Source organism: Brienomyrus brachyistius, chromosome 13 (genome assembly GCF_023856365.1).
Source record: "Brienomyrus brachyistius isolate T26 chromosome 13, BBRACH_0.4, whole genome shotgun sequence".
Taxonomy (NCBI): Eukaryota; Metazoa; Chordata; class Actinopteri; order Osteoglossiformes; family Mormyridae; genus Brienomyrus; species Brienomyrus brachyistius.
Window position 1 is genome coordinate 18,519,178 of NC_064545.1, and position 62,263 is coordinate 18,581,440.

Consider the following 62,263-nt stretch of genomic DNA (forward strand, 5'->3'; position numbering starts at 1 on the left):
AAGAGCGAGCTGGGTCAGCCAGCATCCCTGGAGCAACTGGGGCTAAGGGTCTTGCTTAAAAGACCAACAGCGAATCCAAGATTTTCTGCATAAAGACAGAAGTCCATCACCCACTGAATTACACACCCGATGACTTTTAGTAGGACAGCATGTAAGCATTAACAACAAGGAACTGAGAAGATGAGAACTGAGTGGCCAACTAGGAGAGCAGAGGCAGTCCAGCATCACCATCATCATCATCATGACAGGCCCTGTGGTAATGAACACACTGGGTGTTTCTCAATACCAAGTATGCAAAGATTGTATTGGAGGTCTTGGCAAGACTGATCCTGCTAAATTGCCTCCCAAGAATGAGCTTGGGGCGCAATGAATCATGGGACTGGTCTCCTTTGGCGAGGACGCAACTGATGCATCGTTGACATCTGGGGCGGGGCAAGAAGAACATCGGGGAATTCTTACCATCCTCTGCAATTCTGTTCTTAAGTTTTGGAGCTGGTCTTCAGCAATGGAAGATGATGGAAAACAGGTACATGGGAACACATATATGGTCAAGTACACATATTGAGAAACATCCACTGATGTCAGAGTGTTACCCATCTGCCCCGTGAGTGGAGAAGCGTGCAGATTATCAAAGAGAAGGTACAGGCTGTGACAGTGTTTTTTTTTTTTGGGGGGGGGGGGGGGGGGATTCTGGGACATTCCCTCACCTTCAGCCTCTGAAACTGCTGCTGTCCCGGCTGAGCCTGGGAGGGGGCAGCGCCAGGGGCTGGGTAAGCGTGAGGCTGTGCTGCCTGCGTTGCCGAGCCATGGTGATGCACCCCACCGTGAACAGCACTGCTGGGGGTGTGGGCATGGCCTGCTGGACTCTGGGTCACTGTGGAAACCTTGAAGACAATGGCAGTTAAAGGGCTTGAGTAACACTGTACTTGATGGGACACAGATACTTAGTAATAACTCAGTAACTACTGAAGTACAAAACATGAACAACTATAGTCGGTACTTGAGACAAAAGATGCATTACGATTCATTAATGATGAACAAACATGAGATTGGTGTTTCACTTGTGTTATTTACAGAATTAACAGATACAGTAACAAATATAGTAACTGCTTGAGATAAAACATAATTCATCATTATTGAATCGTGAAGCAACACGAGATCAACATGTAACTAAGATTTAGTTTGTGATAAATTAATACATAATACCATAATACTATATTATTTGTGCACCATCAGGTCATGTCAACAAGACATGTTAAGGGGAAGAATGCATGTTTACGGCTGTAAGCAGGGCTACTCCGAGGACCAAAGGAAGTAATGGGATTTATTTTTATTTAATTTTACTTTGCTTTATTGAAGCAAATTATTTTGCCACCAAATCAGGTTTAGTCCAGCTGTTGACAAACAATGAGAAGATACAAATTGGTGCCTACCTGGTACCCCTGGGAGACAGAGTACTGGACGCTGGGGGGGGACTGCATGGCGTCAGCGCCTGCCTCGTAGACGGCAGGAGGTGCGGGGGCCAGGACGCGATGCTGGAAGGTCTCCGGGGCACCTGGGGGCCGGCGCTGCTGAGCAGGGAATGCCGGCTCTTGTTCCTCTAAACGGCGCTTCATTGTGGACTCATATTCGCCCAAGCTGCAAGACCTAGGATGGGGAAGGTGGTGGTGGGGGGGGGGGGGTCGAGAGGAGAGGCCATCAGCATCAGTGAAATCCCATGGACCACCCAGGCTGCATCGCCCCCTCACACACTAGACATTTAAAAGAAATCTGTGAATACAGAACAGGCCGGGTCCAATGAAGACACACAATGTAGTTAATCTCTAAAGGTGTAGCACAGACAAGCATGAAAGTTTGACGAAAAAAAAAAAACATTTAGGGAAAATAAGTAAGCTTATCGATTTTTCAGATGGTGAGTCAATGATGCTTGGACTCTTCAAACCATTCACGATGATCATTTCTAATAGGGGATACATTAAATAAGTTATGTAATTTATAGGTCTGCAAAACGCTTGATATAAAGGGAAGGGAGAAGAGTGATGTTGTTGTAAACACGTGTTCCCTGCAGCACATGGCCCTCCCCCGGTTCAGACACTCGCAGCGTGTCAGGATTAACCCCCCCAGTCCCCCAGGAGTTTGCGTCCTGGCTAAAGACAGCAAAGAAACGGCGATCGCCCCCCCTCTTCCCCTCCCCTCCCCACACACACCGAGCGTACGTGTGTGAGTAACGTATCATGTCGTGTTAGCGCCAGCTAACCGACCGGCATTTTTGAAAGGCCACTTTAATATTTCTGTTAGACATTTATATGTAAAAGCCTCGTCTCCTCGCAGCCTCACTGCTAGCGGAGCTTCGCTATCCTTCGCACTGAACTTAAGCTAAGCTAATCCCGGCGAAACGGCGAGTTCCTGCAGCTCATAACCGTAACTGCTGCGTAATTGTTACCCGAAGCAGGCGTGTACGCGATCATTTTTACATTACGTCATATTAGCGACAAACATGACTGACGATTAATTTTTTTTATACATTTATTTTAACCGAGAAACGACCAGCCCACTCTCCCCTCCCCCCCCCGTTTTGAGGCCTGTCACAAACTTGAAGCAGCGAGCTCGAGTAGCCTGTATAGCGGGGCAGATGGTGCCCTTCCCCCGCCGCCGCACCGTGAGGTTTACCGCGCACGCAGCCGTAAACGCCTCGTCTACAATGCCACAACCGATCGTGTAATTCTATTGTTGTGCACAAAACACTGCTAAAGTTTAAAATAATTAATTTAAAAAACGCCAAAGTGGAGCCAAGCACTCGGACATAGCGATCAGTAGACAGCACATGCACAAACTTTAACCCTCAAATCGTCCCAAGCGACCCTGCTGCGTGTCCAGACTGCCCCCGGGCAGTCCAATAGTGAAATATACTCGATCGCATTACTTGCGTTCTTAATTATAAAAAATATTTCAATTTATCAGTTTTTCTTCTTTCAACAAATATGTTAAATTAACTCACCTAAACGCTGCTACCAGAAGAGATACAACTCGCTGCTCATTCGAATGATCTCTATATTAAAACACTACCTTGGTATTAAACCTGCATATTAAACGATCTGGATAAAAAATAACTTGAAAAATTAAATATAATAAATACACAACCCACCAGACCGCAAACAAAAATTCTACACAGACAACAACCTCAGTCCGTCTTTGGAGGGGCGTGGCTCGCTGAAGGTTACTCCCCGCCCAACTTCAGCTGTTATTGGTCGCCGCCAGAAAAAGGATACCTAGGGGCGGGCGGTAATGCTTTCGGTTGGGTGCCGCTCAAGCCACTCAAAACAAACAACAAAAAGGCAAAATTGAAAAGGAATTTCATTTATCCGACATTCAGGTTTCTGCCGTAACTCGTTAAGGTTACTGACGACATTCTAGGATGGTGCCAGGCAAAAAGAAACAGAATCGCGAGTAAAACTTTGTCAGTAATATCATCCCTTCCTTATGTTGACAACCGCTCACGGGAAGTAGAGGCGCATTTGAGAGAACTACATGCGTGTAACGTTCAGCGCGACACGGATGGGCCAGCTGCGATGCCTAGGAACATCCTGGTGTTCAAAAGACCAGCACGTTCAATTACAGTTATTATTACATAGATATCTACGTTATGGCGGCAAATCATGCTAGAGTTAAACGTATGTCATATTAATGTAAATAACAGACAACAAGCAAATGTGACAGACGTTGTAACTATCATGCGTAATTCATCTACCTATTTTGGTTAAACGGCATCATCAATCACTAAATGCACAAAGCCACACGCACATTCAACCGTAAAGGTGCATATCTGTATTACTTTAGACTTCGGCTACCATTATAGTAAGTATGCAATAGATTCCTGGCGAACTTCCTGAAGTTACGCAACACGTGACTCCTGTTCAACGCCTGTTTAAAGGTGGGACTTTAGTTGTGGGCGGGCCCTTCCTCACAACAGCCAATTGCTTAACCGACCCTTGACTTGGCACCGCCCAGAGATGGAGCCTTAAAACAAACCATCGCCCACGAGGGGCGGAGCCAAAGACTTGCACGGGATTCCCTGCTGTACGGTCGGACGGTCGTTTTAACTGTAGGCAAACCCTCAGGACTACAATTGTTGTACGCAACGCTCCTTTCGTACGAGCTCTGTGAATTCATATTTGGCAAGACCACCCCCCTTTTTTGCCAACCATATCTTTTTAGACTCAAACATCTTCAGACGTCTTGCAGACGCCACACGGTCAAGGTCTGACGGCGATCAGTTCGTTTCAGATTCGCCAACGTTAAAATGACTGATTTACGAGTAGGGTTGAGCCAAACTATACAGATCTGCATATAACGTATGCAAAACCCCGCTTTACAAATTTAGAAAACCGAGCAGACAGTCGCTTTGGAGGGTGACGTCTTCAGTATTAATTTGTGTTTAACCAGCTATGCGCCTTAGCAAGCAACCATTGTTTAACTTAAAGCGGTCGGACATGGATTTCGTTCTCCAGTTCCCCCCCAAAGTGGTTACGTTGCAACGCAATCGATGCTACATCGTTAGTCAGTGGCTTGCTATCAGGTTTTGGTCTGCAATGCATTTTGAAAGCAGTAATCTGGGTAGCCAGTTAACGGGCACTCCGCAGACGCGGCAAATGGTCACATGCATATCTAGCTATTACAGTGGACTCCATGTCTTTGTTAAGCTCAGATTTCTCATCGTTAGACGCAACACGGGCTGTAGCAATGCAACACGCATTACGCGCCCTGCTCTATGCCTATTACATACAATTGCAGGCGTTTCGACAAAAATCCAGTTGACACGCATCTAATTTTGATTTTGCACTACTAAAGGCAAGGAAGCCAATTTAAATTTCAGGACCCCGGTAGTACAAACAAAGACAGTATGGTTAAAAACAAACAAGCATAGTGGATCGGGGCTGTCCACGGGGCAGTAGCGTGCTAATATACTAAACAAATCATTTTGCTTAGATTTTCAGAATAAAATTACGAAAAACTGTTCCAGTGATCGATCCGTTAACTAGCCACCAGTACTTAGCAAGCTATATAACGCATCTGTGCAAGTGTCCTAAAGATCTGCATCGGTATTGTCTATAATCGTAAAAATGTACATGCATATATTCGACAAATCCCCAAACTTCAATAATGGAATACAATGTTATCTTTATGGTAATACGTTCACATTTAACTGACATAGTTAGCTAAGCTTTGCTGCTTCTGAATTGCAATCATCAAATACATCAGTTACATGCAAGAAAGCAAAGATCGGATGAATCACTTTGACACGAACTTTTTAATCGCTATAAGCACGCTAATTTGTTAATAAACACCGAAAGGATTTCTTTTAACTAAATAAATACGATTTTAAGCAGCTGTTACATACCAAGGAAAAAGAATTTTCACTCTCCGGATTCGTGTTTGTAACAAAATTGTTAGACACGCCCCCTTTCCATTGCATTGGCGCACACAGCTTTTTACGTCATTTAAATTTAAATACGACCCGCCAACTTCCACGACTAGGGCTGTGAAGAAAAGCTGCGTTACACTCTGAAATAGAAACTGTTTAAATAGCATTTCTGTACGTATGTGTGTGTACGTATGTAATGTGTATGTAACGTATGTGTGTTAAGCGGTTGTGCGAATATTTTACTTGCGAACAGGGAGAATGTTTAAAAGCAATATTATTTCAATACATCATGTAATGCAAATGTGAAAAATGATGCTATGCGTTTAGTTGCCGTCCCATTATTTATGCTGATGAAAACCCCCTATGTGTACGTCAGCTGAAGTCCAATTGAAAATTATAGTAAGTCTACTCTCTGGAGAAATTTGAGAAGCCCGATGTTTCTGTAAAATCAAGATCAATTTATGTCACTGACCGGTTTACTTTTAAACACATCTATGGAAGTTCAAATTAGTCATCTCTCTTTCCAAATTATATATGTTCGGTGTGTAAAAATTGAAAACTGAAAGATCATAAAGTATATCAAAAACAAATTGGAACAAAAATTAGCAAAATGATAAAAGGCTGTTGCAAAAATGAGCACAACCACCACCAAAATTACATAATTCCAAAAATTGACTGCTGAGGCTAGGTAAGGGTGTCTGAGCGGATCGGTGTCTGTTGAACCATCAAACACCAACAGGTGTGAATAGTTCACCTTCACTTAGGAGTACTTGAACCATTTAAGGGGCGGCATGGTGATGCAGTGGTTAGCACTGTTGCCTCACTCCTCTGGGACCCGGGTTCAAGTCTCCGCCTGAGTTACAGGTGTGCGGAGTTTGCATATTTTCCCCATGTTGTCGTGGGGTTTCCTCCGGGTACTCCGGTTTCCCCCCCCAGTCCAAAAGCTGAGGCTAAATGGAGTTGCTGAATTGCCCGTAGGTGTGCATGTGCATGTGTGAGTGAATGGTGTGTGAGTGTGCCCTGCGATGGGCTGGCCCCCCATCCTGGGTTGTTCCCTGCCTCGTGCCCATTGATTCCGGGATAGGCTCCGGACCCCCCGCGACCCAATAGGATAAGCGGTTTGGAAAATGGATGGATGGATGGATGTGCATGTGCGTGTGAATGGTGTGTGAGTGTGCCTTGCGATAGGCTGCCCCCCCATCCTGGGTTGTTCCCTGCCTTGTGCCCATTGCTTCCGGGATAGGCTCCAGACCCCCCGCGACCCAGTAGGATAAGCGGTTTGGAAAATGGATGGATGAACCTTTTAATCATTCAAAATTTAATGCTGACAACAGCACCACATCAGAGAATATTGTCTGGAATCTTAAGTCTTTTCTTGCACAGAAGATAATATGAGGTAAGTATACAAGACGATGTACTTATTTTAGAAATATTGTCAAGATATCCTTCTGTATCACTGTTGAGTACATGGTTAATATTTTTTAGGTTTGTTACATCACACATGATAGAAGTGTAATGAGTAATAGAGATGTATCTTTCTGTTTAGAAGGGGTGTAGTGCTAGGTACTGTATATTTTCACCAAGGCCAGCGGGTAGCACCACAGTGAAATATTAGCCTTTGGAGGAGTTTAGGCCCTGTAGTATGCAATTGCTTGAAATTTGCAAGCAAATTTCTTAAGAAGTGGGTAAAAAGGTTGAGAGTCGTCACGAGCGACTTTGTCTCTTGGTCTCTGCATTTGGCCAGAAAGCTGCTTCCAGTTGTATGGAAACCATCCTGGCTCGTCCCAGTTCCTAAGATGGGACAGGTAAAAGTTGTTAACTATGGATCAGTGGGTATAACCTCAAACATAATGAAGGCTTCTACTAAGCGGCCTTCATCCTCTGGTCAGAACAGCACTGGACTTGCTGGCGTCTGCTGAGTTGGATCTGAATGGCCAAAACTGCTTGGGGACGTTCACAGAGCAACCATCCATCAACTTTAGCTTCCAAACACTCTTGGAGCACTGACCTTCGGACGAGAGATCAGATATCGGAACATATGATGCATGGAGATGGTACCCTGTCGTCTTGGATAGTAGAGAGAGGTCATCATTCTCCCTGCTAAAGTCTAGAAACTGATTGACAGGATGCTATAAGCCACCTACATTGCTCACAGGTACGAGCGAGTGCTCCCGAGTTGGATCGAAGCTCCTCGTTCGACGTTTACGTCTAGAGTCCACTGTGAAACTGGCGTCAGCTCAGGTCTAAAGTGAATCGAGAAATAGATAAAATTAAAGGATAAATTTGGAATCTAATTCAATTGGCCTACAGCATAGAACTTTAATTTGAACAAAAAGGAATTTAATTCAGCAAAATTCCAGTACCCAAATTATTTTTTATATGCATAAACCGTCCACACAAACCGCACATAAATAAAATATAATTTTTGGAGGTTCACTTTGCAACTACCTTGCAAGTGGAATGAAGTGCAATGATAAATATATTTCCATTTAAATAGGATATGAAATGTGTGATCAGATAATTCAGTAAATATAACCTTTTATAAATCTGAATGCTTGATAACAGTAAAAGTTTGAACTTTTCATTGATTTGCTCATCTCAAGTCAGAGAAATATAATTCATATTTGACAAGGCTTTGATTACACAAATAGATACTAAAATGTGAACGAATGAAAACATCTGAAGATGTGATTAAAAGGTAAACCATAGGTCTTGCAGTAGTAATGTTGGTTTTTGTACTGAACATTCGGTTCATGCACGACAAAGGAGGGACTCGCTGACGCATTACATCAAAGAACAAAATGTTTTGAAGATTTTATAGAAACCACCTGAAGAGTCATTTGAGACAGAAATGAAACAAAACGAGTGTGAAGGGATAACTTTTCCATTTAATGAGTTTAAACCTCTTACTTTTGGACTCCTTTTGGGGATTAGACGGTTCAATGAGGATCTTCCACTTAAATATTACTGACAGAACAAAGAACGTTGCCATAAAACAAAACCATATAAAAAAAAAATACATGGGTAATTATAAAGCAAGTATATCAAATTTGATTGTTTTGTAATAATCATACACAAATTATATTAGTTATACCAGAAAGTTAAAATATAAGTTAAGTAAATAAAAAATTAGAAAACCTGTGAAGTAAATGATAAAATGGGATTTACACGGTTTGCGCTGTAGATGAAATACGAGTGCAGAGGAGTCAAAGAAAAAGTTGTGAGGTACAGAACAAGCAAATTGAATATGAATTCAGCAGCAGAATGTCAGGTAGGAATGGCAGAATGGAATACACTGGTGCCAAGAGCCACAGAACGAGATCCCAGGTGGTTTAAATCATTCGAAAAGGGACCGGACGGTCTCTCTGAGGACAGCCATCCACAGCCCCTCTGTGGCAGGAGAGGAAGATTCATACCTTCAGCCATGGTCATCTTAGTGACTGAGCAACTTCCTGATTCAGAGGAGGTGGTCTCAGAATAGCAGTACTAACAAACACAAATTCGAGATCAGTTGGATTCTATTGGTACAACGTTATTAACCCCGGCAAGATACTGGTTGTTTATTCACAAATCTATTTTAAAATATTTCAAAATTAAAAACAAGAGTAAATGAAGTGGTCTTTATGGAAATGGGCTGGTCACAGAACTGTCGTGGAATGCAGTCAGTGTGGGACAGAAGGCGTTTCACACAATACACTGTGTATGCACTGGTTGCAGAAACCATTAAGCAATCTTTGGATAGGAAGCTTTTAAAAATACTTGGATTGTACTTATAACATTCAGGCCCTTATATATTAGCATTGGCTAGGTGGTGGACAGGAGAATGTGCTCACAAAACCATCTGCAAGGATTTACATACATAGATACATACATACATACATACAAAACAATAACACACTGCTGCTTCATTGCCCCCTTCATTTCAGCATAGTTTTTCCCTGCTGTCGTCAGTTGAAAATATCATGACACTGCTGATAAGCAGAAAATCCAGACCCAGTTTTCCCTTGAATGCATCCTGCATCTTAAGCAGACAGCTATCTTACTGGAGGGAAAAAAAATATGGAGGTATCTTCACAAGTTCGGTCTGGTCTCCCCAGAGGCCTGGAACGGGCCACAAACTAATCAGATCTTTGAGGTCTTGAAATGAAGTGCTAATTGCTGACAGTTATCAGGACAGTATCAGGATAAAGCGCCCAGCTAAAGACTCAATATTGACACATTATCCGGCGACAACTTTGCAGGAACTGGAAAGCAACCCCTCGCTGGGATGATGTGAAGGTGCTTAACATGATAGAGACCAATTAGACTGCAACGAGTACCTTAAACACTTCAAATAATTAGCTGTACAGTACTTCACAGAATACTCAGACTATAATAATGGGGGGGGGGGGGGGGAAGTCTAATGAAGTCTGGGTGTTCTCATTCAAGTGAAGGTCAAGAACCTTTAACTGGTGTCTTGTCTCCAGCCCAACTGGGATCCAGAGAGGAAGGTCACCTTTCTGTATGCAGTCAGTTATGTTTTGTTCATCCCATGGGCACCATCACTGCTGGCCCTGCAGGATGCCCAGCCTCCCCTCAGTGCAGTGGCCTCACCGATTGCCTCAGAGCAGGTCCCGCCCCCGAGCGTGCTCCAGGATGGCAGAGTAACAGAAGTAGTACTGCTCTGGGGTCTGGATACTGAAGGCCCGCTGTGTTCGCATGTGGCGGACTGTCTGCCAGATGTTCAGCGTGCCCACATCCTGCAGCTGGGACAGGCAGATGTCCAGGGCACACAGCGTCCCTGCAGCCGGGTGGGGGTGGATGGCACAGGAGAGATGCTTAGGCAAATGGGGGGGGGGGGGGGGTCTGTAAAGGGCTGGTGGTCAGTAACAGAGACCTGAAAAAGTCACCAAGAGACTGATCCCAGGGCAGGGCATTGTGGTACTTTAGAGCCGAAGTTTCCACACTATATAGATGTAAATCCAAATTACACTGAAATCCAAATCACATTAACAACTTGACAATACAAACTATAATCTGAACACTAATTAACCCTTCGAATCCCATCCAGTTTGAGCGTTTTTCTGTCCCTCTGATCTTACGCCTGTTACACTGCACGTACATGAGTTGGCTACATACGCTTTACGGTTTTGTTTTCAGGACATTCTGAGCTGCTCAGATGTGTTATAATTTGAAGTGTAAACGCTGAAAGTATCTTGATATCATTTACATTAGGGAAGAACTACTTGCGCCTATTGAAATTTATTAATTTGTCTCATCTAATATAAAAATTTGCAGGCAATACAAATATAATCCTATAAATGCTGAGATTAGAGTGTCTATGATGTGGGAATGCAGGGGCTTCATTGGGGACCTTTCTATGCCTTAGTATTGTGAAGGAATACATGGTTAGTGCCAGGCAGAAACGAATGTAAGATTTTGCATCCATTTGGTAACTTGAAGTTCTGATAGACAGCAATGCATGTTTTTTTTAATATTTATTATTTTATAACATCTGAAAGAAACAAATAAAAAATACTGCTTAGTTTATGATACACACGGATATAGCAGCTGGCTATTGAGTCTAATGCTGAATGTTTATCACTCGTTTTTCTGCCTATATACGCCATGATTGGCAAAGTGAAATTTTGAGAATGAAACTTAGTCGGCATTTTTGCCTCAAACAACAAACCCACGCTGCATATCCAAAGTTAGGAGCCTGTGATTTATAAATGTGATAAAAAATTAACCCGTTTAGCTTTTGTCAGGTTCTAAGCATTAAACTGAAATGGTAACATAAAACTTGGAAATTGGAAAAGCATCACTTATTCATTTATGTGTGACACTGCTATTAAAACCAAAATCAGGGTGTATTTTTAGAGAGATCTCCAAAGTACAACAGGGAGTACAACTACAATTCCTTAAGTGTTACACCACCTGCTGACCAAAACAAAGTGTTCTATGCAATGTGCAAATGCAGAGATTCTCCCACACCTGTTCTGCCAATCCCAGCACTGCAGTGGACGACCATGGGCGGTCCTTCACGAAGGTTCCACCGTGATTGGGCGGCCTTGACAGCTGCCTTCTGCTGTCGCTTCACAGTGCCCAGGAAGTCGATGAGTGTGACGGCGGAGGTGGGAACACCGTAGTCCGGCCAGCTGAGGTACTGGAAGTGGGTGACCTGCCTCTGCTCACAGTTCTGGGTGAAGACAGGGTCACAAACAGTATCATGGTCACTCAAAGCCACCCGTCATCCTACATACAGTACTGTGCAAAGTCTTAGGCAGTTGGAGATGTGCTAGTTCACTTAACCAGGAAGGGCCTGGAAGATCTGAAGCTATGGTGTGGCTCATGCCACCCTGATACAATGTTATATTCATTTAAAAAACCAGCCTCAAAACATCCTATAAATGTCAGGTGTACCAGCACCTCCCATCCACTGGGTGGCACTCAACGTGTTGCCATCAGCCTTGCAGTCAGTCAATATGGAGGCAGAGTGCTTTGGGTGGTTAGCCCCTACCTCGGTGTTGTGCAGCTCCAGCGTGGTCTGATTGTAGTGGGAATGCCGGTCCACTCGCTGGTTTACCACAGCGATATGGCCATACACCTCCTGGCCCCCCTCCTCCGGTGGCCAATACTGACCGCACTTATGGCGCCCCCCCTCGTCTGTTCTGTGGACCCGGAACACAGAAGCCCCACCCCCTCTTAGCAAGCGCTCTCAGTACCATTTAAAAGTTACTTTCATGTTATTTTCGAAAATGCATTTGGGTACAAGAGACCAGAAAAATTGAGAAATCAGACCATTTATGACATTACTAACATGTAGAAACAAAAACCTTACACACAGAACCTTACATGGCCATTAATGTTCAGGTGGACCTGTCACAGAACATCTGGATGTAGTCAAAGTGCTAACTTTGAAGGTCAGTGACCTAGTGGACACTTAAGGAATGTTCCGACTGGAATTTGGTAAAGCCCAAAGGAATGGTACCTTGTCGTCATAACCATGACCAGAACATTTTGCTCCCAGACCATCCTCCAGAAATGGCTGTAGGTTTTCTCCAAAGGTCCTGCAGAAATGGGCAAAGGCAGTTATTTTCCTGAAGAATCCCTGAAATGCTGTTTGTTTTAAGTTATATGGATAACCAAAATACAGATATACACGTTATCGAATTAGACTATACATTTCCTCCAGGAATGGCCTTTACACCAATGACCCAAAGCATTATGACCGATATTCGCCTTCCAGTAAAAACGGTGCATGTTAAGGTCTGGGATATTGTAGTTGGCAAGCAAATATTCACGGAAGACATATTGAATACAGTAGAAATGGCCAGGGATGAAGATCTGAGTGGCTTTGATAAGGGCCATATGATTACGGTCAGTCCAGGTCAGAGCATCTCCGAAACATCAACGCTCGTGGAGTGCTCACAGTAAGTCATGGTGAGTACCCACTGAAGGACTACGGTGGCACAAATGGCAGATAATTTTGATGATGGACATGGGAATAATGCGTCACTACACGCAGTGCATGGAGACCCGCTGTGCATGGGCTAAGCAGCTGTGGATTTCACTTGCCGGTCCAGCGCATCCTACAGGTGCTCGGGGTGTACCCGCCTCCCCACTTGATGCAACAGAAAATGGGATTCGTCGGAACAGGCGACCTTATGCTGTCTCAAGACCTAGTTCGGATGCTTGCATGCCCATCGTTAGCGCGTTCAACGCTGTGCTGGGGTCAGCACGGGCAATCTGACAGGCCTGCGGCTACAGACTCGCACGCAGCAGGGCCCGATGCACTGTGCGTTGTGACACATTAGTCCTACAACCATCATCAAAATTATCTGCCATTTGTGCCACAGTAGCACTTTTGCTGAAATGCAGTAGATGCGACAGCCCTCATTTGCATTCTGTGTCTAGTCGTAGCCACCCAACACCTGATGCCATTCCATGGTTTTTCTATCCTCAGACCGCTCTCAGTAGGATCTCACCGTGTCCGAGCATAAGTGCCCCACAAGCCTTGACGTTTTGGGGATGCCCTGACCTAGTAGCCTGGCCATAATGACTTGGTCATTGTCAGTCACTTAGATCCTTATCCCTGCCCATTTCTTCTCCATTCAGCATGTCAGCTATGAGTACCGAATGTTGACTTACCATCAAATATATCCCATACCTTGACACGTACCACTGTCACTAGACAGTCAAACATTATTCACTTCTTGTGGAGGTGGTCATTATATTTTGATTTAATGTTTTGAGGCACTATTCCCCTGGTTCCAAATAAAAGCACCAAGACTCCAGCAGAGTTTAGGGAAGGCTGGGCCCTGAAGGGTGCTGCATTTAATGACTGCAGGTCTTCGTACCTTGAGTGCCGATGTAGGCATTTTTCTGCTTGTATCCGTCCATAAAGCTGGCGTTAATGTAGTCAGAAATCTGAGGGAATAAAAAAAAAAAAAAAACAGCTGGTCACCACAGTAGCTTCACGGACAGCTTTTCTGATTGCTAGTTTGCAGCGGGTGATGAATATAATAAGGCAACAGGACTGAACAAACAGCAGGATTGCTGAGCAAACAAAGAGCAAAGGTGAAAACGAGAGGCCGTTCCAAAACTTCATTCTGTTCCCGGACTCCGAGGGGAAAACTGCCTGAGCACTGAGGTCGTCATTCTGATTCTCCAGTAAAAAGGGTCACATGACTGGAAAATGCGGATAAGATTGGGCTGGACAACACAGCGCAGCCTGTTTAAATTTACAAAGCTGTCCATGCCACGTCTACATAGTCAGCTCTGTAGGTTTCTCTCTCAGAGAGGTCAAGGATGGATAAAATGCAGATTGCTTCCTCAGAAACGATACTTAAGTCCTACTGTGAATCTTTCTTAGTTCGGGTGAGACGTACCTCTCCCTTCCTTGGTTTCAAGTGGACTCGGGATTGGTCAAGACACAGGACATCCCCATAACGGTTCCTTTCCTGGTTCACAGGAGTCCTGCATGGACAAAAGCATTTGGCTGCACTGAGAATGAACTCGGCTGCTAAACCAGTGTCTTGTAACCATTTATCTTCAGCTCTTCACTCCATCACTGCACACGTGACCACACCATAAGACCATCTGCTAAACTCAGAGATGTTATCTGAGGTCTTAGCGGTTAACACGTGCACTCACAGGGCACAGTGGAAGGTTCCGGATGGCATCTCCTTTCGGATGTCCTCGTACTCCTGGTAGATACCAACGCGTTGAACCCGGGCCACGTGAGCCGCCAGTTCGACCAGGCTCATGGCATCAGAACCAGGGGTGTGGATGGAGACGCTGCGTGGGGGCAAGCCCACCAGCTCGTCCACCGGGTCCACGCAGCTGTTTTGGCCTGCCAGCAGCTGCCGGTTCCAGCCGCACGCGTCCAGGACCAGCAAGCCGCCCAAGTGTTGGGGCAGGCAATCCTGAGGTAGGTGCTGCCGGAGGTCGGCCATCTTTACCATCTGGACCTGCAGCGAGTCAAAGGGAGACAATGAGAATAATTCGAGTTAAGGGGAGGCAGATGGCTCAGTGATAAAGCATCCTCGGAAGGCTGGACCTTGACGGGTGCTGACTCCCTGATCAGACAGCCAAGGTTCTCCTCAAACTTTTCAGCATGGAAACTCCTACGATCTCCTACATTCGTACAGAGGTACACTGGACCTCCTGGCCAAACTCCCAACCAGACTCCAAACATGTAAATCACCATGTAAACCCGCTGTATAATAAACCAGCTACATTATTCCTCAATACATCATCTCCATTCCACAACACAACATTGGGTGAAAAAAAAATGTCCGCGGTCAATTTTCATTGAACAATTAAGGGGCATGTTATACACGACATTTGTGAACACCATTAAGGTCAAAGCCCAGACAGGGAGTGATGAAGGACAGGCTGTACATGCTGTCTTTGTGGGCATGGTCACCTGAGCGGAGGTCAATGTACCAAATGTGCCAAAAATGTATCATGGCCATTAAATCAACTTCCTAGTCCAGCTGTTTTCCCCCCCCTTCTTTGGGGGGTTCGAGGTATAGATTTCATTCAGAGAATCTCTCACAGAACAGTGCAGGAAATCTACAACAGGACATCCTGGAAGACACCTTTGAATGCTGTTTCTTAACATATGACTGCAAAAAGTTGAGTCTATCTATACAGGTTTAGCCTGCAGCCTGAATGTTTTTGCCATCAGGAGGAATGAAACATAACAACCCATCCCTTTCATGCAATGACCTCCCAGGGGGCCAAGCAACATGTGGACAGACATGAGCGGCCTCATGATGCCACGATAATGGAAATCTAACCTGGAAGCAAGTGAAATGGATCTGCCTGACAGCAGGAGAGAAGCTGAGAAGGCCAAGCAGTTTGCACACAGCACAGAGACTGTACACACAGACAGACACACACACAGGTCTAGGTGACTGGAGCAGCGTAAATAGAGCTTTAAAGAAGCCACTGGTGAGGACACTCTTGCAATTACTGATCCCAGTAAGGATCTGGCAAATAAGTCAAACTGCAGTTTCACCCTGTTTTTGGATTCATCAATACAGAGCAGCTAAAGACAACAGGAATAAAAAAAGTTAAAAGATGACACTCTAAACCTTTACAGGAACCAGTGCCTGTATTTATAAAGCATCTCAGAATCAATCCTAGAAATCGTGCCAAGAGTCTCAGTAGGGTAAGAGTTTGTCCTGCCTCAGCGTAGCACGCGAGAAGTAAAGAGCTTCCTCTGCCCACCCCCAGCTAAGAGGAGGGGGTCACGTTTGGCAGAAAGTGACGGGATGATTTCGCAACACCCCGAGTGGGCAAATGGCTTTAATGCCGGCATTCTGTAATTCTCCTACCAAATCATGGTGACGTTTTGTAGTTCTCTGATGTTGCACAAATAAATGATGGTGAACTTTAAGTTCGTCAGACTGCACATGATTTCGCCTTGTAGATGGAGCGATTACGTCACTTGTTATATTTGCAACGAATAAAATTCCATCTCTATCAACCCGATATTTTGTAAGCTCCGTGTTGTCTGTCGTTTGCTGGGATGTGCGTGCAGATCTCCACCTGATGGTCATTGTCTGGCAGCTTCTAGTGGCTTAGCACAGCTCTGGAGTTTCTCCTAAATCCTGTCTGAGCTGGGAGTACAACAAGTGAGGACCAAAATCATCGTCACTTTTATGAGTGTTTTCCTACTCAGACGCTTTGCAAATATGGGCATAGGTGTGATTAAGTGGGCTGTCTCTCTCCACCCCCCTCCCCCCCCCCCCCCCCCCCGAGCCCAGGCCAGCCCACCCACCCTCTCTCTCAGCTTCTCCTTCAGCAGCAGGCTCAGCAGGTTGTATGGCACACGAAACCACACCGGTGCTCCCACGATGAACACCTTCTTCAGCCTGGCTGGGAACGCCCCCTGCAGGAAAGCAGGCAAAAGACACCGGTACGTATAGACTAGCCTAATGATGCTCCGACGACATGCCATGTCTGAGCCCACAAACACATCCAAGGAGGATCCCGTCTGAAAAGTGTACACGACATATATACAACAATCTTGTGTCTTCAAAACAAAAGTGATTTCAAATCGTTATTTGCCATTATTAAAATTACAGACAGCATTTAAGTTGATACTAAAAATGAGATTAACACCATCACAGAGCTTTTGGAGGAAACATTCCAGTGTTAGGTGAGTGATGTCATATGCATCCCCGAACCTTGAGTAGATTCAGTATCTTCTTGCTGAGGTCCAGCTCAAAGTTGGTGTAGCTAGAGCCAGCCATGTCATAGATGAACACAAGGCCGTTTCTCTGCGTCTCATAACTGTGAGGAAATCAGAGAGAGAAAGCGGGGACCCAATGAAGATGCCAGACTTTCAGAACTTGTCCCCTGACACATCTATGGGTGCCTGCAAATACACAGGTGAGACTAAGGGAACAAGTACACCCCCCCCCCCCAGTGCTGCACCTCTCCACAGCTCTGTCCAGCAAGTAGAAGAGGGCCTGCAGGACCACATGGTTTCCCGTCTTGTTGGGGTGGTGCAACTTGGCAGTGTAGAGGGCGATGGAGGCCCCAGCTGGATCACGGGCATCCTGAAAGGAGGGGGAAGATGGAGTTTCCCCAGAGGGTCCCTGTATCATAACTGTGGTATTCAATGCTATTAGACAAGTTAATCTTAAATTTTGCTTTAAGCAGAGGCTCAAAAAACCTATTAGTTGGCAAAAAAACCTGATTTTCTTTCATTACTTCAACAGTAAAACACTAAAAATATTATTCTAGTACTCATACAGTGTTACTAGCCCTTGTTTTTCAAGCCCCTCGTACTGCTGGTGTATTTAATTGCATGTTCTGCTTTGTGGATTTTGCCCAGGCATCTTGAAACTGCTTTGGACTCGAAGAGAGAGAATGTGCCATTCCAACACTGTCCACACGAGGGAGCCCACAGCAAACTAAACCTAAAAAGGGAGCGGCGCCAGGCAGAAGGGAAGGCGGATTCAAGCGGACTCAAATGAGTTTCTAGAGAAGAGAGATATAGACGCCATTACACAGCATTTCAGGAGATCCAGCTGTTAAAATGCTGAGAAGCGCATTACAGGCGGTCAATCATGATAAAATGTCCTGGGGCGGCCGGATTCAGACGAATCGTTGAATAGGTTTCCTGCGGTCAGCGAGCCGACCGAGCCAGCAATACTGGTGTTTCACATCCCACTTTGCTAAGCAACAGTAACCAAAACATGCAGGGGGAAAAAAAAAAAAAGAGAGAGAGAGAGGGCCCCCCCCACTTCCAAAAACCAGCATGAGTGCGATAAGCTTCAGTAGCCGAATTTCAAATGTTTACAAGGGTCACTTTGCTTGTGTGGGAACAGAGTCAGGCTGTTTCCCCTCTTAACTCATAGCTAAAAATACTTTTGACCGGATGTGAGGTTGGCTGATGAACCGTGCGAGATCGCTTTGTGTGTCAGCGTCAGCGGGGGGGGTGATTGATAATGCCTGTCAGTGAGATCGGACTCTGCAGCATACAGTACTGTTCGGCTCATTGCCTTGAAGTTTTACGCTCCTCCCCAAATTCCTGTGACCAATCCCTAGGCATCCCCACAGCTCCCATGACGACAGCAGGGCAGATGCCAGAGATGAAGATGGGACGGTTGCCGTGACAACACCCACAGCCGTCCACCGCTGGGAAGCAGCATCACTGCATGTTGCGATGCGTGCTTTTGTTTTTGCCCCAGCCTGTGTGTACCCCTCCCCTCCCCATCCCATACTCACCAGCACAGTGAACTTCCCGCTCAACAGCTCGGATCTCAGAGGCTCCTCCTGAGGCTGGAGTTTGACGATGCCCTCCTTGAGACGAGTCTCCTGGAACGCGCATGTGCAGGAAAATAAGCGCAGGTTCTACTGCGCACAGCCAGGAAGAGGAGCCGAGACACCTCTATGGGACTCGGCTTACAGTGTCGCAATTATCACCTTCGGCCGGATTCGCCAGAGCCACTGTCCTGACCGAGAGTTTCGGCTGAAAGCCACCGGCAAGCAATTATGCAACCTGATATGTAACACTACTCACTTCACCTTGCCACAACAGGGACAGAGGTCTGCAAGAGCTCACACTAAGCTCCACGGGTTACCAGCGGCTGGGGTCGGGGGGTAGTTTCACTTTGCAAACTACCATACCCGTTGTGCATGAGGGTGCAGATAAAGAGCGAAAGCATCAGTTGTGTGGAAGCACTTTGCATTAAGAGTGGATGAGAATGCAGTCGTCTGTCAGTATTGCAGAGCAGAACTTGAATGTTCCGCAGCAGGACTGCAATACAAATGCATCTTGAAGAAGACTGATGCAAAGTTAGCCATAGATATGCACCCATTAGCCTTTCGGAGCAGCCTACCCTGTCTCTCATCACTTTGACTTTATATTATTTTGCATAATTTACTTTCTACTTCCTCTTTGCCAAAATAATCAATGTTACAACGAGAGTTAGCCCTGTCACTTAGCTGTATCATCTTACATAATACGGTACATATTAAACATAAAATCTTTTTTGGGAACATATTGTGATTAGGGCTGAACGGTATTTGAGTTGAAAATTAACTATACAGCCAAAATGAACTTATCTACCTAACAAATTCTGTCAGTTAAGTTGGTGATATTGCCAGCAGACCCAAAGCAGTGCTGATAAATCACTAGCTTTTGCTCAGTATCCTCTACTGAAATACAAAATATTCCCACACTGCAGAAGAGAAATGTCTTTCCATCACAGGTTCTTGTTCGATTTTCTCCTCTTCGTTCGCCTATGTTATAAAATTTCTCACGAATGACCCATATGATGTATGAGTGAATCAAACAGCAAGGACGAGAATGATTATGACAGTCAGAGCTCATGCAAAAGCGGTAAACTTTAGATATTATTTTTAAACATACACTAGATATTTTTGAAAAGGAATCACTGTTAAAATTGCAAAGCTCACTAAATTTTGTTTCTAATCCCAGCAGTACCAGCAGATTATAACAGTCCTTGCCATGTGACAATTGCATGCGCATGATCATATGTTCATATTAACATCGCACATTGGGCAAGCCTAGCAGGGTGCGGTGTGGGGTGCTGTCACTGCACACTGCCGCTTTGTGTGTGAGGGGTTGCATTTTCACCCAGTGTGCTGTCTCCAGTTTCCTTCCACTGTCCAGAAACATGCAACGTAAATGAATCAGACTGCCTTATACTGATCACATGTGGGACTCTGTAATGGTTAATGTGTTCTTGCCTTACACCAAATGCAATGTATTATATATTATAAACAATTACTCAATGAAATTGTCAGATTAAAAATTGGTAGATTACTCCATTGTCCTACTATTTAAACATCGGATCAGGCTTCCCCTACACTGAGTTATGAATACGATGATACTTCATTTGCAGATGTGCCAGCACAGTTGCATAGGAAGGATTTCGTTTTTACATCTTGTTCTCCAACAGCTCACACATACGCAGGTGAGAGCAAAGCATGGGGCAGAGGGTCAGGCCTCCATCTGAGTGTTTCCCAATCAGGTCCTGAGGGAAACACTGACAATCCACATATTACTGAGTGCTGGCAGGGAGCAAAAATGTGAACTGTCTGGCAGGGAGCAAAAATGTGAACTGTCTGGCAGGGGTCTGAGGACCAGGTTTGGAAACACAGCTCTAATTCCCCTAGAGCAGTTTTCAGGTTTAACATCCAACGGTGACATGATTACTCCAGAGCACAGGGCGGCAAATATGTAACTTATGGAACTGTGCAAACAGGTGGGTCTTCGGCAACTGCTAAATCGATTTCTGGTAGTTAAAACGGGCTACAGCCAAGAACGTCAAAGAAATGATGCGATAGTAGCATGTGCTAGGCTAACAGCTGTGATGCCAACTACTGATCCAGCAGTAAGGGATGCTAGGATAACGTCTGCTAAGTCGCTAGCTCTCATTCTGCACGGCCATCGCACGGATCTGCCAGCCTGCCGCCAGGCTCTTCGGTTTCTCCGCTGAGATCACTTCCTATGCTGCTCAGAGCATGGGGCCGGGTTCCCAGGAATGTGAGAAGAATGCAGAACAGGAACCAACGCTCGCATGGTCAGAGCGATAAGGCAGCGATCCCCATGCAATGTGACGCATTTTACAAAAGGCAGTGGGCTGCATCAGCCCCCCCCCCACCCTCACATACACACTAACCAGCAGTAATATTATCCGGAAAGGGGGATAATCAACATACTATTTCTGCAAGTAGAAGAAAAGGTGGTTTTCAAGAAACCTTTGGAATACAGCTTTTGAATAGAACATGATTGGTTTTCCAGTAACCGGGAGATTCGTTCTGCGATGTACATTCACTTCCACTCATATACTCACCCTATAGCTGTGGAACAGCTCGATGGCTCGGAGGACATCAAATTTTCGAGCCATGAGAAACTTGACAGCCACGTTCCAGGACAAGGGAGAGACCCCATGCTGCGTGGTCCACTTATTGATCTCCTCCAGAAACTGCTTTGTGGCCTGAGGAAGAAGGGGAAAAGAAAAACCAACACAATAATTATACTGGGCCGGTTTTCGGTTATAAAAACAGACGGGATGCAACATTATGATTGTTACAATGTGGTAACAAAGTACATCTAGACAGACCAGGAGGTTTGTACACGAATGGCATGATTGACGCTTTCGGATCACAGGCATATGCCAGCTATGGGGCATCCCAGAAGAACTTTCCCCTCACGAAACAAAGAGCAGAAACATTCATTCTTAAAATAGTGACATCCACCAACACAGACAGATGCTCATTGTCCAAGGCTGGTCTTTATATATCACAGAGTCACCTTTCTCCCCCCTCCCCCCTAGAAGCAGCTACAGGTCCATCGGAATTTAGACTTCAAAATTCAGGAATAGATTCTTATTTCAAAATCACTGCCATTTTAAATTTCAGTATCTTGCTGTTTACTTGTATTTGACTGTACTTTGCTTGTATATTCTACATATTGCATGTAATTGATCACTTTTATCATTGCTGTTTAATGCTCCTTATTAGTCTGTATTAAAAAATGTGTAATTTTAAAGCTTTTCGATCCTTATATTTAACTGTAAAGCCGCTATACTCCGACAGATTTAAAAGGAAGGACAGCGCGTTCCGCTTCCAGGCTCCTCCGGAAGCCTCGCACGTCACTGCTCCCGGCCCCAGGGTCTCTCGGCAGCTTCGTAGAAATAAAAGCAAACACCACCTCCCCCCCACCCGAATCCCAAAATGACCAGATAAATTCACGGCCTGCACTCTTCATCTCGTGTAACAGGGCAAGCCTTCGATGATCACGAATGCAATAAAGGCTTTGCAATAAAACCTATACCTTCTGAAGCTGGGCCATGGTTATCCACGTTCGCACTACATGGAGTGTCCTGTTGTAGGTGAAAGGCACGTCTCTCATTACCGAGTAGAATGTTCTGGGACATGGTGGTTTGGTTAACACGGCGGAAGCCATTTTGAGCTGAAGGTTAACCACATTTACGTTAAACATCCCTGATCCTGATGCATCGTGGCGAACGTCAAATGATAACTAAACAGAAATGTAGAGAAGTCCTGACTGCAACACATTCCCACATCCTCTAGGTCGGGAAAATTCACTTAAACAGGAACAAACTGTTTAGCGTATCTCTGCCCAGATATTTCAGCTATTTGAGCCAATAAAATAACCTGTTTTTTTTTTGTTTTTTTTTTTTACTGTGGGTGTACAATCCCTGCAGGAAACTTTTGAAAGATTTAGAAATTTGGAAATTCAACTGCTATTTATTTGCAAGTCACCATCTGCTTTCAAAATATGCCACTTATATTTAATGTACACATATATTTTGCATCATGTGCTTCAGAGCAATTCTGGCGTGGCTTTGGCCTGCACGACCATATCTAGATGAACATACATCACACACACACACCTGTTCTTCACAATTCTACCCAGCTGTGTCATACAGACCCGAGACGCCTCCTCGAAGCTCTTGAGGTTGGAAGGGGTTACAGGAGGATTTCGAAAGACCTGAGCCTCCACCACTTTACAGGTCAGCAGAACATTTATAAACAGGAGGAATTCATCACCATTACTACCCACCCAAGTAGGGGAGATTAAAAAGGAAAATCCAAGTGACCTGGGCTTACACACACACACACACACACACACACACACACACACACACACACACACACACACACACACACACACACACACACACACACACACACACACACACACTCTTAATTCAGTGAGAGGGGTGAGCTTGTTTGGCACGGCGAAGTTTTGTGATGCCAAGGATTACTGCAGACCCAGCAGGTTACGTAAACCTGCCCAAACACATCATAACAAGGAATGTGAGAAATTGAAATCACCTTGAAAAGTATTCAAAAATGTTATATAATGTTATTTTACAGTGATTTGGGTTTGTATTTTTTTCAGCGCCCACAACAAATAACCATGGTAGCACCTACCACCCGAGGGCGCTACGCGTACGACACTGAGAACTCTGTTTAGACCATTTGTTAATAAAAGACAGATGTAGAAAATATTTTGTGGGTTATCATTAAATAAGACATTATTATTATGATGACCAGATCACGTCAATTCAGCAGAACAGCCATGTCTGTGGGCCGTTGAGCGAGGCCCTTAACCCCCAGCTCCATAGGTACCGCTGCTGGTGGCTGCCCTTCGCTACCAAGCTCACCTTCACCTACATGTGTGTCTGCGTGTCATGCAGAGCAAGATGGCGCTGGTGAAGAGAGAATATGCTAACGGGGATCAATAGTGTCACAATTCTTATTCATTCATCTAGAAATCCAGATAATTATCTACCATCCATCCATCCATTACCATCCGCTAGTCCAGGGTTCAGGTCGCAGGGATAGCGACTTCAGGAGAGGTACCCAAAACTCCCTCTCCCCAGCCACCTCTACCAGCTCTTCAGAGGGGATGCCTAGGTGCTCCCAGGCCAGCCGAGAGATATAATCCCTCCAGCACGTCCTGGGTCTGCCCTGGGGTCTCCCCCCTGTAGGACATGCACAGAAAACCTCTCCAGATAGCAGATACCGCCTGGGAATCTAAGTTTCAAAAATGTTTCAATGGACTGACACATTTGGTACGCACTTCTCAGATACTACTCTCTACCATCACCGAAGTACAGAAGATTTGACATTTCATTCATAGCTAAAATGATCAATCATTCATACAGGAAGCAGACTGAAATGGGATCCATTAGCTCTAGCTCACGAAGGATGCTCTCAGCGAAAGTGTCCTTGACCCAGGCAGTGTTACGTCACCATGGTGTCCGACAGGCTGCCTCGCACACACAAATACTTCGCGGGCGTTTCTCTAAACCAGTATTCACAGAGCATAGCATCATTAGTCAGACAGCGCCCTGTACATGAGGATGCTTTGCCCTCTCACTCACTCCCCGGCATCACGACCCTGCAGTGTCTACTGTATGGAAGCCGCAGGTTGGACCGAAGCAAGATGTGGGGAAGGATTGGCGAGTCTGCACTGCAAAATGGCTGTAGGTGTTTGTCTGATAGTTATTAAACTCTGTGCATACGTGGGGGTGGGGTGGGGTCGGGCTTAGGTTAGTCCTCACTTCCTGCTCCCTTTAAATCTGCAGTCAGCCAGAATTTAGGAACAAAGCGGTGGCCTAAATTGCCTGGTTTCCATGATGCCTGTCCCGCGCCGCCTCCTTCCGAACCGGAGACACTGAACAGGAGCCAGCTGAAAATGAAACCCGGCCAGCCTCTGGAAGACAGCATCGGCAGCAATTAAAGTGTCAGTGTTCAAGGGGACCGTAAGAGGATCACGAGCGCGTCCGCACATTTCCTCCAAACGACAGAAAAAAATGCCACCTGGACTGAAACAGATGGAGAACATGCTTCTCGCAGACTTCAGGAAGCAAATGCTCTTCACTGAATCATTCAAGAAAGCCATGAAATAGGAACAAAGAGTAAATTGCAGAACAAATACTGAGTTGGTCTATCAGTGTAGAAGAGGAAGAAGAAACTTCTTCTGAAATCCAAGGTGATTCTGTTGGCTAAGCTGAAAAGGGCGGTGAATTCCTTTTAACAAGCTGATTACTGGCACAACTTTATAAAGACAGATTAAGAATTACAAAGAAGAGGCCCAACAGCAAGCATAAGAAACACACTTCTGCTTAAAACTGTTTTGACCTTGGCAGTGTATATCAACACAATCGCATCACAATTTGGGTCCTCATGATTTATAAGTAATATCAACAAGCAACACGTGTTAACCCAGTTTAAATTATATATGATAATTTCAAATTAATTCATAAACACAACTCTCAAAATATCACTGCTTCTAAAAGACTGTTAGCAACCAGTCCTCAAATGCACACATATTATAAAATACATGAGCTCCAACGGGCAATGCGACGGACGACCTAAGGACAGGAATTGTGTGGGTTTAAACATAATACAATGTTTTAAAAACGTGTTAACAAAATAAGCTTGCAAAAACAGGTAATGAGTAATAGGTTATGCAATTAAGAGATATTCATAAACTGGGCAGTTTAATAAATATTGCTGGGTTTATGGGCATAATCATGGAAATCTCATTTCAGGCGAGATGCAATGGATCATCAAGTGGTTTAAAAAGAAAAACCTACTTCAGATGAGCTTGTAGGTTTAAAATCAGGAAAAACATTACTCCACTCATTACTTAAAAAATGTGAAATCAGTCGAGGAGTTACTTGTACATTATTTTTCCTCAAAAAAAAGCAAAAAAAAAAAATATGCTCCTTCTCAGAAAGGCAGCTTTGCCAACAAACCACAGTGAACCATAGTACCTTCACTGAGGTGATTATGTCACTTTTGTGGTTCCATCTCTCTCTGATATCATCTCCTGCTCCGGGAATCAAAGCTTTTTACACCAGAAACTGGAGATTGTGTCTTTCCAGTTCTTCACGCATCACACAATGTTTGTTTTCCTCCCTTAAGAGAAGATGCCACGGCCCAGAATCACGTCATGAGAGTTCAGTAGTAGGAGAGACTAGAGTTCTCCTCCATCTAAGAAGATACGATGCAGAAGGTGGTCACCCATAATTTCTGACATAAGCTCTGGGCCGTTACGTTACCAAGTCAAAAATCCCTTTTGGATGTCAAATCCCGTGATTCTCTCTTGTAAACAGTGATTTGTGATCATTACCCAGCTCAAGCAGATGTATAAACCAATGCTGTATGCCATTATGAACACCTTTGCACTGGGAAGCATGCCAGTCATTACTCTCCCTAAGAGTGCTTAATCTCATTTACAGAAATCTAACGACAAAACAGTTAAAAGTTATGACCCATATATGGAACACCTACAAAAATTATACACTGTTCGACAGCTTTGTTTGGTTAATGCCCCAGATTTCACGTGACCCAAGACTGCCCGTTTCCCTCAGCCCTGCGTGGGTTATCCACCCACAATGGTAAGATGCACACTTTCCCCCGCAAATGATGAAACACTGGCTATGAAAGCTACCCACAACACAGTGCACCCAGACCTCTGCAGCAGGTCCAGGGCAGGCCCCGAATCACCAAAACACTTCCAAGTAGTTAAATCGTATGGGTTAGTTTTTTAATGTGGGTATACATAGGTGGGCTGAATTTTACATAGTGCACCCATGGGGTCAGCCCCCCCATTTCCAACTATGTTTTGCACTTTAAGTATTGTGCAAACCCTCCATTTGCTACTGTTTGCATGTTGCGCTGTATACCTGTATATGGATGCTATGTCAAAGCCCACTTTTCTTGGCATTAACTTCATTCCTTGCTACTGTTTTTATATTTTTCTTTTACATGTGATCCTCTAGACAAAATATTTATAAAATGTGAGATTAGGACCAATTAGCTCTAAAATACAAAGAACCGACACAGGGGCGCAGGCGCCCGCGTAAATGCAGGCACATGTGGCCAAATGCAATAACAGGTTAATCTGAGGCCCAGAGTCTACATTTGACTTCTTGCTGCAATCTCCTCATTAGCATGATTAGAAACACAGATGACATGCTGATATAATCACCTACTTCTGCTACTCAGTGCTGTTCCTGGAAGTCAAATCTCAGAGGAAAGAAAAAAAAAAAATTTTTTTATGTAAAAAGACTCTGAATTAAAGGGAGAGAGAAAACACAAACCCCCAAAGTCTAGTCATGTTTTTACCAGATGAAGAGATTACCGATAAAGCCGGAAATTAATACAGATAATGTTCTTGTGAAAAAAAAAACCCTTTTCTTCTTTTCTCTCTTCGTCATTCAAGAGAATTGTTCTCATGCTGCCCCACGGCCTGACAATCACACTTGAAGCTGTGGGCGGTTCTTGTAAAGAGCAGTCTCTTGAAAAAGTCAGGGGGAATTAAAGGATGCGGGACAGCTTTTGCGCTAGCCTCTGCTGCCGCACTTAACACACGTCTCAGACAACACTAAAGCCAGGGAGCCCTCGTTCAGAACATGCCAATTCAATTGTGGCAATGTTTACACAGATGCACAATGTATGTCATACATCATTCTAATACTAGATGTGTAACACAGGACACTGACAGTCATAAGGTTACCTTCAGATAGTATTAAAGACAAACGCCTGGGCATCACACTATAATGATCTTCAAACCCTTCGTTTTAAGCTACGCGTGGAACATCCGCAGAAGCATCTGTACAAGGGAGCCTCTCGTATTTGAAAACGAAGGTCCCTAGCATGCAGTAAATGCTTCGAAGAGTCTGCCGAGTACTGAATCCTACTGTGCTGGTGAATCCCAGGTGGGTGGGAGGGGGGACTCAACCTCCGGACATAGACGGGGCCATGATCCAATTACCAGAGGCAGCCTAAAGCAGAAGCAAAGTGCCAGCACAGGGCTGCTATCCAGATGGGAGGGAAAAGGGGGGGGGGGGGTTAAGTCCTAATCCATTTTCAAATAAAAAGACATTACCACAATAAAAAATAAAGAACTTCACCAGCTGGGTGGGTGATAACTACTGACTAGAATTTTTAAACATCCTCGAATCCATGGTAAAATCTGAAAAAGTACCAAATCACACAGGCCAACCAGAGGAAGTCACAACACAAGACATTTCCTGCCAAACATGTTAACGTCAGTGACCCAGCATTAACCTACGTTTCATTTCTTCATTACGTCCAAACAGCTCGCTACTACTCGTTAATCCAGCCGTTTTCTTGCTCTGTCTGAATGTGCACAGGACAAAGTTAACGCTTTTGTGCAAAATGGCACGTTTTGTTCCATGACTGCATTAATTACTTTCCAGCAGCATCTATGCAAGAGTTCAGTGTGTCGTTTTCAGACCTCATACTTCGATCCCTTCTGGAAAACAACAGGAAAGCAGCTGTGACACTAAAACGGCGCCACATGATCCCACCGTTATGGGAGGAAACGGAGCGACTCGATGCATTTTGTTACCCGGTCTAGTTGGACACGCCATGCGTGTCAAATCACACCTGATCGGCCGTGACAGTCCAGTACACCTGGCCTCAAGGGACCCGAATATGTGCAGTAAAATCGCAAATGTCCAATCTGACAGATGAGCTGCTTCCGATTATATGGTAGCAGGTTCACGACTTCCTGTTGGACACTCCGGCTGTGCTGCTAACCGCATCCTCCCCGTCCGGAACAAACTACCTGCAGCCACGTGACCGGCGTTTCACCGCGGTCACACGTGGCTCTAGTGCCAGCGTAAGCGTGGACAATAAATTAGAAATTGCAAATACAATGGCTCTGAAAATAGCTGACGTACAATACCGACCCTATGGATAACTCATCGAAAGCAAAACTGAAGCAAAGCAGCCAGTTAGCAATCAGCCTGACGGAAAACGACGTGTCCGGTAGTGAAAGGGTTAAGCAAGATGCCCCTCCAGCCAAGAAATTAAAGGGACCAAACATTCCTTAAATGGCGGAGGTACTTTTTTTCGTTAGTTACTTGAATTTACAGATATTGACCCCACTCGCTCCTTCACGGAAATTAAGTTACGAAACCACGGTACAAAATGTCTTTCCCCAGCGTTTGCTTTATGTTGCGGGCTGCGCAACTAGAGCAAAGAAAAACTTTCTCCCTATTGATATTCCCTTCACCTACTGCTTATAAACGTGTGATGGGAGGAATCGGCGGCCCTGTACCTCTGAAAAACCAAGAAGCGACACTTAACGAAGAGGACATTATGCCGCAATTATTTAACCACATGCCAACTTTTAGGGAATATTTCCCCGTGTTTGCAACGAATACATTTAACCGTGTTATTTAATCGGCTTTTTCTTATCCATTCTCCTATATTAGCGCGAGCAAAACATATCCTTCACATGTTCAGGAAGACACATTTAACACATTACCTGCTCCTCCTCTGCCGACAAACAGGCGGCCATTCCCCACGTCCGTGTCTGCCTAGTCGATTCGGTTATCCAAGCAAATGGCCACTCGAGATCCTTCAAGGTTTAAGTAATAAGACGCCGTTTTGCACAACCAGAGATAATCGACAGTCGCATGCGTTTAACTACGGATCACGTAACCGTGCATGGCAGCCAAGATAGTCAACCAGTCAAATAAATAAAATAAAAAAACACAACCAGCGCGCTATGAAGAATTAGTATATTTTGGCTTTTAGCTATGGACACTTTTCCCAAAATTAAGAAAATCACTACAACGATTCGGCTTCATTTAAAAAAATAATGATGCCATGTGCATCTAAAAAAACAGGCTAACTTTGTTATATGCGATGAAGATCGGCGACCGAGACGGCGAGAACCATGTTCTTCCGACAACCCTAATTAATCATTTTAGAGGTATGTTAGTTAAAAAGTACGGCGCTGCCGAGTTCCAGCGTCACGCGCACTGGGAAGCGGACCTCACTGAGCCCCCAGTGTCCCCCTGCTGGTTACACTAGCAACCTGGGCGGCTCGAGCTCCCCCTCCATTCATAAAAACGCAAAAAAAGGCGGCGCGTCACAGCCTCCGTCACGCGCTCACGGCCCCCGCGCGCAGAGCGTCGCTCTATTTCCATAAGTTAAAGAGCGGAATGTCGCCGGTGATGCTTGAAGTTAATTACTCTCCACCCCCATTTTCATCGGTAAGTGAGCCCCCTCCACCCGCATCCTCACCCCCACCTCACTTCTCGTCACCGTGCCTGCACTTTCCCCCAGCCTTCCAGAGTTTTTGTGCACTTTCTCGGCAAAGCCGGGGCGACAGCCTCATTTCCTCAGAGGGAGCGCCGAATCGATTTCATGTCGCATGTTACAAGATAAAGTGGGGAAAACCCTCTCCTTCACGAACAATAAGTGCATTAAGAGGCCATGAAGTTTGAGCTTAGTGTTTTGTTTCAGACACATTTTACCCTGTTTCCTTTGTACTATATTTTCAAGTACTTTAGAAGTTTATTATAAAATAAGTTTACTCCATATTCCAGTGTTAAAGTTTTCTGATGGTGTGTGACTGTTTCTGATGGTTGGGATATTGCCCGTGATCAGAAGGTTGTGGGTTCAAATGCTGTAATCGGCAGAGTGATTTCACCATTAGGCCGTTGAGCAAGACCCTTAAGCTCAGTTGCTCCAGGCACTGGCTGACCCTGCTCTCTCAGTTGTGCATTGCTTAACAAAAAACACCTGCCCCACCCCACTAGTAGAGTGGTATGCTATGTATGGTGAAGTCTTCATCCCTGGTTAAAATTAACCACAGTTTTGTCATTGTTTTGCCAGCTACAGTGGCAACCTATATATCAATTTTTCTTACACATAGGAACATCTAGAAGGTGCATCATTTCATCTGCTTTTCCGCCATTTACTGGAAACAACATGTCATAGTGAGACACCATATCTCATTTTCTTCACTAGAAGGGCTCCCATCAAAGATATTTTGCTCTTGATCACAAGGGCATTACAGCATGTTTGCTCACTTGGAAGGGCACTCAAGAGGGCACTTCATGAGGTTTTTATACTAGAAAGAGAACCTCAAATGTACCCAACTGTAAGGGCACCTTATATGGCATGGCATCACGTTTTCTCCATTGGAAGGGCACCCATAGCGACTATTTAGACCATTGTAAGGGCACGATATAAAGCACTGCATCCCACTTCCTTCACTAGAAGGGCACTCAACATCACATTTCCTTGCTGATTTCAGGCAACCGAGAAGCTGGGTTGCCAACTCTCATGCATCTGGCATGACACACTTTGTGCCTTTTATCTCACGCAAGAAATTTTATGGAAAATCTGTATTACTCCATTATAAACCCTAAAACTAGCTACTTCAAAAGCATCGGTGCAGTTTGCGAACCCTACAGACTATTTGCAAGGTGAGAAACATACGTAGGCCTACATGCATAAGCACAGGCACACATGTGAGACTTGTCTCAAATTGAAAATCTCACTCTAGCCAGATGACCAAATCTGGCAACCCTATAGATGGCGCTAAATCATGTGAAGGGCTAACAACAGCAGCGTTTTCGCCTCTAAAGGGGACTTTAGCAACGTTTTTCAGGCATGGGGGCATTGGGAGGGTTGGAAGCAATAGGCTAGCCCGATGTGGCTCAATCGTATGCCGCTTTGGACAAAAGCAACTCCTAAATAAAAGTAAATGTAAATGTATTTGGTGCTGTGTCGGGTTCTTGAATTAACACTGTAGTAGCATTTCAATTGAAATTTTAAATTATCCAGAGTGTGTTATGTGGGATAGGCTGCCCGAGGCAAATCTCACAGTTCGAATGAATTTCATGTTGAGGAGTAAAACAAATTGCACAATATAAGGTGATGGGAAAATTCCTGTCTAAACTGACTGGCAGCTGATGGTGAAACGTAAACACCATGAAGCACCATTTGGCCATAACACGTGAACTAGTATAAACGGAGGATGTGGGGTTTGGCATGTGTTCCGCTCAGTGAAGACGGTGTGCCGTGATGGACCCTGATTTATTCATGTTGACTTGTAAAGAAGGAGAACCTAAATGTCAACAGTAATAAGCTGACCAGATAACTCATCTCAGGGAGGACCCTTTGAGCTAGGATGGGATTTGTCAACTACCCTTTCAGTTAAAATAATCCCCCGATTTCACTTAAGCACAGTTCTTGCTGCATGCTGATTGGTTAGTCTCCTATAATCATGTATGCCACTAATGTTAATTTGAAACAGCTAGATTAGTCCTTTAGTCATGGAAACAAACCAGTCGAAGCACAAGAAGAATTGAATTATTTAACCAAACATGGGAGCCTATCAGTTTTAAAATAGTTTGTAAAACCTGAAGTAGCTCAAGGAATCCTCCCTGACATTGACTATCTGATCACCCTATATCAATGACCTTGATATTACAAACTGAACTGAACCAGAGGCAAACCAAACCCACAACCGTTACGAACTTTATAAATGCAAGGAAATGAGATTACTGCAGGGCATGTTGCTTTAATTTGAGGGTAAAGGGATTGAATATATAGAAGTAAAACAGAAACAAACATGTTTCCTGGAAGAAGATATACCCCTTCATGTTAGGGCAGTGGTTCTCAAACTCGGTCCTCAGGCCCCACTGCCCTGCTATCCCTGCCATACACACTGCTGATTACCTGGATCAGGTGTTCAGTTAATCAGAAGCTGAAAGACAGCTGGGACTTGTGTGTGGGGCAGGGATAGCAGGATAACAAGCAGGGCAGTGGGGCCTGAGGACTGACTTTGAGAACCACTGTGTTAGGGTGAGAGGAAAGTCCCCTTGCCCTGACCATGCGTCAATGAGCCCCCTTCGAGAGCAGAGCTGACACCCCTGAGAGAAGCGGGCAGCAGCTTTATGGGCAATCATTACTGATGGGAGATGGGAGAAAGCGAAAGCTGTCACTCAGTATTTTGGAAGTGGACAGAGGAAGTCACACGACCGCACACTATAATTCCAGTCATAACAAAATGCATTTTTGCTTGTTAGGAGGGAAAAACCACTATGTACAATCAGCATGTATAATGTAATGACAGCTCACAGTTCTTACCACAGCTGGTAATTACCTTTTTAACCAGGCTAAGGTCTGGTATGCACTACTTCTGTCTCAGTGAGAACTAGGTGACTCAGAAGGACCTACTACCATCAGACCATCAGACTAATTACAATTGTCAGTTAAGTGTTGAGTAAACACTCGCTTCTTACTCTGTTTATGCACTTTACTGGGGCTCGTATCTGGTTTTCCTTGCATTTCTCTTTATTCCCAGTATAACCTTACTGTTTCTGATTTATTACTTATCAATATACTGTTACTTTATGTCTTATTGCTTTTCACTAATTTCTACTATGGTGGAGCTGACTGCTTTTCATTTCTCTGCAGGTTATAGTCGGACTGTAAACCTTACATGTGGCAAATAAATCCTTAAAGACACTTGCACAGGTGTGAAACGTTAGCATCGGCATACCAAAGACCATCACTTACATTACAGTGATATTAAAATGGGTCTTCAGGTGCATTAATTATCTGACAGGCATTTCAATTCACCGTGCTCATGTCCATCCTATATCCCAGCTACAAGACTCTGATGTTGTTTGGCTTCAAAATCAAAGATGATGACAGACTTACGATTAAGACGTACTGTGCTGGTAGGCACAAGTCATGTTAGAGCTTGCATTTTTCAATGGGAATGTGCTGGTATATGTCCTTCCAGTTGGGTCTCCCCCATACACAAAAACGTGAAAGGTTTGAAAACAGGGCCCTCCGGGAACTTTTGATGCCGTTCCTGGAAAGTGCCTGGTGACTCATTTGCAGATTCACCCACAGCCCGGTGGTGAAGGCAGCGTCGCTACCCTCCCCCTCCCCCACGGAGCATCAAGGGAGGAGGGTAACACTCATTACTCATCATATGAGGGTTGGCCAGTCCTGACCCCACATTTCATGAAATCCCTCCCCGTTCTGGTACCCAAAAAAAGGGGCTGTTGATTCCTGCTGTCCCCTTGAACTCCAGTCTCTCTCTCCTACACACTTTACACACATAATGCTTCCATTACTTTTGTAAACCTTAAATAATAATAAAAGAAACACCCTTGAAAGTTAGAGTATAACCATGTGTGGAATATTTGACAGCAGGTCACTGAGATTTTCCTTTGCGTGTGGCCACATCATCTGGGTGCTTCCAGGTTGACAGTATCATCTTCATTTTCCCAGTTCACAGATTACTCAATCCTTCTGGGATCAGGGCTGCCTGCTTCCCCCCAAACATAGAATAACCACGGCTTCCTGAGGCGTCAACTTGCTGGCAACCTGTCAGAAACCCCTCTCTACAACAATGGCCACCTCAATCCATCCAGAGAGACAACGCCTGCTCGCATGAAGCTGGGAGCTGACAGCCAATGCCACCGGTATGCAAGATGCTACCCGAGCTCGCAATTGCATTTTTGGCATGGACTTTTGGCCACCCTGCACTCTGTCAACACCCACACTCTAAATAATGTACACAAAAATGTCCCGCTCCACACCTAGTGTCTGCTGGCACTTCCTGTTAACATAGGACCTTTGATCACTTAGCCAAATACATTCAAATGGCTTAAAACACACCAATGACATTCACACACACAGCTGGAGATCTCTGCTGTGCTTCTTCCAGCACCTGGAACACCTCAATGGGTCAGCATACTGACCGGAACCAGGCCGATGCTCCATGTAAATAATTCAGTTGTCTCTCAAACCTGTAGTCATTGGCATTAATAGGCTGCTGGACACCATCCCCCCTACCAGGCCTAGTGTACAATCCTCCAGTCTCTGCAAAAGCACTCAATGCACCAGCTGGTTAGACTTAAATGGGTGAAAAATACAAAAGAAAACTTTATTAATACATTAGTATGCACGCTTAAAACAACAAAATTTGAAGATAAAATCCAACAGATTAAAATGCCAAGAGACAGAAATATCAAATAGACTATGCACATGCATAGTTTATAAATTCCTTAATTTACGTCAGCTGTGTTAACACACTGGGGTCACATGAGTTCCAGCTCAGGTCCAACCCTGTCGCATTTACATGCAGGTCCAGAGAAGGAAACGGCGCCCTGTATGAACAGGACTGACCTGTAAATCCATGTAGAGGTCAGGTGATTGCCACGTTAAAGCCTTATATGGTATGATGATGTCACCTTAGCTCTCTTTGACTGAGTGTGGCCCAATTATGAGCAGCTGTGGCTGGTTACATGGCCAGAAATGAGACAAAAGGCAGGAAGCAGAGCCCCCCCCCCCCCCCCCCCCCCAGTTCAGCTCTGCATTCGAGGGTTGGTGGGGGCGTCGCTCTGTGACTGCTCCTCCGGGGTCGACAGGTGCTCCAGCTCGTAGCAGCCGTTTGGTTCAGCCTGCCGCACCTCTGTGGAGATCTTCTTGTGCTCCAGGATCTGCTGGAGCTGGTGGCCGGCGTAGTCGGGCTTGGTAACGAGGGGATTCGGGGGCACCTCCAGGCCCAAGATGTCGGGCACCATGTAGGGTCGCAGCCAGCCCACAAGTGGGGTACTGCCGGGGGTGTAATGTGTCTGCCGGTGGTAGAATAAAAGCCCATCCACCTGCAGGGGGCAGCATCAGACCAGAATTAAAACCGCCCCTCAAGAGATCAGGCTGGAACCCCACCCTCTTTCCCAAAGGCAAACTGAGCCCCACCTTGAAGCTATATTCCACTGAGAGAGCCTGTCGGATGGACTGGGCAGAGCAGTCGATGCTCTGCAGACTCACGAAGCGAAACTGCATTGAGAGACAGGCAGAATTCACGTCACCGGCCACGTGAGGTCAGAGGTCAGGGCCGAGAGCATGCCCAGGAAGCAGCGGACATACCGGGTTACGCTTGCCGATTTCAGACAGGCCTTCGCTCTCCTGGACCTTGGACTGCAGCCAGTAGAATCGGAACTCCGTCTGTTGATGTACAGTGATGTGACAGACAGAAGATGTCCTTCAAAAAACCACCAAGTTAGCCACATCATTAAACAGTCACAACCCAAGCAGACTCTGCTACTATAGTATATAAACTGTGCATAATGGTTCATCAACTGAAAAAAAAATATTACTACAGACAACACTTTCTAAATGATCCATCTGTCCACTGATCTTCTAACTGCTTACACTGGTCAGGGTCACACGGTAAGATAAACAAATCCATAATAATTTCATCATAAATCAACCTTCAGGGGCAGCATAGTAGCTCAGTGAGTAGAGCTGATGCATCTCCGGGAGACGGAGCTCAGCATGCAGTCACGATGACTGGCGTCTCCAAATTACCCCTAGTGCATGACTGTATGTGCCCTGCAGTGGACGGACATCCCATTCCTGGGTGTATCCCAACCGTGAGACCCCAGCAAAACCTGAGTCTGTTGTCAGATTGTCCATCATAGTCTGGTTTAAATAAGCCACCGGGAAAAGAAAAGAAAAAGAAAAACAAGAAGAAACATGTCTGCCAAAAAGATCACTGCTGTCAAGGGGAATGAATGCCTTCCAGGACCTGCACTCCTCCTGAGTGTGGAAACAGGCAGGGAAAGTCATCACAGACCCCCGCAAGCAGGCCACAGCCTCTCTGAAGTTCTACCTTTGGCAGGCGCAGTAGGTTACTGAGCTCCAAAACAAGCAGGTAAGGGGAGGCTGTCCTCCTGTAATGTTGTCGCTGTCATGCACAGCAGACCCAGAGGTATCCTGTGCTCCTTGTACTCATCCCACTATTCCTTGCCCCGACATGTACTCCCACTCTTTTTCTACATTCATCATCTTCACATTCACATCATATCAACCAGAATGTCTGTGACCATCATCCTAAGCACGGGTGTATGTATGCGCCCTTTGACAGGTTCCTTGTGTGTGTCAGCATACTTGATCAACACACCCAACTCTGATTCAAGACACTGATCAGGATAAAAGGTTGGAAGGTGGATTGAACTGTAAGCAAAACGGTAACTGAGCAAAATCCTGCATATCCAAAGACTCACACACACACACACACGGTCTTACCGGACAATCGTACACAGGATGACCTCTCCAGCACATCACGTCCAAAATGTAGTAAGTCCTGTCAACTTCGCTGAAGATACAGTCCAGGATTGTGTAATCTGCCGGGACACGTTCCTTAACTGACCCCAATTCCACTACAAAACCATCTTCAGTGCTATACATCATAATTATACAGAGTCAGACGCAATGTCTCTATAATAATACTATTTTGCTGCAATGAAAAAAAACTATAAAGCATTAATTTTGCACAAGATTATATTGACTTTCGTTCTAATCTTTGACACATTCAGTTCCATCCTGTACTATGCCAGACCTCTTCACAGCACTCAGCTGGAGACACTTGCATCCCACGAGTGCCAGGCTGCAAAGCGGGACAACAGCCTAGTGACCTGCTTCACAGAGCCTGGCCCTCTTATCTACAGCAGGTGGAGCGCGGCGTGCTGGAGAAAACAGCTCGATCACTGAGGGTCAGGCCTACATGGCCGATATTCCGATCATGGTCATTATTTTCAATTAAATGAAATGTGTTGGGGGAAAAAACATGACATTTTCGCAGCTGACAAAATCTGATTTTAACTATTAGGAAAAGAAATTGACTTCTACTTTATTTAGCATGTGTCAAAATCAATGTACAAATGAGGAAAAATGGATGTTTCAAACCAGCGGAGGTCAAGCCGCAAACTAGGAATAAGGGCAGCTTCTGACGAATGCCCAGATTCAAGTGTAAGCAGCACTGAAGCAAGAGCAAAACTATTGTACACTTTCTGTGCAAATAAAACCACTTCCCATCAGGAAAGAAAATCAAAAAAAAAAACACGGACACCACAAACTCGCAGAGAGACTCGGTTGCATGTAGGAGTTTTCCTTCCACGTGCAGACTATATGTATCAGCCTACAACCCCCAAAATAACAGCGCTAGAGACTTGCAACCTCCATTTTGCCGGCGGAGGATGGGGCTGATTGCAATAAGAATTATAATGTATTATTATAATTTTTTACATTTTAATAAACATACTCTGGAAATCATCTCACAACCCCCCCCCCCCACTGATGAACCCCATTTTTGGGCACTGACTTAGAGGATGAGGAAGAAATACCTTTTCCTATGGCGGAATTGTGCCTGTTGCCACCGGGCAGCAGCGAAGGGAAGCGGTTGATACAGTAGCCACTTTTGGTGAAGGCTGCCGTTGATCCCTGATGACAAAGCAATCATAATTCCAAAGAACAATCCAGGTCATCTGCTAAACAGGAAGTGCAACACGAGTTTCCCACAGACTGGAAATGATGGTACATCACATCCCCAAAGCAGGATAAGGCGGCGGCCTGTGTGGATTTGCTTCAGTGTAATAAGCAGCATTCCATATAAATGAGAATCATTGGTCATAGTATGAGGAAACACAGAATCTGCTTTGCCTAAGTACACTGGAGTTACACTGTCATTTGTTATTAAAATTGTTAAAAATCGTGATGGCTGTCATGTGGCTTCACAGTTATATCTGCTTTGCTATGAAGCTCAGAATCAGCATTGTCCGACCGACCGAGGCCAGAACCAGGCCGGGCCCCTGAGGGGAAGGCAATGGCACAGAAGCCATGTGACAGCACTCACCTTAGAGGCGACGATCAGGGACCTCTTCCCAACAGGACAGACCACCAGGAGCCACTCTGTGTCCAGCTCAGGAGGCACGTCCACCAGCCACTCGGACAGCATGAGCTGTGTGAATGAGCGTGGTCATGGGGGATTAGGAGAAAACTTCACCACAAGAAGGAGTCTGGCAAAACATTGTAAATACTCTGAAACCACAGTATGAATCAAACCTGAGTTTGCCAAGTACTGATGTACTAAGTGCATTTCATCACCATAAAGGCTTTCTGAGTACTGTACACTGCAGTTTGGGTGTAATTCATATTAGGTGTTTAACTACCAATGCGCCCTCTTGTGGTCAGGGAGGATAATAGAATGACCACAAATCATTTCACAATGTGGCAATTTCAAAAAAACGACTTGGAGGATAAACATGTCTCAATGTAGAAAGGCTCTGATATGCGTCTTAGAATTACACCAATTCTGCTATGCAACACTGAGGATCTGCCTACTACTAACCTGGTTGGCGTAATGCCTTGGTAACTTCTTCCTCTGCTCTATTTCCATCTCTTCTTCCACCTCCTCCTCCTCCTCTCCTGCCTCCTCATCACTGTCATTCCCCGTCCAGTCCCCATCCGCCAAGCGGCGAGCATGGTTTACATAGTTCAGTCTTTTCCTATAAGAGGACAGGTTTGGTTAAGAGATTAGGGTGAGAGAAACTGGAGTTCAAAGGCAAGCCCAACCAAGCCTGGAGATTCCACTAACATACAAACCATTACTTTGGTACAGATGTCAGTGTATTTAGGACAAGTATGCTACACTCATTCAGTCCCTGTAGGGATTTATGTTTTAGAGATTATTAAAACGTTCATAGCAATTAATGATGGAGCTGACAGCCTGTGACAGACAAACAGACTGTGACTCGTGATCAAAGGCGTGACATCAAGCAGATCCTGGTTGTTCATAATCCACATACAGCCTGGAACCGTGAGGTTATTGCCAATTGACCAACTTACTTACAGCATGTTTGGCCTGTCTCTATAAATAGAAATAAAAATGGAATTTTAAGGTCCCCAAATATACAGATCACCAACGATCGCCTGAAATTTACTAAGGGTGATCCCCCCCCACCCCACCCCACCCCACCCCCACTGAGCACCTGTCTACATGGCACTGCTTGTAAGTACTGCAGTCATTGCTGCAGATGAAATAAGACTGCAATGATGGCGTAACGGGAGGTCCACAGATACGAAGAAACTCGAAATCAGCTACTTTTTCTGCAGATCCAGGAAGCGCCGCCGCCTCTCGTCCTGCTCCAGTGCGCTGGACCGGCTCTTGTACTGCGAGAGCCGCGGATGGGGCGCCGACGTGCTGTTGGGCTCCACGGATACCGAAAAACCGGCGCCGATGCTCCGAGTGAGCTCATCCATCGCTGACCGGTCACCTGGTCCGAACGAAGAAGCATCGGTTAGGGAATCCCGATCAGCCTATCGGTGGGTCAATTGGGCTCAATCGGTGGTGGGTCAATCGGTGAGTAAAATGGTTCGATTTTTAAATCAAGTTCATCACTTGTCAGATTATTGTAGATGACTGTGCATTAGGTTAGTCCCAATCTGCTGGCATCACACATTATACTCAACTACCGACGACTAATGGAAAACAACATCAACGGTGCGCATCGGGAGCAAACGAATACATATCTTAATAATAAAGACACGTGTAGGGATAAAACGTTACCGAAGCGCAAACGCATTAACTAGCAACTTAAGCAAACGAGCGACCATTTATTTTGATCGTATTAACATTATAAATAAAAAGCATCCATCAAGCTACCAGTCTCGCTAACAAGCTGCAAAGCGTAATCAGTGTTTAATATGATATATAAACTATATATAACTGTTTACCTTCTACAAATTTGTGTTGAAGAACAGCGGTGGGCCCAGGTGGCGTGAAGGACTGTAGGAAATCAACACGGAGTTTTTCAGCAGCGTACCATTCGCGGCACGACAAAAATCATTTCCTGAGTTTTTCGGCCTGCGCTGTATGAGAACGAGATGACACTGTTTGCAGTTTAGTTCAACAAGGTATCACGCGGTTCAAGGCTTAATTATAGCACATTCTATAGTTACAGCATGTTAAAATAAATAGTTCGACTTTTAATCCGTATGCATTTTAATCTGATTTGAATTATTCACGTAATTCTAAGTTATGCAAAACCGATTTGCTGAAGAAACAGGAATGGTAGAATGGTAGAACTGTCATTACTGCAATCGGAAGGTAAAGTTAAACTTTATAAATAAAACATATGCAATAAATTATATGCAATAAAAATAATATTTTGACTTTATCATTGCATTGCCTATAATTTGATACATTTTAATGCTACCTAGGTGTATAAAAATATTAATTTCTATTTCAATTTATGAGTGACTCCAAACATTTGAAATCTATTTATTTATTATTTTAAATTTAAGAAAAGTATTATATTATCCACCTAGCCGATGTACGTGTCAAAGCATATTCCTTTCCGCCTGTAAGCGGCAGTGTAGTTGTTGTTCTTCTTGCACAGAAAGGGGGAAAATCCTTTAATAAAAACTTTCCTCGATTGTCCCTAACCCTCACGTCACGGAAAGAGTTACATTGTTACTTGGTGGAGATATAGGATATTGAGAGATACGGTCCCGGCATAACAGGAAAAAGTCTATTTTATTCTGCTAGTACAAGGAATAGACAGCACCAGCTAAATGCATAGGTGTCCTTAAAATGGAGCAAGTTTTCAAAAGGACGTGGATTGAGCCCACAATGCAGTAGGATATTATCACATCTCTCTTTTCTTTTCTGAGCACTTGTGCTTTAGGTTGGAAGAAAAGATCGCAACGTTTTGCTGTCGTGTTTTCTTTCTGCGCATTTGGGATGTACAACACGCCGTTTCCCTGTTTTCCCGAAAATCCTGCTCGCTTTGCTGGATTAGCGATCAGATCAGCGCTGGGATAAGAAGAAGCGATTTACTCTTTACTTGGTGGGATTAACTTTTGGATTTACGGCGCCGCCGCATCAGTTCTTAATCTACATTTTTGTGGATATATAGATGCATGTTTTTTTCTGTCTTAAGGATCCAAACACAGGAAATGAAGTTAAAATCGCTTCAGACGAGATGTAATGCAGGAAATATTTGAACAGATATCTTTAGAGGTAAGGTTTACTATCCTAGAAACGCACATATAATATAATCGCAGTGATATACAGTTGGGGCATTATGAAACTGTCTGGGTTTCCTGTTTGTGATGTTTACGGCATTAACGGTCCATCGATCTGAGAGCTCCGATCCCTCCAGCGCAGACATTTAACCCCAGTTAGTGGTATTTACAGCCACTTTGGTGAAATATAGCGACCATATTCGGAGATTAAAGTCTGACCTATTTGAAAGAATAGTCTGATGAAATGAGGCTGAAGAGCAACCCATTAAAAATAAGCCGAGAATTCAGGGCTGCGCTTTAATTCCATGCTTATGAGGTCAGTCCATTTTTATACCAGTGTGTAAAATAAGCACTACTGGATAATGCTGTATTTCGAGAGTTTCTGACTTGCAATAAGAAAAACTACATTACAAGCGATCTGGTCCGGTTGAATTCCTAGTCGTGAGTGTTATATTTAGTAACTGCACACATCTGGAAAGGGGAATGCTTTGCCCCAAGTTTTAGTCTTCAGCGAACTAAGATGAATTATCACCGATTCGGTTGTCTTTGAGAAACCTGTATAGCGAGTTAAAGCCTAAAGCTAGATTTTATCTGGTTAGCTTGAGCCGCCATAATTAATAATTCATGGATTTTGTTGCACCTTAAGTCTCGGCGGTTCGAACAGGTGTAGAGCCAAGTGCTGGTCTGGAATTTACAGCAGCTGAATGTGAGGTTTTTGGTTTTATATATGTTAGTAGACTAACTCTGTCCAGGGAACAGTGCAATGATCTGCTGCTTTAGGGAATAAAGGGTTTCAGTCTAAACCGTTTTTGTTTTCTGAGATCACAGACAAAGCAAGTTTTCCGTCAAAATGTCACTACGGGCCAAAGCACTGTACACCTTTCACAGTGAGAACAAGGACGAGATCAATATCCAGGAGAATGAGGAGCTGGTTATTTTTGACGAGAGGGCTGTAGATGGCTGGTTACAGGGTGAGAACAGTCGAGGGGAGAGGGGCATCTTCCCAGCCTCCTACGTGGAGATAATCCGTCCTCGCTCCAACTCGAACATAACGGACAACTCATTGAGCCCTGCAGGATCTCCGGGCAATGACTCCTCCTATTTCCCCTCTACCCCAAACACATCTTTACGCCTGCCAAGCTATGAAGATGATGATTGGGATGACTGGGATGACTGGGACGACAGCTCGACAGTGGTGGAGGACGGGGATCCTCGGCAAGGTGTTGGGGCCAATGGCCATGCACACCAGAGCTCCTACACCAACCCCAACGTCCACTACCGGCCCAAGCCCCACATGGAACGACAGGACAGCATCTCCAGCTCCCGAAAGGGGAGCATGGTGGGTCGTAACCTCAACCGCTTCTCCAGCTTCGTCCGGTCAGGCGTGGAGGCCTTCGTACTGGGTGACGTGCCAATGATGGCCAAGATAGCGGAGTCGTACACCATCGAGATGGGTCCAAGGGGCCCCCAGTGGAAGGAGAACCCTCAGCCTTTCACATGCTCCATCGAGGACCCCACCAAGCAGACGAAATTCAAGGGCATAAAGACTTACATCTCCTACAGAGTGACACCGAGTCACACGGGACGTCCTGTGTACCGCCGTTATAAGCACTTTGACTGGCTCTACAACAGACTGCTGCACAAGTTCACCGTCATTTCCGTGCCGCACCTGCCAGAGAAGCAGGCCACGGGACGCTTCGAGGAGGACTTCATCGAGAAGCGCCAGAGGAGGCTGATCCTCTGGATGAACCACATGACGAGCCACCCCGTGCTGTCACAGTACGAGGGCTTCGAGCACTTCCTCATGTGCGCCGACGACAAGCAGTGGAAGCTGGGCAAGCGGCGCGCGGAGAAGGACGAGATGGTGGGCGCCCACTTCATGCTCACCTTCCAGATTCCAAACGAGCACCAGGACCTGCAGGATGTAGAGGAGCGAGTGGACTCCTTCAAGGCCTTTGCTAAAAAGATGGACGACAGCGTGATGCAGCTCACTCACGTGACCTCTGAGCTGGTGCGCAAGCATCTGGGGGGCTTCCGCAAGGAGTTCCAGAGGCTGGGGAACGCCTTCCAGTCCATCAGCCAGGCCTTCACGTTGGACCCGCCATACAGCTCGGACGCCCTAAACAATGCCATCTCCCACACTGGCCGCACCTACGAGAACATCGGGGAGATGTTTGCCGAGCAGCCAAAGTATGATCTTTTCCATATGCTGGACAAGCTCTCTCTCTACCAGGGTCTGCTGGCCAACTTTCCAGACATCATTCACCTACAAAAAGGTAAAGCCTCCCTTTTAACTTTTATCTTCTTGAAAACGTAAAAGGAGGCATACAAGACTGTTTTAAATTTAAAAGAAACACATTCATTTATATTTGTTGTTTTACATATGGATTTAAGTCAACTGTTATCCTTTTCAGAAGTCTGATGTCCCTTTAAGATTATTGAACGCAGATTATTTTCAAGGATCACTTTAAGACTAAGGTTAAAGGTCAATGCATCTAGCGGACATGGAGGGATTTTTTATTGCTAGAAGTCAGAAGTAAACATGGCATTAACATTTGGCATGAATTTCCTGGCTCACTGTGGTGTCACGCACCGTGTTCCTCATCCGCTCATCTCTGGTGTACAGTAACATAGGCTAAAAATGACAGAATTTTGTCTCCTGATGACTGGATGACTTTTCAAAGATGATGACCTTACAACGAAAAGGAAACGAGAAATTAGCCAAAAATATGTTTTTTTGTACTTGGTGTGTGTGTGTGGATGTGTTGGGGGGGGGGGTTTCTCATTTTTAAGTTTTTAAAGTCATCAGATTCCTTTGAAACGCTTAGTAAGACCTGTTCAAGGCTTCAGGCAGGAATTATGTTTAATTCTGCTAGTGCTGCTTGTTTGCTAAGTGCTAATAATCAAGGGGTGGAGTTGGGGGGCACAGTGCCAGCATCGCCTTGGCCTCAGCAGCACACTGCAAACGTACGGGAAGCTTGACTTCACTCATTGTGCTTGAGCTGATCTTGTGGATCCTCTTTGTTTCTTAGCTAGGACACGTTCATGTCGTCTGCTTCAGCTGTAAAAACGAACAAACAAACAAGCACAATGAAATGTGAAGTAATCGGATGAGTCGTAGTAGCAGCTGTACATTAGCATGACTGCAGTACCTCTCAGAGAGTTTGTCCGTTTGTTGGGCCAATCCCTACCAATCCTGAACCTTTGGGTTGAGTCAGCAGACTGTATCGAATGTCAGGCTTGCCCTAATGAATATTCATGGTGAAAAAAAGTGTGGTAAAATGATGCCCGTACTAAAGGGTGGAGAACAATGGCTCGGTTGTCCCACGAGTCCTGGTCACTCTGCTCCCTCCGTGCGGTGCCCCGAGTGACTATGGCAACCTGTCACCGTGGAGATGTGTGTTGACATACAGTGACAATGTAAGTAGCACTTCAAAAGCCTTGTTGGGGGTGCGAAATCAATGAGATGGGTGCATTTCCAGAAGGAACGTGAAACGGACCAGGACTGAGCAAACGGCCGCGGTGGCATCGCCGCTACGTGAAACAGATGTGCTGCGCTGCCAGATGTTCCCTCCTCTATGTGGATTTCTGTCGGATTTCTACTTCCCATTGGTGGGCAGCCTGCATCTGTAAAGATGGGTACCAGGTGTTCTGCTGGGTCATATGACCAGACCCATAACGGTCCCATTTCAAAACAATTTTTTTTTGCCATGGAGGCACATAAATAAGGCATTTCAAATGTAGTGGGAGGGTGGCGCAGTTGTGCCAGATCTTTAGTAAATGGATTGCATTTCTATAGCGCCTTGCTACTCTTACGAGTACTCCAAGCACTTTACATTGTATGCCTCACATTCACCCAGCCACATTCATACACCGGTGGCAGAGGCTGCCATGCAAGGCACCAACCTGCACGCCGGGAGCAATTTGGGGTTCAGTGTCTCGTTCAAGGACATTTGCGACCCACGGGTTACCGAATGATGGCGCAACCTCCTGCGCCACCATCTTCCCTGGTGCAGCCTGTCTTTGTCACCTGTAATGCATATGACGTGAAAGGCAGGGAGACGAGAGAATTCTAACAGTGATCAGAGGTTTCCGGTTTACGGAGGACATGCTGGTGGCGTCTGTGCATTAACGCCGGGAACCAGGAAGGGGAGGTAGTTTGAACATCCTGCGACGTCGGCCAGATGACTTTGACCTCCTTCAAAGACTTCCATAGCCTTTGGCCCTGACCATCCAGGCCATGCCTTTGTGCCGAAAGCAGAGATCATTCATGAACCTTGCGGTCCTCAGTTTAAGACTCCACTGGCTGCAGCGGCTGAGATCCCGCACAAAGGCTCAATGCGGAGAATGAGCCGCTTCTGGCTCATTGGACGGAGGTGAATGACTCGTTCCCGATGGTGGGCGGTGCTCAGGGCTGAAGACTCAGTCAAACCGCGGTCATGCCTCGGCGTCCCTGTCTGCAGGAAATATGTGTGCTGTCGCAGCTTGGAATTCACACCATGTTACTGAACGCTGCATGTCCAAACCTGTCAGATTGGTGCCTCCAAAGGGGTAAGGGAGGGAGGGGCTGCGTTTCACTTCTGTTTAGATGTTAACTCAGATCTGCGAGTTTCTTCTTCTGTAAAGGAACGTGCTGCTGCTTTTTCACCAAAACGGGCTTTGCGCAGCAGTTTGTGCTTTGCACTTTTATACGCATGCCTAACCTCACGCAAGAACGAATGCATAACTATGTAAAACACCCCCTGGTGTCCTTCCATGAACTCCATCTGCCTTGAATTAAAAGCAGGAGACTTAAGGATGAAGTGATATTAAATGTTGTAAACAATAACAACCACAATAGCAATAACGACAGCAGTAATAATTAAAGAAATTATCGACAATTTATCCTGTTATTATCTTTGTTGTTCATTGTGTTGTTTATCACTTGTCACTATGGATATTTCCATATTCTGTTTCTTCTTTATTTATTATATATATTTATCATTTGCCTGATTGGTTTTCTGAGAAGAAATGAGACTTGTACGGAAATTCCTGGGTTGAGAGGAAACCTTCCTGCTTTATATAGGTCAAATGTCACTGGCTCTTCTATCTCTGGGATCCGCCTCCACTTGTGTGTGCCTGAAGTTTACTGAAGGTGTTTTTGGAAGTTCCAAATTTGCTCATAACCCACAAGTCTTCCCTGTATTTTATTAAATGCTAAAATGTGCGTCAGATTTGCTTTTCTCAGAAAAGAGGTGGCCGCTGGTATGAGCAAAGCATACTTTTGTTGTTTGTCAAATGAAAATAGAGCCACTTCCCTCATTTCTTGCATACAAAAAGAATGGCCCACAGAAAGGAGTCAGCGGCTGCGCTGGTGCTGTGCTCATCCACCGCGCCCTGAAGCCATCGGCGTTCTTTCACCGTACGGCCGGACTCCAGGGTTTAGATGGGTGACGCGAGGAAAGTATAAAACGGTGCCATGTAGCCTGACGGGACCCTGGAGCGGACGGAGCGCCAATACCGATGGAACAAAACAGCCCAGACTGTCGCTGGGGAACGGTATGCGGACTCAGAAGAGGTGAGCGTTTATGTTAGCTTAGCTTCCCTTAGACTTTCCATTACTATGGTACTGTTCAGAAACGGCTGGGAAAAGCTCTAATGGGCTCTTAACAAATACCACGAGTAGAAGATAATCGCTAAAGAACGGCTGCTTTAGTCCAAAACTGGGCTGTACGGGGAGGCTTTTGACAGGCAGTGTAGTTAAGCTGCTGGTTACTGGGTACTGGGTACAAGTACGGTTATTTACCCACAACATCCACCTTCCTGCAGGCACACCATCTTCTAGATGGATGACCGTAGCAGGACCAGGGGGTGTGTTTGTATGAATTAAAGAAGCCCATTTATGGTCCAATAAAGGGAAGGTGTAGCAGGCGACCCCCCCCCCCCCCCCTCCATCTGCCCTCCATCCTACCGCTACCCTCATGCTGGTATCCACCTGTTATCTGCTGGGCACTGCCTGCTTCTGGTCATATGATCATCAACGCCGTATACATCTCCACTGAATGACTTGCACCTCCTTTTTTTGGTCATAGGCTTCAGCTGTTTGTTCTATCGGGGAAAAGCAGAGCAGTAAAGGAGGAGACAGGACTGGAAATGCGTGGGAGGCCATGAACTCTCACAGCTTTGAACTCTGGGGCCCTTGTGCAAGTTGTCATACCAGAGATTTGGGCCGCGTTACAAAAGCTACAGCACCCCTCCCGGGCCGGGCTCCGGCCAGCGGTGCATCGGGAGGGAAGCAGTGTTTGTGTACCTCGAACATGTCCCCAAATGACACCTTGGCGGTATTCTCACCCCCAATTTAAAACAAATGTACAGTAGGTGAGGTTTGCCAAGGAAGCATCCAGGTTGCTTTAGCAGCCGAGATCATCCATCTGTGGTGGTAATATCAGGCACGTGGATAGACGACCGTCTTTGGGCCATATTCCCATTCTCGAGGATGTTTCTGTTACGTCAGATTTTCGTCCCGCCCCGTGAAACTCAAACCCTGGCTTCTGCTGTTGCTCGGCTGGGTGGGTGAGTGGTTCCTGGGGCGGGGAGGCGGGAGGTGTTTGGTTAAAGCTTTTAAAGTTTTTATGTGGTACCGATTCGCAGTGGGTTCCCTGGCGGGAGGGTCCTGGATCTCTCCTTGCAAAAATGGGGTCAGACTGATTTCCCAGTGCTGCAGAGACGCGCGGAGCTCGTAAGTGTGGCATGGCTGGAATGAGACCACCTTCCTCCTCCATTTGGGGGCGCTGGCAGACTTTAGGGCCATAACCCTCGAGGAGGAGTAACGGGAAAGCCACCAGGCCATGGGGATCGTTAATCACTCTGCTGATGGATAATCTTGCTGCCCTTCCTCCTCAATTAAAACTTAGATTTGGTAAATAGTCTGAAATGAAAGGTACTTCAGAATAACAAACATCTCCTCAACTGTGATCTCATCTCTGTGCCCTTCTCCTGGGGGGGGGGGGCGGAATGGGGCACGGGCTTTTAAAGCCCTCCGATGGCTGTTTGTGTCCTTCATGGTTTTATGACGTGTGAGAGAGTCTCTGTGTGAGTTATGCCACAGCTCTGAGGGGAGACTTAGGTTGGGAGAGTTCATCACTATTCTCAGCGCTTGGCACAAAAGCCCCCGCCCCCCCCCAGTGCAACCCCCCCCCCCCCCCCCATCTGTGCTTTGTGTTGCTCTCAATTCGTATTTGTTTGCCATTCAAGAAAGCCGTTCTATCCCGCCGGGTCATCTCGCTCAGTGTAAGACAGCAGATGGATCACCACTGACCGGAAGGTCAGTATCTCGGCCCAGTGCCTTTAAATGTTGGGATGAGGGCCATTTCAGTGAGTGACATTAAAATAAAATGTATTGATGCACTACAGAATTAGATGGAAGCAGTGTCTGTTGTGATGGTTTCCTCCATGTACTCCCCTGAATTAGCTGGGGCCAGTATCTGCGTGGAGTTAGCATGTTCTGCTCGTGTTTCTTTGGATTTCCTCCATGTACTCCCCTGAATTAGCTGGGGCCAGTATCTGCGTGGAGTTTGCATGTTTTGCTCGTGTTTCTTTGGATTTCCTCCATGTACTCCCCTGAATTAGCTGGGGCCAGTATCTGCGTGGAGTTAGCATGTTCTGCTCGTGTTTCTTTGGATTTCCTCCATGTACTCCCCTGAATTAGCTGGGCCAGTGTCTGCATGGAGTTAGCATGTTCTGTCCGTGTTTATGCAGGTCTCCTGCAGGTATTCTGGCTTCCTCCTGGATTCACCCAGTCGAATCCCCCTTGGTCTGTGATTAGCTGTCATCATGTCCAGGGTGTCTAATGACTAGTGCCCTTTACTCCTGCTAAAGGAAATTGCAAGCAGATTGCTGAATCTGGACTAAATCACGTTAATTGCACCAAGTCGTTTTTAAAACCAAGATGAAGTCCTCTTAAAGTCCTTAAAAATAATAAAAAAAAATAGGTTTTTATTTTAGTCAGTCTTCAGTGCTGCTGCATAGTCTAAACCAATGTCCTGTTCCAGAGATTCCTTTGCTGCCCCCAGCATGATATCGGGCTCTGGGTGAATCCATCGCAGGAGGTGAATGAGGAGGTATCCCGCCATGCCGGCTAGAATATTGGCCCCGGACCCAGTGGCAGCTCGGGGTTGTAGGAGGGCTCTTAGTTCAGGCCCGCTTTAATCCTTCCTCTCTGTTTAGTCACCGGTACAACGTGGGACGTTTGCTTAGGGACCCCAGGCTGCTAGCTGCCCGTCCGACAGACAATGTTTTGATCTGGTGTAGTGTGTGCGTCTCACGTGCAGCCACCAGACTTGCTTATTGCGTAACACCAGCATTCCTGCTCAAATGGGCCTTGGCCCCCCGGGCCAGGCCTAGCTGGAAATGGTGTTATTCTTTGTCCCAACATCCCCCCCCCCCCATTTCCCTCCTCTCCCTCGCTCCCCTGTTTGTAGTGTCTGCTGCTACCTTGTCTGTTCATGTGGAAAAAGCATTAAAGTGGGTCAGGAGCGCGGGGCTGCTTCTCACTCTCCCTGAGGCCCCTGTGCCCACCAAGACCACAAGGCCAGGATGGCGGGGGGGGGCAAACCCATAAGCCTTTAAAATCTTAAATTAGATTTGCTTGCCATCTTAAGTGTAGGCATGTTTAAAGAACCATCTTTTACTATATGTTAAAGAAGATTTTTCTTATTAGTGGATTTCTACATCTTATGGAACACCAAACCCGAATCGGTAAGGTCGGCCCCCCCGTTCACAGTTTTAGGTCTCCACAAACACATTTATTACGTGCTAAACTCTGGGCGTCGGCACATATGAATATGATTACAGTAACAGCTCTCCTCAGCATGGATTACACTGGCATTAAGGAATCTGACCCCTTCAGCACTGCTGTGGGCGTCTGAGTGTTTCTATGTGTGTGTCTCTGTTTGTCTGTGTGTGTGTGTGTGTGTGTGTCTCTGTATGAGTCTGTGTGTGTGTGTATGAATCTGTATGAGTCTGTGTGTGTCTGGATGAGTGTGTGTGTGTGTGTGTGTGTGTGTGTGTGTGTGTGTGTGTGTGTGTTTGTTTGTTTGTTTGTTTGTTTGTTTGTTTGTTTGTTTGTTTGTTTGTTTGTTTGTTTGTTTGTTTACCCAGTCGCCTCTGTTCCGACCCGGTCCTGGGTCTTTTGGTGCTTCCCTCAGCAGGCTCCGTGAAATGCCCTCTGGCCCAGCAGTGAGTGCGCTCTGTCCGTTTCTCACTGCGACTCAAGTCTCAACCAGCATGATTCCAGGTCCTGCTTCGTCAATTAGTGGTAAATGAAAGCAGAGACTGTCAAACAGGACTGTGCCAGATGGGGCTGCATTAACTGAATCTGCGTATTTTTTGCCGATGGCTGAAATATGGCAAGCAGCCCCCTAGCATCTACCCATCCTTCCTGCCGTGGGTAAACGCATCAGCAGCAGCAAGTGAAGCAGTTCTTCAACTAATATTAGTGGTTTGGATTCTTGGGGGTTTGTGCGTCTTTCCGTGGCAGGCAGAGTGGGAAATTGCCATGCTGATTAGCCTTGTTGAATGTGCTGTCAGCTGCTTTGGCGCGATTTCAGGAATTGATGGTTAGTTACCAGGGAAACCCACAACAGATATCTGTCAGGTATTTTCATTCATGGATTTAGGTTGGAACGCATGAATGCCATTCATGTAAGTCTGCTGCTCAGTGTCATACTTTAAATTGGCAAGTGAACAACTGGTGGGTTTACCTCCACCTCATATGACGTAAACTGAACGGTACCAGTGGCGTCACAATGTCGTGTGCTGGGACGTTTTGTTTGTGTATGAGGGGGTGGCTGCTGTGTTTCCTGGGACTCCGGGTTCGAGGTGCGATCTCCGTTTGCACATGTCTGCCTCTCCTGTGTGCATACCTGGAGGTGAATACTGTCCCACCCAGTTCGTCATCAGAAAGCCTCACCCGTGTGCATACAGGGTGGGGAAGTAACACCAAGTACCAGCTAAAGATAGGAAGCCGTGCCCAGCGTGCGTGGCCATGGTTTACGGACATACACACTGGGGGTGGGCGATTTGATGGTATTAGATCGTGAACGATTGAAGAGATCGTTAGCATCATGCTGCGGTGCGCATTCCGTCAGTTGCAGTTCTGTGGCTCATGCACGCATCTGAAGCTGTTTTGTCAGCCAAATTCGTTTCGACGCACCAGCTAACCGGAAGTAGCAAACAATATGCAGTGCCTTGGATTTCTTCCTCTCTCCTTTTTGCTCGGTCATCCCAACGTGCAACATGCAGCACATTCCCTGTTTGGCACCGTGGCAGCATTGATGACATAGAGCTGGTAGCTCAATAGAATTTGTCATTGCTGATATGGATCTTGTTTGAATTCTCCAAAATCTGCTCCAACTGAAAGTGGTGTCGAAAATGACCAGCTAGACACCAGGCAGACACCCTGTTCATTTCCACCCACGTGTAGTGATTGACCTGGTTTGCCTGTGTCCTTACCAGGTGCCTTCGCCAAGGTGAAGGAGAGCCAGAGGATGAGCGACGAGGGGAAGATGGACCAGGACGAGGCGGACGGCATCCGCAAGCGCTGCCGGACGGTGGGGTTTGCCTTGCAGGCGGAGATGAACCACTTCCACCAGCGGCGTGAAGTAGACTTCAAGGAGATGATGCAGGCCTACCTCAGGCAGCAGATTGCCTTCTACCAGCGGGTGGGCCAGCAGCTGGAGCGCACGCTGCGCATGTATGACAACCTCTAGACTGGCTACTGGGGAGGTGCTCTTCTGCCCCGGGTCTGCTCCACCCCCCAACTTGTACCTCCCACCACTGTCTCCTTCTCACAATGCCCCCAAGACTCATCCCTTCTGCTTTTTTGCACTAGGCAGCCACTCTCCTTCCTACACCTTCTTCCCCCTTTCCTCTCCACATCTCGTAACTTCTTCACCCTTCACTCCACCCTGTCGATCTTCCTCATGTATTTTCTCTGTGACCCAGAAGAAGAACCACGGGACTTTCCATTCCTCCTCTGGGACAAAAAGAGGCACCATCTACCAGCGGGCAGACATGGTGTCTCAGATCAGGGGCCCAAGCTTGCTCCACAGAAGGTGGCGTTTTATTGGAGTGGGCTGGCATCTGAGTGTTTCCATGGGGGAAAATGGGAACGTAACAGCATCGGCTAGCCGTGTCGTGCTCACTGTCATGGCTGGATGCAAGGCCTTAATGTTTGGTTACCTGGGAAAACCCACAACATGGATATGTGTTTATTTTCATTTGTGAAATTTATATGAATGACCAAACGCAATTTGCACACACATCCATGCAGTTTATTTAAATCTGTTGCTTTGTGTAATGTACTAAAAACTGAGGTTGTGTTGGGATGGGTGGAATCTTTTTTCCCTGCAATCTCTGTAGTTCTCAAAGCATCAGTTAGCACTAAACACCTCAGAATGGCCAAGTTACCTATCCCAAGTTTGATGCCTCTCCATTCATCCACAGGGAAGAGGCCTGCGTGCGTGTGTGTGTGTGTGTGTGTGTGTGTCAGTGTCAGTGGGCGAAAGAGGGAGGGATTAAACACAGCCCCAGCCTCCTACACTTGGGGGGAAGCATGTGACACTCCTGGGCCTATCACATTTATTTTATTACCGCCCAGCCGGTCTGCTTAGGCGGTTTCAGGGTCCTAAATCACATCTCCTTTAGGAATAAGGCACATGTGTGTAACAGAGGGAAGTTAAATAACAAAAAAAATACTATTTGTAGCCTGAAGTGCCTGAAGGAACCAAAATGTTTGGTATTAAAATGTAGGGTTTTTTTCAGCAGCAGTTACTTGTCTGTTGGAGGTGAGGCATGTCTTGGCACTTTTTAATGGTTTGTTTCTTTTCCCATTTCAGAGGAGCCTGGTCAGGGAACCTTCTGGATTATGTCATGTCTGAATTTAAATGCTCGGGCAGTACTGTTCATTAGTTCCTTATGTTGAAATGTTGCATTGGTCTTAACATTACTTGATAATGTTCTTTCTTGCTTTAATATTTGCTGTATTTTTTTATTTTTTTGAAGGGATACCCTGTAGCACATTATTTTTTGTTCTTTTGAACAAGAAACGCTCTGTGATACATAATGTCTGTCACCAAAGTCGACGCACCCAATCTAATTCCATGCTAACCTGCAAATTAGTTTGGTGTCCTGGTTTTACAAGATCTTTTCACAGGAAAGCTATTGGGCTCATTTCTCAGCTTTTTGTACATGATTAATTAAAAATGGGCCTTAATGAAAAGTTAACACCATCTAAACTCTAAGCAAGTGGAAAATAAGCATTATCTATTAGTTGCTTTGTACTTTGAATTAGCTATTATAAATTTTGAAATAATTTATCTTAAAAAGCAGAAAAAAGGACTAATGTTTTCTGTATGAATCAGTTCTTGGGCAAAGGTTTCTTAAATGTTTTTACCATAAACTCTGGTAACCGCAGAACCACAGAGAATTTTGGAATCATTTGTGCTATTCAGAATCATCTGAACTGCGTGTCATTGAAAAAAAGACATTGCAAGGCTTTTTAAGGACAACCGACTGCCTTGGGATTCTGGGGGGGAAAAAAGCAGGTCACATGTCAAATTAAGGAATTCTGGACCCAGTTTTACGGAGCAAAGCTTATCCTTTTACAGAGGAAGTCGCAGGTGTGAACTAGATGTCTCTTCGGTCATGTGACTTGTAGCCTCCGGACCCTCCTTGTTTAATGTCACAGGCCTGACAAATGGTCACATGGAAACAGCTGTGACAGCGATGTCATTCTTTCCGGCTACATCGCAGCTGTTGCACGCCACAGTGGTGTGGCTCTACCAGACCAAAGTGTCAAACCATTTATCGAGGTTTGCGTTTTCTCCCAGGGATTGAAACATGTGTTTTGGCCTTCTACTGTAAATAAGAACGTTTTACATTCATCAGAAAGAAATAAAAATGGAAAAAAAGTAAATTTATCAAAGATTTTTTTCTTTTTATTTTTTATTGAATGCATTTGTGACAGAAGGACCTTTGTGATGTTGTGGAATGAAACTAAAGTGACAGAATAATTAAGAAGACTTGACAGGCTTTGCTTACTGTGGGTAACATGGTGGGATGTACAGCGGTATCTGGAGTGTAATTCTGGTATCTCGGTTTATTTGTTTTGTTAGATTCTGATGTGTTTGCAGTGTTACAAGACCTTTAACCTCAAGGTTACGTGCCTCTTGCATTTCTAAACCATGATTCTATCATTTTCACTGCAGTTTCTGGGCCTAATTTATTCCTCACTCTGATCTGATTCTTTCCACTCCTTTCTGTGTGTTCATCTCTTTGCTCATGGGAGTGTTACACAAAAATATTCCGAGGGCAGAATGAAAAATGTTTCATTCAGAGAGAGAACCAATCAGATTCTAGAGGAGGTGGGTCCAAGCGACTAGAGGAGGCAAGACCAAGATGTCCGCCGTAATCTGATTGGTTATCTCTCTGAACCAATCTTTTTTTTTTTGTTCTGCCCTCCGAATCATTTTTGTCTAAGAGAAACTCCCATGAGAGGTCTCTCTTCTTCATCCCAGCTGATTATATCTTGTAATGTGACAAATAAGAACCATCTGTGGTTCATTTGCACTTGACTCTATGGTTTTATGTGCTGAGTAATTGGCCATTCCAAATAGCAACCACATCAAGGTGACCAAATCTTCGTCCACAAATACTGTGCTTAGTTTTGTTTAACCTTGGGTTTTAAAAGGCCTTTCCACTGCATTTAAACAAGATGTTAACTGAAGGGCATTTGATCTTACAGGTGTTGATGCAGTAGTCATTAAAATGTATTCCCTACAACCACTTTTTGGTTGTCGATAACCAGGATCGGGCCATGCTTCATTACAGGAGATTCCTGCACACAAATATTCATAGGCCTAACAGGAAGGTTTGCACAGAACAGCCCCATACAGATTCCCCCCTATTGATACTGTGTTTCTACTTATATGACATACATCTGTGCTGAATGTGAGTGTTCAAGTGAATTTTGCGTCATTGTAGCCGTGAGTGGTCAGATACCCCACGTCTCTTGGACGTTCCAGGAGTCCCCCGCAGCTCCCTGACCACCCCCCCCCCCCCCCCCGCAAATGCCCTGGAAGTCTGTCATTCCGCTATTCAGTGGTGGTAAAATTAGCCACCGAGAAGTTTTAGCATTGCAGTTTCACCAAAATTTTATCATCATTCTCTAGCCCCGGTCAGCAAATTTTGCTCCCCCACCTCAGTCAGCAATATATATAAAATATACGGTATTACCATAATAGCAGCCAAGCCTTGGCCAACAGCCCCACCCTCCCAGATGCCCTTCTTCTGCCTCCCTGACATCAGCATCCCTAAGGTTGGGTGTCTGGATTGCTGTACAGGGGGAGATGTCGCTTGCTGTACGAGTGTAAAGTGTGGTGCATGCTGGGAGGTCATTCAATGCGTTCTTGGAAAGCTGTCGGACTATAGTGGCATTTTGACAGAGAGATCTTATTATGGGTACGGTAAAAAACAAAAAACCAAAAGGCGAACAGATGGTCACTTCCTCTCACAGATGGTTTCTTCAGATCTATCCTGTCCAGACCCCTCTGCTGCCTGTATCTTGGTGGTCCATCTATTCTCATCCTTCCTTCCATTCAGTCGTCCAACTCGCTACTGCCCCTCTCAGCCTAGGCGCAGTTAGGCTACTGAGGCTGACATTAGCAGCCTGGATGGGGGGGCGCTCAGCGATATGTGGGAGAGCTACGGTTAGAAACCTGGCTATTCAAGGCTATAAGCTTCTGTATGATGTCATCATACTGGAGCCGGAAATGATTTACTCAGCAGTGGGAAATTGTACAGTTCTGATTGGTTTGAGCGGCGTAATCACTCTACTTCCATAAAAGAAACTCTCACTCCATTGTAAAAGAAAAAAAAAAGGAACTGGGGAATTTCATAGACTTGTGGTTGGGGGGGGGGGATTATGGGCCTTACTTTACTTCTGACATCCATGCCTCTAGATGTTTGACATGCTTCACGGAAAATTATGTCGTAAGTTGCCTGTCAAGGCCCACGCCACAGACGGTGAGGAAAAAGAACCATTTCAGGGATTTTTTTTACCATTCGGTTAGCTTAGCAGAAGCTATGAAACTTAGCCTGAAAGATAATATCTGTTTTAACATGTGGAACTTTAGCCGTTACTGCGGAAAATATTATGAAGTTGCTGAGCGTGAAAAGAAGCGCCTAAATGCAGTACTTGTTTTGTCATTTCTCATTCATGGCCTACTGGGGGGAAAAATGGCTGCTAAAATGCAGCGATTCATCACTGTGGAGTGACAGGGCTTGTTGTTGCGTAAAACGGGGTTTACGAACATCTCCGTTTGAGGGGTGTGAGACAGCAGTAGACCATAGATATGTTGTATCTCAGATTTGTGGGCTGAGAGATGGCCAGGCTGCCTCCAGGGGTGTCCCAGACAGTAAGATTTCTTCAAAGCAGTGCATCGCCGCATGTGTGCCCGCAGGCCTGAGCGGGTGTAGATATGCTGATTCTGCTCAAACTGAACGGAGACATTCCAGCGGTTTAGCTTACGTGGCCCCAGCCTCGGGATGGAAATTCGTGCTGATGGTTCTGTGTTTATGAGGGTCGTCGGACAGAAAACGCGACTGTCTCATTCTCCGCTCTCCTCAGTGCTGCCATCTTCTCCGAGGGTCTGATTTCCCTTTTGGATGCCGTGCAATGACCGTGTGTTATGTTTGTGTTTTAAAGTTTCTTGTTTATGTCTCACTTTTCCATAATGGATGTGGTTTGTGTAAACTCTGCCAGAAACATGCATGCTTAGAATTTATTATCGGGAATGATGGCAAAGGAAGTCGACTTCACTGTGTCAGCGCACGACCCGCCTCAAATGAAGCTTAATCTTGTGCCGCACGCTGTCCTTTGCTTGTACTTGTGAAAAACTTTTCTTTGTGGTCAGGCAGCAAAGTAATTGCCCTGAAGCCACCAAATACAAAATAAAGGAAAAATGGATTAGCCAGTCAGAATGATTATGAAGAATATTAGTATCTGAATAGCATCTGAAGGATGATCTTACTGGTACCATGAAGGAAGGCAAAGGTGTCATGCCCGGCTTGTCCGCTCCTCGTGTGTGCCACGCCCCCTGATTACCCACGTGTGCTTCCCTGATCGTCTCCAGCTTTGTCCGATCCCCTTGATTAGTCTTTGTGTATTTAAGTCCTGGTCTGACCTGTTCCCCTTGTCCGTCATTGTGGTCTGATGTTAGCGGCTTTGATGTTTCCTGATTCCCGCAACCCTCCATTAAATCCCCGTTTTGTTCCGCCTTCCGACTTCCTGGCCGCCTGTCCGTTCCCCTTACCTGTTCCCCACCGATCGTGACAAAAGGAGCTTGGGAAGTGTGGCGATAAACATCTCATAAAGGCCTGTGATTCTCAGCATCTTAACATGCTTCATATGAAAATGATAAAATACGCAACTATTTAGAAATCCCAGTTTATAGATTTTATAGTTCATGGAACAATTAATCAGTAGTGAAATAAAAATCTTGTAAGATGTTGAAAGTAGTATACAGGCATATTAAATTAAAATAATGAAACGGATAATGGCGATTTCTTTCCTAGCAGTGGACAGCCTTGGGTCATACAGTAGTAGACACGCCTCATGTACACACACCATACAGGTGCTCTCTAAGCTTGCAAAGAATGCCTCAGTGACTGCAGGCTCTCAGTAGGTTTAACATGAAGACTGATAGCAGTTCAGGCATTGTTCCTCATTTAACCAGTTGATGACTGTTTAAAGCATGATTTTTTTCCCCCCATCTTTTTGGTTAAGAAATGTCTTTAGACTATACGATGGTACCTGCTGGAGACCAAGAGGCGATCCCAGTGGTTAGCTGTCTTGCATCCCACCTCTGGGACCAGGGTTCAAGTCTTCTGTGTGGGGTTTGCCTTTTCTTTCTGTGTTGTTGTGATGTTTCCTCCAAGTTCTTCAATTTCCTTTAGAGTCCAAAAGCAGGCTAAGGTGAATTGGGAGTTACCAGATTGTCTGTAGGTGCGTGTGCCCTGCGATGGGTTGGTGTCCCATCCTTCATTGTTCCCTGCCTTCTGCCTGTAGCTTCTGGGACAGGCCCCGGACCCCTGCAACCCTGAATAGGACAAGTGGATGCAGAAAATGTATGAATCTGGAAGAGCACTCTCCTTAGAAACATGACCACTCTAAAGGTCATTCTTTAAATGCATCAGATGTGCGCCTGTGTTGTCAGGGAGCCTGCTAAACCCTGCGGACACAATGGCTCATGTTATATAATGTGTAATTACAGCGCGTCTCTCTGGGCACAGCTTGAATTGTGTTGATTACGGGCTTGAGTATGACGATCTGTATCTACGCAGCAAACCTTGCTCAGCCTGTAAGTTCTAAAGAGCGACAGGTTTGTGTTCCAGCAAGTCTGGGCGGGCCATATATATATACACACACACACACACACACACACCTTTCTGGCACTCAATGAAGGGCAGGTGTGAATCATACAAGGTGAAAGCAAAGTGTACTGTGTGGTCTTTTTCAGAAGGCATGGGAATGTTCTAAAGGTGTGGTTCCCAACCCAATCCTAACACCCCCCCCACCACCACCCTGTCCACATTTTTGGCCTGAGCCATGTAATCAAAGGCTTCATAATTAGCTGAATAGTAAAATCAGTTGTATGGAACAGAACAGAAAATGCGGACTGGATTGGCTGAACACAGGACCTGCTCGCTCTCTAGATCTGTGTATATTTTTACATTCCCTTATGCTCTGCGTTGTGGGACGTAACCGTTGGTGCATTGCCGTACTGTAACTGCCGCAGGAAAATCACGTTCTGTAACTGAAAAATACCAAAGCTGCCAGTGCTGGTTTCTCTGCATGTCGCACTCTGACATGACTGACGGGGGTATTTAGGTATCGTGCAGAAACATCTCCCACAGTATTCATACAGCTGCAGAAATTTCTAAGCGTGTGGGCAGCATCATTTCTTGTTGTGTTAGTTTTTCCAGGAACTTCAGGATTTGGATGGATGGTGAGATGGGGGGGGCCGGCTTGCCATCTGCCTCAGGTGAGTCAGGTGACCCTCGCTGGCGGCGTCCCATACATGCTGTGTTTTGCTTTTGTTCTGACACTAATCCTGGAGCCGCTTTATAACTGACCTGGTCGTTCAGGCTACGTGAAGCTCGGCAGGACGAGACTGTGGTCCACCTCGAAATCCAGTACTGAGATCCTGTTTAGGAGCTAGTGTGAGCCTATTATCTAACAGCTCGGACAACATGTGTTGGCCTGTGACAAGATATTCATCCAGTAGGGGCGTGAGTGATGAAGTCATGCACAGTGCTGTCCGCCAAGAGAATACTGCAAAGGCAGAAGCTGAATGGTTTTCACAATGCATCACTTTACAAAGTGTTTATCATCTTTTGTTCTTATTCCAAAGAAAGAACCTGATAAACCTGATATTTAGGTTAACATCGCAGATCCCTGGAATTTTTTAAATCTGGGGACAAACTGAGTGTGGGCACTGCACCTATGGTTTATGGCACGATCATCTTGCTGACAGTATTTGCTTCTAGTGCCTGCCGGGTCACAACAGAGGTCTGGGGAACAATCGGACAAGGGGGACTCCACTGAAGGTGCTGATGGTAGGAAGTCCAGAAAAGTTGAGCGTGGAGAGTAACTGGAAGCTGTTCGGGGGTGGAGCGTGTTTAAAGAACACAAAAGCATGTTGTGTAGTTTAGGAGACAAATGACAGGAGTGAGATTACTTGCATTCTTTTTACTCACAGTCATTCGTTTCGAACACCAGCTATGTGATCTCATGTGAAAATTGAACACTTGATGCCACGACTGAAACACAGCGGTTAAATAAGCTGATTGTAAATTGCTGTTCAGCTTTCATTTTTATGGCTGAACAGAAGCTTTAATATTCCTGCGTTGTGCCTTTAGCACAAAAAGTAGCTCGATATGCTGCAAAGGAGGGCGGTCACACGCCGCGCCTAAAGTGTGTGGAAGTCTTGTACCTCGGGGGGTTTTCGACGCCACCCTTGCGAAGTGTGGCCACTGGCTGAGACATAAACTTAAAGGCAAAAAACAAAACCCTGTGTTTTATATCAGCTTCTGATGTGGGACCATGTTGCCCAAAAGGAGAGGTGACATTCGTACTTAAAGTTCATGATAAAAGTTGGAGTAAATTGTTTATTTACTTTTTTCCTTTTTTTTAATTTTTTGATCAATTTGATCCAAACGCACCGAGCAAAGAACCGAAGTGTTCAGAAGTGGAGGGGGTGTGGCCTTGTTGAGAGGGAGGGTCATGTGACTGGCTGTATTGTGTCGAGTCATACAATACTGTTTCGCTGAGACTACAAATGCTGCCAAAATGTCTCTTACTGATTGTCTCCTCTGACCACTTTCCTACATTGTCGCCATCATCCTGAACAGGAAATCCCAAACGTTTGACTGTAGTACAAAATATTTCTTGATTTAGTGCATGAAGTATGGCATACACTTGATTTAATCATTCAAACAGGAAATTGCAATGACTGTAAATTACCAAATTAGGTTTTCAGTAAATGGGGCGTAGATTATAAAGGAACAGTAGAAAACTCACAATCTGATGCTCTCTTGTAATATTACTCTATTTCTCCAGTATTCAGTTTTAATATAGTCCTTCATATATTTGCAGAGTATGATACATTAATTTTAGCCAGCTTGCTTACCCATGATTAAGTTGAATTAAATCCACAAAGATATGAGCATTAGGAGCAGTGAAAACCGACCCAGCTGGGTGCCACACAGCCATGGTAATCTGATCCCAATGTATTGACGTCTCACAACTGTACAGCTGCACTTACATGGTAACCAGGACCATACGCAGCCTGCTCTGTGGTATGGGGGGCTCTGATTCTCTTTATTTGGTCCCTTCGGAGGTAGTCGTGTAACCCCCGGGGTGGGTACTAATGGCGGCATTGAAGTCGGGATCGATAATAGGGATCGAGCCACAACGCAGTTTTTGTGAGGTTAATTAGACCACATGAATTATTTATGACGTAATTCTAAATCCACGGACATATGGGAGAGGTCTGCTTAATTGGGGATGTCTTCTTCTCCAATGTTAATGTCATGTTCATCAGAACATTAGAGAAGCGCTGGGCCCATCTGGCACTTTCTTGAAGTATAACCTCCTGGAGCTCAGCAATCTCGTCTTATTTGGGTATGACCTGTGCCGCCCCCTCCCCATACTAATAGCTGCCTTTGATCTTCCCCAGAGCTCCCATACCAACAGCCTGTGGATTCCAAAACCTACACAAGTGACCTGTTAAAACAGCAGCTCCTTCAGAACTCCAGAGACTCTCTAATACTAACCGGCTTTGTTGACTTCTTCTCTGCAGAAATATCCCATTCGCGTGATCCAGACTGGCTCCTCTCCCTAAAGCCTGGCAATAACACCTTCACCTCTTCCAGTAATGACCCCAGTAACCTCCCACTGCTCACCACCCTAACCTCTCACACCGGCAGTCCAGTCTGGCCCAGGGTGCTGACACGGCTCCTTCACCCTTAGTTCTCATACCGATGACCTCCTATGGCAAACTAGACGCTTCTGCTGGCTCCCTCCCCAAAGCCCCCCTCCTCCTATGGCCAAAG

At 45.5% G+C, this 62,263-nt stretch overlaps 4 protein-coding genes across 6 annotated transcripts in view; 1 reads left to right on the forward strand and 3 right to left on the reverse strand.

The window, feature by feature from the left end:
• sin3aa (SIN3 transcription regulator family member Aa) overlaps positions 1–5,467 on the reverse strand; it is a 17,999-nt gene extending 12,532 nt beyond the window's left edge. The window contains exons 1-3 of the mRNA XM_048972784.1: positions 5,399–5,467; positions 1,434–1,647; positions 708–884 (exon numbers count right to left, since the gene is read on the reverse strand). Of these exons, the coding sequence (XP_048828741.1) occupies positions 708–884; positions 1,434–1,616 (360 nt within the window). The 5' untranslated portion in view covers positions 1,617–1,647; positions 5,399–5,467. The remainder of the gene's footprint in view (positions 1–707; positions 885–1,433; positions 1,648–5,398) is intronic.
• Positions 5,468–8,290: 2,823 nt separating this feature from the next.
• ptpn9a (protein tyrosine phosphatase non-receptor type 9a) lies at positions 8,291–29,822 on the reverse strand. Its single transcript, XM_048972999.1, has 13 exons — positions 29,244–29,822; positions 21,250–21,393; positions 18,653–18,742; positions 17,354–17,478; positions 17,104–17,209; positions 16,695–16,805; positions 14,558–14,874; positions 14,293–14,380; positions 13,762–13,831; positions 12,393–12,471; positions 11,922–12,072; positions 11,396–11,600; positions 8,291–10,202 (listed from the first exon to the last, which is right to left on the reverse strand). Exons 1-13 carry the CDS (start codon positions 29,274–29,276, stop codon positions 10,024–10,026), a joined length of 1,698 nt encoding a protein of 565 aa, XP_048828956.1. The 5' UTR covers positions 29,277–29,822; the 3' UTR covers positions 8,291–10,023.
• A 4,835-nt stretch (positions 29,823–34,657) lies between these two features.
• snupn (snurportin 1) lies at positions 34,658–39,841 on the reverse strand. The gene is made up of 8 exons (XM_048973005.1): positions 39,684–39,841; positions 38,931–39,087; positions 38,436–38,540; positions 37,927–38,023; positions 36,830–36,927; positions 35,669–35,746; positions 35,498–35,578; positions 34,658–35,403 (listed from the first exon to the last, which is right to left on the reverse strand). The coding sequence occupies exons 1-8, from the start codon at positions 39,839–39,841 to the stop codon at positions 35,104–35,106; spliced, it is 1,074 nt and encodes a 357-aa protein (XP_048828962.1). The 3' UTR covers positions 34,658–35,103.
• Positions 39,842–39,848: 7 nt separating this feature from the next.
• On the forward strand, positions 39,849–54,563 carry snx33 (sorting nexin 33). Of its 3 annotated transcripts, none has more exons than XM_048973000.1 (4): positions 40,665–41,430; positions 41,524–41,603; positions 42,430–43,884; positions 52,103–54,563. In XM_048973000.1, the coding sequence occupies exons 3-4, from the start codon at positions 42,459–42,461 to the stop codon at positions 52,354–52,356; spliced, it is 1,680 nt and encodes a 559-aa protein (XP_048828957.1). In that variant the 5' UTR covers positions 40,665–41,430; positions 41,524–41,603; positions 42,430–42,458; the 3' UTR covers positions 52,357–54,563. The 3 variants fall into 3 exon arrangements, with proteins under 3 accessions (XP_048828959.1, XP_048828957.1, XP_048828958.1); XM_048973001.1 differs by having other exon boundaries at positions 42,437–43,884; XM_048973002.1 differs by lacking the exons at positions 40,665–41,430; positions 41,524–41,603 and adding an exon at positions 39,849–39,941 and having other exon boundaries at positions 42,437–43,884.
• Positions 54,564–62,263: the final 7,700 nt, after the last annotated feature.

Excerpts from the sequence above, each read along its gene's own strand:
- snx33 (XM_048973002.1), top strand. The coding sequence starts at position 42,459 with ATGTCACTACGGGCCAAAGCACTGTACACCTTTCACAGTGAGAACAAG. Across the intron at positions 43,885-52,102 it reads CATCATTCACCTACAAAAAG|GTGCCTTCGCCAAGGTGAAG; the intron begins GTAAAGCCTCCC and ends TGTCCTTACCAG.
- ptpn9a (XM_048972999.1), bottom strand. The coding sequence starts at position 29,276 with ATGGCCGCCTGTTTGTCGGCAGAGGAGGAGCAG. Across the intron at positions 17,479-18,652 it reads GCGGGAAGTTCACTGTGCTG|GATGCCCGTGATCCAGCTGG; the intron begins GTGAGTATGGGA and ends CCCTCCTTTCAG. Across the intron at positions 12,073-12,392 it reads GTCATGGTTATGACGACAAG|AACAGACGAGGGGGGGCGCC; the intron begins GTACCATTCCTT and ends CCGGGTCCACAG.
- snupn (XM_048973005.1), bottom strand. The coding sequence starts at position 39,841 with ATGGATGAGCTCACTCGGAGCATCGGCGCCGGTTTTTCGGTATCCGTG. Across the intron at positions 38,541-38,930 it reads CAAGGCATTACGCCAACCAG|CTCATGCTGTCCGAGTGGCT; the intron begins GTTAGTAGTAGG and ends TCATTCACACAG. Across the intron at positions 38,024-38,435 it reads CCCTGATCGTCGCCTCTAAG|GGATCAACGGCAGCCTTCAC; the intron begins GTGAGTGCTGTC and ends CTTTGTCATCAG.